General features: G+C 41.0%; 4 protein-coding genes across 5 annotated transcripts in view; 2 read left to right on the plus strand and 2 right to left on the minus strand.

Moving 5' to 3' along the window:
* Window positions 1-11524: 11524 nt before the first annotated feature.
* LOC115822661 (protocadherin 8) lies at window positions 11525-15734 on the plus strand. Its single transcript, XM_030786572.1, has 3 exons — window positions 11525-13966; window positions 14411-14609; window positions 15388-15734. The coding sequence occupies exons 1-3, from the start codon at window positions 11525-11527 to the stop codon at window positions 15732-15734; spliced, it is 2988 nt and encodes a 995-aa protein (XP_030642432.1).
* A 1661-nt stretch (window positions 15735-17395) lies between these two features.
* cnmd (chondromodulin) lies at window positions 17396-22751 on the plus strand. The gene is made up of 7 exons (XM_030787206.1): window positions 17396-17467; window positions 17652-17792; window positions 19706-19846; window positions 19957-20070; window positions 20361-20514; window positions 21990-22168; window positions 22530-22751. The coding sequence occupies exons 1-7, from the start codon at window positions 17396-17398 to the stop codon at window positions 22749-22751; spliced, it is 1023 nt and encodes a 340-aa protein (XP_030643066.1).
* An 11952-nt stretch (window positions 22752-34703) lies between these two features.
* On the minus strand, window positions 34704-37903 carry LOC115822662 (endothelin receptor type B-like). The gene is made up of 7 exons (XM_030786574.1): window positions 37685-37903; window positions 37411-37523; window positions 37012-37216; window positions 36421-36570; window positions 35657-35790; window positions 35442-35550; window positions 34704-34898 (listed from the first exon to the last, which is right to left on the minus strand). Exons 1-7 carry the CDS (start codon window positions 37901-37903, stop codon window positions 34704-34706), a joined length of 1125 nt encoding a protein of 374 aa, XP_030642434.1.
* An 11273-nt stretch (window positions 37904-49176) lies between these two features.
* cog3 (component of oligomeric golgi complex 3) overlaps window positions 49177-54362 on the minus strand; it is a 12926-nt gene continuing 7740 nt past the window's right edge. For both annotated transcript variants that reach the window (XM_030786993.1, XM_030786994.1), the window contains exons 17-23: window positions 53861-53981; window positions 53597-53685; window positions 53332-53466; window positions 53041-53116; window positions 52184-52311; window positions 51570-51668; window positions 49177-51138 (exon numbers count right to left, since the gene is read on the minus strand). In XM_030786993.1, coding sequence (XP_030642853.1) covers window positions 51109-51138; window positions 51570-51668; window positions 52184-52311; window positions 53041-53116; window positions 53332-53466; window positions 53597-53685; window positions 53861-53981 — 678 coding nt within the window. In that variant the 3' untranslated portion in view covers window positions 49177-51108. The remainder of the gene's footprint in view (window positions 51139-51569; window positions 51669-52183; window positions 52312-53040; window positions 53117-53331; window positions 53467-53596; window positions 53686-53860; window positions 53982-54362) is intronic.

The raw sequence follows: 54362 nt of genomic DNA on the forward strand, positions 1-54362 counted from the left end.
GGAGTTAAGTTTGGTCATACACAGAGACACACGTGCCATACCACCGATATATGGCTAATATTGTTTTTTGACTGTGTGAGAACTGCTCCTTCATTAGGACAGAGCATGGCACAAGTATGAGTGGATGATAGTGTGATTTAAAGAAAGAAAGAAAGAGAGACAAAGAGAGAGAGAAAGAAAAAAAATTATGCAGTGGCTATGTCAGATATAGGACTATTTATAAGGAGGGGGGGCATTGGGGGTCACATATAAAGTAATTCACGGAGGCATAAGACATATTGTTATGGATGCAAGATCTGGTGTGGTTGTACTGAAAATATTTCACCTACTGAAGGTGATAACGAATCTGAAGCAAATTTTATTTCAGTCGCTCTTAAAACTGTGCATGTGGAGGCAGAAAAAAAAATTCTATGAAGACAAGTTATGATTAAACATGAAGTTGAACCTGTGTGAGATCGACAGTTTATATTTTGACCTTACTTTTTCATTCATTTCACCTTTTCTTTCTTTTAGACTGTTAAAAAGCTGTGAATAGATAAAGTGTTCAAGGGAAGGAAGTAGTTATTAAAGAATGGTCACTTCAGAGCTGAACTGTTGTTGGCCTTCCCACTGTGAGTGATGTAATATAATGCTTTTCAAGGGCTAAATGTAAAAAGCAGCAAGAATGACCCTATTCTCTAAGCAACCTAAATATTTCACTCAATCAAAGCATCCACACACGCACGCACGTGCACGCGCGTGCGCGCACACACAAACAGCCACACACACGCACGTACGCTCGCATGCACACGCGCGCGCACACACACACACACACACACACACACACACACACACACACACACACACACACACACGCACGCTCACACACACGCGCTCTGAATGTTTTGTCCTTTGCCTTTGTGTGTTTTTGGTCCTCGTCATATCAGTGAAGAAAATGATAATCAGACAGAGAGTTCATTCTGTTGGTCCCCTGAGCCGAGCGTGAAACCGACGCATTTCTCTCTCTTCAATCTATCATTTATATGCACCTCTGTCGAGCTGGTGTGAATCCAAGCTGGATATGAATATATTCAACGGTGTGGCATTCTTTTTTTCCTTTTTTTATTCTGGTGGCACTGAAGAAAATAAGGCTTAAATATTTTAACTACCTTTCTGTGAGCTTGAAATCTTCAGCTGACAAACTTAGCTACTTTAAACTGATGAAGATCTTACATTCTTCCCCAGCTTCATATTATCCAATTATCACCTCCCTGCTTGGTGTGGGAGAAATTCTTCTATATGGAAGACAGTTACTAAGTGTCTGAAGAATCAGCCAATATAAATATCATGAATCAGTCTTTATTTCATGCGTATGGGAGAAGTACACCTCAGAGATGAAGCGCAGTGTTCACTGAGGTTAAGGAGTGCATGGCTTTTCATACAGTAAGACAAACAAGTCCGAGGACATGTGTGGGGGTTCACAAGATAACTTTTCTCATGGAGCTCAGGATACTTGGTGTTCGCTCCCCAGGTATTAGACACACACAGAGCCCTCGTCTTCTGCATAATAAGTGCTCATTGTTCTAACGCACAGATACATTCTGCAGCATATAGTAATTAGGCAAGCACAGGTCCCTATAATATCAATACCTCATCATGACAATAGTCATGAGGTACATTTTCCTTCTAAAAGTTGCAGTCATAATGTAAAGCGATATTTTTCCCCACATTGGACTTCAGCCAGCTGCATAAATGTAGACCATTGATCAACTTCACCCCTCTCCACAAGGAAGATTTCAGCATTTTCTTTACATAATCAAAGAGCCTGCCTCTAGTTCACACCGTCTCATTTAAAAAGGTGTCTTGAGCGATGGATCTTTGTGTGAAATAACCTGAATAGCTCCTGAAGGCTTTGTGAAATTCTCTGTGAAGTTTTCACAGAGGTCTCTGGCATTGTACATGTTAAACTTCTAACTCTAAGCTATTCAGCGGAAGAATGATTGGAATGAATGCATTTACACAGACACAAAGCTTTCCTACCGTGTATCTCCAATGACTCCTCTGCCATGAAATCTCTTCAGCCATGTCGCATAATAATATGTCCCTAAGAAAATGCTTCAGAAGGCTTTCTCACAAAAACCCACTCTGTTTCATTTCTTTTGTTGTCGTTGTTGTTTTCCCATCACCAGAGAATAATTTCTTTTGTTGAACATCCTCATTTGTAGGCAGAGGAGTTTGCCCTTTCACAGTTTTTTTTTTTTTTTTTTTTACATTGCTTGTATGCATGTCTTACAACGGAATTCATGTTTTTGAGAAGAAACGAATACTCAGTGCTTGATTAGATGTGTACGCTGAAGGTTTGGCCAGCATTTAGCTGCCAGTCTAGACTTCATTCTTCCTTTTTAGTTCTCCTGTTTGCCCTTGAGGATGGTAATGTGTTTTGTTTGTGGAGAAAGTTTATTTATCATTTTAAAGCATCTAGTGTCTGGCTGTCTCCGTCATGAGCAGGGAAACTGGCATCAGCACATTTGGAGCTGTCAAACAATTGACCATGGTAGGGAGGTGGGGAGGTTCCTCCGTCTGGTCAGGTCTTATTTCCCTCTCATTCTAGACTCAAAGTCTCTCTCTGTTCCCTCCTCTGTTGACCCTTTATCCCTCGGGCCTAAACTCAGCCATAATTTACACCCCAGGGATGATTGTTGTCTTTTTGTCCATCTTGAAACCATATCTTCAGCTCAGATACATGGGCGAATGATGAAAGTCCCACCACATGAGCGCAAAGATCGTTGTCCAGGTGGAATGTCGAAAACTGTTTCTTCATTTTCCTGCTTTCCATGACCAGGCCTGGCAAGGGGAGGACATTCCTGGAAATGACAACTGCAGCAACACGTGTAGAGAGAGATTACTCTCTGCGCGTTTGATTTTGACCTTGGTTGAAATGACTTGTTGGTAAAGTTACTGTATGTGCATATTGTGTGAATATTTTGCACTGAAACGGAAGCAGCATAAAGCACATTCTCAAAACATCAACAGCATTGGATCTTGAAGCCTTAAGAACCATAGTGTTTGTATGCACTACATTGCGTTGGTACTGAGAATTTTAGTCGTTACCCATCTCTCCTATGAAAAATTCTCTCCTATGAAAAATTAATCACACTCAAACTTTCCATTGTGGAGAACCACTTGACTGATCCTCATTGTCACACCCTCGCTGTTTTTTTATTTTTTTATTTTTTTATTCTAGCGGAAATTCTTTCAGCCATCAAAAGTCATTTAAGAGCAATGCATTGAAATCCTGTCTCTGCCCATTCTCATATAGTCCTTTCACGATGCCTCCTCGCCAAAGCTTTTTCGGCTCCTGGAGATACTGCAAATAAATTCTTCATCGGTCTGTCATAATGCCTTTCCTCTTCCATCAACAACTCTGACACATCGCTGTTGCCCCTGCTCCCCCAGAAAATGGAGTTTGGCCGGCGCTGGCTGGGGAAGTGGAGAGTGTGTACGCCCGATACCCAGAGCTGAAGGTCTGAAACAACAAGGGCCCAAGCTTCAGAACTCGTAATGCTTTCTTTTTTCTTTTCTTTTCTTTTCTTTTCTTTTCTTTCCTTTCCTTTCCTTTCCTTTCCTTTCCTTTTCTTTTCTTTCCTTTCCTTATCTTTCATTTTCTTTTCTTTTCTTTCCTTTCCTTTCCTTTCCTTTTCTTTTCTTTCCTTTCCTTTCCTTTCCTTTCCTTTCCTTTCCTTTCCTTTCATTTTCTTTCCTTTTCTTTTCTTTCTTTTTCTTTCCTTTCCTGTCCTTTCCTTTTCTTTTCTTTTCCTTTATGCATGAAATGGGCACATACGTTCAGACTGATTATTCTAGCTTTAACCTCTTTGTGTAGCAAAAGGCTCATCAGCCCAGTGACAAAACAAAGCATCAGCTCTTTCACTTTGAGTTTCATCCAGGTACACACAGACTAACAATACAATGCAATCATATGACTACATTCCTCAGTAAAGGAAAACCATTACCTGTTTTGCCCTAATTGGTCTAATTGGCTCATTTCACAGGCTTATTTTGAGTTTAGACTGACAACATATAAAAATTTTCAGTGGGAAAAAAACTGCATATTTTTCATAAAATCAGTCACTTATATTTTGCTCCTCGAACATCAGCCTCTTGCCTCTCTCCTGTGTAAGCAGGACTTTGGCATCACACTGGACCGAAAGTGTGGGGTTCATTTTGAAGCAGTTTTGCGCCAGATGGCATAGCGGGAGTCAGTCAAATTTTGCAAACATTCCTCTCTGATCAGCGGATGAATAAATGAATACCAAACTTGTTCTAATACAGATGTAAGCAATTGTTGAATCCGGATTGGCAGCTCAAGCAGGAAATGTGTCTGCCAGCCACTTCACATGCTCTTCCTGTTCATCACTGCTATTCTCTCTCTCTCTCTCTCCCTCTCTCTCTCTCTCTTTCAATGTGTGTGTGTGTGTGTGTCATTCTGTGCAATCTGTGCGTCTGTCATTGCCAGGTTTGTTATGGTCTTACAGTCATGACTTGCGAGTTTTCTTTTCTTCTCTTCCATTCGGCCTCTCAAGAGTCTAACTCCTTTCATGAGCTGCATTTAGTCTCTCTCTCTCTCTTTCTCTCTCTCTCTCTCTTCCTTTCTTTTTCTGCTTCCAAGCAACCCACTAGAACATAAGCCCAGCCATGAACTCTCAGCCTTAAATTGAGTCAGAACAGAACCATGTAGTAAGAACAAAGTTGCCAACTGTGGTCCAGACCAACGGAACCTCCTCTAGATATTTACTCGAATTTAAAGCAGTTGCATCATGTTCAAATACACATTTGACTCGCAGATGTGGCATGCTGAGTCTCCCTTCAGAAAAACATTTAAACATTTTAAAAAATCTAACCCTTTGTGTGAACATGCCAACAGATAGCTGCAATTGCAAACATGGCTGCTGGGAGAATCATCAGACCCAATATGGTTTGTGGTTTAAAAATTCTGTTTGAGTCTGTCTTGTGTTTCGTGGTGGGGAAAAGGGAAGATTCAAATTAAACGAGATTAATGTTGACAGGTTTGTAGATCATAACAGTTGTAGTTTAGTGGAGAGTCTGCAGCACATCCATACCACTGCTAAATAATCTAGTTAATTTTTAATAACCATATCTTTTAAAGAGAAATGTCAGATTGGTTTAATGTTTCTCTGACATTTGTTGGAATTTGCTGTTTACCACATTCAGCAATGAAAGAATAAAAGAGCGAGAGAGAGAGAGAGAGAGAGAGAGAGAGAGGGAGAAACAACAGCGAGGTCAATCTATATTCAAAGAAAATCTAATGGAACATGAAAAATTAAGATGTCTCTTCAGCAGGGAACGCATTATTAAAGACAAAAATACTGACTTTTTCATAGAATTTGATTTGTTTTGCTCATCCCAAATATGAAAGCTAACCGAGAAGTTAAACATCAAATCCCCCAGAACACTCCCCGTTGCTCTCCTCTCCCTGGATGTCCTTTATGAATCCATATTTGTGTTTTTTTTCTCTCTCTCTCTCTCTTTTTTTTCCCCTCCTCTTTCTGTTTCGCATGCACGTAATATTAAATCAGACATTTGAAAGAATATATCATCCTTATAAGAAATTAAAAAAAAAAAAATCTGTGCTTCAAATCTTTGACGGAGATTTGCATATCTTTGTTTTTTTAATACTGATGAGAGGCGTGTGCAGTACCCTGAAACGTTTGAACAAGACATGAGCGTCGCCGTGTATGTAAGAGGGAATGGCTAAAGCAGAGCTTACAGTGAAGAAATTGTCTCCTGTAGTTGAAAGGCTTCAGAGAGAAAGACAGAGAAACAGAAAAACAGAGAGAGAGAGAGAGAGAGAGAGAGAGAGAGAGAGAGAACACATTGATGTTTATATGACGAAACCAGCCTAGGGTCTAATCACAGCCTGTCTGAGTGCCCCCCCCCCCCATCCCCCAGTCCTCGTGCTGCTATTCAGAGCTGATTGGAGAGCCCCTTCTTTGTATTTCAATCATGCACTTTCTTAAATCTGAAATGCCCATTCATCTCAGCCAAACAGCAACAGAATAGGAAAGAAAGTCTGAAACGAGGATTTCTTTTTCTTTCTTTCTTCTTCTTCTTCTTCTTCTTCTTCTTCTTCTCTTTCTCTCTCTCTCTCTCTCTCTCTCTCTCTCTCCTCCTCAGCTGAAGTGTCACTCAACTTCCCAGCTTCTGGGTTTTTTTTTTTTTTTTTTGCTGTCTCTGTGATTAATTGTTTTGTCTTTGTCTGTCTTTCGCTGCATGACATATTTCACGTGCCTGGACTGCACTGCATGTGGATCAGAACAAACGTATTCACTCATTCCTCTGCCTTGACATGTACACAGGGAAAAAAAATATCCAGAGTTTTTTTTTTTTTTTTTTTTTAAATGGCAATTTTTCTATGCCACACACAGATGCTATTTCAAAAAATGACAAGGAATTTGAAAATAAACTATTTTTATGGTGACATTGACACGAAGCTCCCACAGTTCCATGACTTCGTGTGAATGTGTCGCAGAATGTGAGAACCGATGGTGTCACCTTTAATGAATGTTCTTTGCCTTACTGATAACCAACCATCTTGGTGACACATTATTTCTGCATGAAATCCGTTTTGAAGCAAATAGAAATAAGCCTTACTCCTCTAGCAGCGAGACTGACTACCGTTAATAACGACGAGCCTTCCCATTATAGATAGAGATCTCCACTGAAAGGATTCTCTTTTAACCACTGAGCTCATTCTCAAACCAACACATACACAACACATGAAGAAAAAAAAAAAAAAACATATGCCTCTACAGTTCGTGTGAGATTTAAGAAATGCCATGTCTGTATATCAAGTGGCAAATCAGACACTCTGAAGTAGCAGAATATCAGGTATTCATACAATGTTTCGTGCAGTTAATTCTTACATACCAACAAGGAGCTATCAAATGATTGATGTTTTGGTTAATTACGCATTCCCAAGGTACAGCATCAGTATTCAACACGCCAACACGCCTGTGTCATGAGTTTTACAGTGAAAGATGGGACTGTCACCTGTTAGAAGTTACAGCGACTGCATTCTCTAAATAAAAATAAATAAATAGATAACTAAATAAATAAATAAATATGCATTTGTCTCCATCTGTAAGCATTTGTCTCTTTGAGCTTTATAGAGAAATTCTAGGCATCAAAATATAGCTTTGAGAAGAACACACAAGGCACAGACTAAATGAAATATTCAATCTCTTTATCTTCAGACAACGCTGAGGAAAGAATCAATAAAATATTGCATCGGTTTCTCTCAGGATTCTACACTGAGGAATGAGCTTTTAACGCTCCAGAGACAGAGGCAAACACACACAAACACTACAAGTGCTTTTGCTTTGATCTCCTGATTCAATCAGCAGAGAGTTTCCCTCTAGTGGTGTGCGAACAAGGGGCTGTACGCTGCTTTGGAGAGCGGTGTTTCGTTTTGGGGATACGTTAAGCTGCTAAAAAACTTCTGGTAAGTCAGCGGGGCGTGTTCGGTAAGGCCGAGAATTCTCAACGCGACGTCTACATATACTCAGATTTCACAGTTTATATGTTGTGTAGCAAGAGTGCAGTCAGTTTTATAGACTCAGGTCTATTGTGAGGAAAATTCCTATGATTCTTAAGTTGTGCCCCCTATATGGGTGTACTAGCACAGAGTTGCAGCATCGGAAGTCGTATTGGGTGAAGACCTGTAGATAACTGTTAGACGATGAAAAGCAGAGTTTTGAGAACTTAACACCAGACAACACGAGGAGTTTCTCAGTAGATTTTGGGAACATTTGGGAAAGCCGTACGCACTTTGAGAATTACCTCTGACAGAGGCTGTAACGAGATGTTCTAGCCTTCCGTTTCCTTTAACTCACTGTTTAAACGTGTCCCTGTAACTCTGTCACAACATGATGATAATGTAAGTAGAAGATTAGACCAAGAGTGGCGATATTCGAAAGGTCACCGAGCAATGAAGAGAGTGCAGCTGACAGAGGCTCCCGTTCACAAACGGCTGCTAATACGAGTACGTGAGCGGAGCTGACAACACCTACTTAGTCTCTATTGAGACGACATTTAAGATGCTTCACCTGGTTGATGAGTGGTCTCAAGGGAGCATGAAATGGAATCCAGCTGGTGAAAAACCCAAGGTACAATAATATTCACACATAGATACCTTCTCTCCTGTGTTTATCTGTAAAACTAATCTTTCAAATCAAGTCAAGGACTGTCCTAAATGTAGGTTCTCCTAATTTAGCTCTTCAATTTGGTTCTCTCTCCCTCTCTCTCTCTCTCTCTCCCTCTCTTTTTTGTAAACATTGTTGATTATTAAGGTATTTTACTCCTGAAATTGGCCTTTCTACTCCTGTACAGAATTTGTTCTCTCTTCCTGAGCCTACATGACATTTGAAAGCTAATAACTCTATTTAGACACTGATTACCAGATGGAACATACTGTTATCCACCTTCTTAATTGAGTGCCTGGCTGCCCAGGTGCATGTAAGATATGCCAGTGACAATGATGCCACATTTAACCCTCTCTGCTCTCCTGTCTCCAGTTAAACGCATGTACGGCGACTGATCTGCAGTAAATCTACCTGCACAGACCATGCGTTCGATTCAGCTTTAATATGCTGTTATATTTCCTCATCTCGAATTCTTTCTCTCCACTTAAGTTTTCATTAATTTTTCAATGTTTCCTTCAAAATTCAAGTGAAGGTCATAGACTGGTAGTCTGTGTATCCATAGCACCATCTATTGTGTGGTGGAGGAGCAGTATTTGAGGAACTAGCCCAGTGAATGAAGGGTTGTGGGTTTGAATTCAGAGCATGTATGCTCTCTGCTGGTCTGCCCTTGAGCAAGACACCAAACCCCAAGAGGCGTGCACCTCTGACACAGAAAATAATTGTAAAATATTCGCAAATAAATAAATAAGTAAATGCACTGGATAAGAGCGCTAGCTGAATGAATAAGCGGAAATGCACAAATCTGTCTGTCAAAGCAAAAAAAAAAAAAAAAAAAATGACACGCTGTTTGGCTGAAATTTGTGTATTAGTGCTTTTAAAAGCTGGCAAACACAGTCAGTTACAGCCTGTGATTCCTTTCATGACCTTTTGGTTAATGGTTTTTTGAACATGTTTGACCATAGATAACTCTTTCAGTTTTGCCAGCAGTCCACAAAGATTCCAAAACATACTTTTTTTTTTTAAAGATTATTTGAAACATAAGACACAAATAGCTGAGTACAGTCTCAAATAGATAACTCAGACACGTTTTACTCTGTGTCTATTTCCTACTGACATTTATGAGAATAATTTTAGTGTATAGAAATTGAGACCAATACACATTTAAATCTATACAGAAGAAAAAAATATCAGTTTACATGAAGCTAACCTTTATAATTACATGATATTCACAAATAACACACTTTCACTGTCACTGTAAAAACATAATAGCTTAACACAAGCTTAAACCCGCTCTCTACAATGATTTTTTTTAAGTTTATTTTTCAGTCAGTTCAGTCAAGGCAGAGAATGTGGAAAGAGTAAACGCAGCAACAGAGGAAAAAAAAAGTCAAATATAGCGAGAGAGGATGTTTGTTATTTATGTTTACAGCAATGGTGAAGTTTATATCAGTCAGCAGTCGCACTGACACTAATGGGGGTGGGGTTGAAGTGTGTGTGTGTGGGGGGGGGGACATTAGTAATCTGAATGCAGTTCAATGAAGGGGGAGTCAGGGGAAGAGAATCTGTCCAGAATTCTAAAGATATTCCAAAAAAAAAAAAAAACCCCACAATGTCCCACTGGAGCTCTAATCAGACAGCTGGGATACTGGTGCAGATTTTTTTCTTTTCTTTTCTTTTCTTTTTTTTTTCTTTTCCTCTGTCTCCTAATCTGTCTGTGAGAATCTAGCGCCCAGTGCTTGCCGAAAATGGAGCCTATCGCAGTGTTTCTTGAGGCACGTAATGAGCTGAAGTGATTAGCAAACTTATATGTGCAGAGACATCCCCTGACACTGAATGCATTTAGAATCCCATTAAAAATGGAATTATGTCTATGAGCCAACTGTAGATTTGAAAAATCCCTATCTTCCCTCACACTCTTCCCAAGCACTACTCTTTACTCAAACCTCTCCCTGTGTCACAGCTAGGGTTTCTTAAGCCTTCAACACATTCGCTGAGAAATTTTCAAAGGAGAGAAAATAAATAAGTAAATAAACTGAAAATAAAGTAAGCTTCCATGTTAAGAAATACATTTTTTTTTGTTTACAGTCGGTGGACTGTGTACACATGCCATCATCTGGATATTCTGAGCTTTGCTCGTGTTGTAGTGTAAATCCAAGGCATTTGCCTGATGAAGGACAAATTTTATACTATACACACTCGCCGATCTTTCCGGTCAAGTAAAATGTTTCTTTCAACCTCTAGGCAGACAGAGCTGAAATTTCTCCAGTTATCATCAAAGCATTCTCCGCTTTGAGGTTTTAAAAAGGAAAATATATATTTATAAATTTATGCAATGTTGACTAGTCCCACAGTGTACAACAGTACAACCCTAACAGAAAATATAGTATAGAACCACATATCTGTCAGAATGAGGCAAAACAGTGTAAACAACAATGTAAACAATGTAAACACATATTATTGAGACGTGCAGGTGCATTGTTCTCTGTTAGCTGTTAGAGGGATATTCTGAATGGTTTAACACAGTCTTGTCTTCTACTGTCCCTCTGATATTTTTTGACTGAACAAAACAGGTATGACATGCCTGAGTGAAAAGATGACTTGAATAAGAAACTCAGAATCATCACAAATCGGTTTTTGACGGTGAAGTTATCATACCGTAGCAGCTAGATTGCAATGTCTAATCAGTACACGCCTTTTTTTTTCTCTCATGATGCTTGGCTCATTATCAGCACCAGCTGTCACATGGTAAAATGACTGAAGGTGTGAGCATGGCTTGGATATGACCATCGCTGGATTCATGCCACTAAATGACTAAATTCATGTCTTTAGACCACAGTGAATTTATGATTGATTGACCTATAACTTTTCACCTTGAACCTAACCAAACCTTTGACAGGAAACAAAACACCACATTTTAGTGCAAAGATGGTATCTTTGATTTATATATGTATATATTTGATAGTGTATGCATATATCCCACACCTGAAATTTGCTGGATCAAATAGCCACAATGAATATGCCAATAATGTATTTTATAGGTCAGTTTTCAAGTCTGTTATGCATACATTGATCTGACTTGATTTCATTTGCATGAAGGATTCCACACAATGCGCCCCAACGCCCCCCACCCCGACTGAAGATTTTAGGGTGGTTCGGGAGGGGCTAGCATTACACGCGCAAAGACAAGTGACTCGCGCTACAGTTCGGAGTCGGCTACCTGATGAGCAGACTACTGCCATTCACAGTGCGATGAGACACAGTCGTTCTAAGCGAGTCCAAGTCATTTTCGATAAATAGCAGAAATATATATGTGTGTCCTTTTGAAAATGGGGGAACGCGTTTTAATCACATGGAATCGGTGTATGTGCGGATTAATTCTGTTTTGCACCTTGGGAATAACCTCGGTTTTGTCCGAAGAAAGGACACTAAGGTATAAAATATACGAAGAGGTCACTCCGAATTCAGTGATCGGAACTCTTGCTCATGATATAACATGGACTTTGGACAGAGCCTGGAGATCTTCTCAAGGGGTCAGGTTTAAGATGATGAGCCAGTTCACCGCTCCTTTCATCAGATTAAGAGAAAGCGACGGGAGGCTCTCTGTCGAGGAGCGCATTGACAGAGAGAAAATCTGTAAGCATAATCTGGATTGTTTAATCACTTTCGACGTGGCTTTTGTCTCTGGCGATCGGTTTAAATTATTTCACGTTGAAGTGGAAGTCATGGATATCAATGACAACTCGCCAGAGTTTCCCAACCCGGAATGTGCGATTGAAATCTCCGAGAATGCAGTTTTGGGGTTTCGTATTGCTTTGGATGCTGCCCAGGACGCAGACGTGGGCACCAACTCTGTTCAAAGCTATCAAATTTCGGAAAACAGTTACTTCAGCATTGACGTTATAACAAGAGTGGATGGGGTTAAATATGCGGAGCTTGTACTAATGAAAGAGCTGGACAGAGAGATTCAGTCATCTTATGTTCTAAACCTTGTTGCTATCGACGGAGGCCATCCGTCTAGAAGTGGTTCCACGAATGTCACTATCAAAGTGAGGGACTTTAACGATAACAGTCCTGTTTTCGACCAAAATAATTTCTCGGTTGATTTACCCGAAGACGCGCCGGCTGGGTTCCTTTTGCTAGACTTACATGCAGTTGACCCAGACGAGGGTCTAAATGGAGAGGTTGTCTATGAATTCGGCAAACAGGTTACCACTGAAATCAGACAGCTCTTTAAAGTAGATCAAAAATCCGGACGTCTGACTCTTGAGAGCCCGGTAGATTTCGAGGAAAAGAAAATGTATGAGCTAGACGTTCAAGCCTCTGATTTAGGACCAAACCCTGTCCCCTCCGTCTGTAAAATAATTATACACGTAACTGATGTAAATGACAACGCTCCTGAAATTAGTATCACTCCTATCACTTCTACCACAGACGGCATAGCGTACGTCAGCGAGGCTACAGGTCCAGAGAGCCTGGTCGCCTTGATCAGCACCTCGGACAGCGACAATGGAGCGAACGGGCAAGTTAGCTGCACTTTGTATGGTGGCCATGACCATTTTAAAATTCACAGAGCGTATGAGGACAGCTACACAATAGTCACCACGGCAAGTCTTGACAGAGAGAAGATCCCCGAATACAACTTAACAGTTGTAGCGGAGGACTTTGGTTCCCCTCCTTTAAGAACAATTGCTCACTACACCGTAAGATTAACCGATGTCAACGACAACGCTCCGGTCTTTAGCGCGCCGCTATACGAAGTATTCATTGAGGAAAATAATGTTCCAGGCACATATATCACCACAGTTTTAGCAAGCGACGTAGATTCCGGACTTAATGGTGAAATAACTTATGAGCTGTTTGACAGCGATGCAGCGGCGGGGTCTCGTGTATCGAAATTTGCGATTATGAATCAAGCCGGGCACGTGTTTGCTTTGCAAAGTTTTAACTACGAAGTTACGAAAAAACTAGAGCTACGCGTTCGCGCGAGCGACAGAGGGTGGCCACAGCTTCATAGCAGTGCTATCCTCAACATAAATATAGTTGATCAGAATGACAATGCCCCATCTATAATCAAACCTTTCCTAACCAACGGATCTGTCGAAATCCCTTTGTCGAAAGACGCACTTCAGGGTTATATTGTTACCCAGATACAAGCGAGAGACGCTGACGAGGGATTAAATGCTGAGCTTTCATATAAAATTGTTGATGGAGGTAATTTGGGGTTTGCAATCAACAAAGATACCGGGGAGATTTACGTCAGCCAAAAGTTCAACTACGACACGAATGAAATTTTGAAACTGTTAGTGACAGTAAATGACAACGGGCGACCATCTCTGACTTCAACAGCCACGATACTGCTCCGCCTCACCGAATCCGCTCCGTCTAATGACAACTTGTATGTCAATAACGAACAAGGCCAGCCTCGGCAATGGGCCATGTCCTTAATAATGATCTTGGGCCTCGCAGGAAGCTGTACAGTCCTTCTGCTGGCTATCGTTTTAATTTACATCTCTTGCAGTGGACAGAAGACGAAAAAAAGAAACAAATTTCATGCCACGGGGGATGCACCTTACGTGGAAAAAGAGAACAATGTTGTATCAGTCATTTCAAACCAGCCAGAGAGTATGTTTGATGCTCATCATTTTCCTAACAAAGCAACATTCTGCTCGCCAGAAAGAACTGGAAACGACTTGAAAGCAAACGCTGATAAAGACGGCGTCGCCACGAAAAGGTTTCATTCCAAATGTAAGAATATGAATAAACTGGAGGTGAGCTTTGTCCGTTATTTTAATGACGTCATTGTGGTACGTGCATGACCTGTGTGAGTGAGAGAGTGGATATTTCTGTATGTGAGAGTGCATGTGTGTGTGTGTGTGTGAGTGTGAGTGTGTTGTGCATGATTATGTGCATTTGTTTGCAAATGTGAGTATATATCTGAGCATTTGTATGTGTGGGGGGTAGGATGGTGGGTATGTGTGAATATGTGCATTTGTATGCAAATGTGAGTGCATATTTGTATGTTTGTGTTTGTGCATGTGGGTGCATGTATGTGTGTGTCTGTGTGTGCACGTGCGCGCACGTGTGTGTGCATGTATGCATGTGTGTGTGCACACCTGTGTGTATGCACACTTGCAAACATGTTAATGCATACAGCTGGTGTGCATGTGTGCAGGTGTGTAAATAAGCAAGTATTTCATCTTGCTTGTTTCCAGGGGTACTCCACACTACCTGGCTATGGCAGAGAAAGTTCTAGACCCATCACAGTGTGGAAAGGCAACTCTATGACGACCATCTCAGTCAGGGATCCACAGATCAGTGGCAAGGACAGTGGCAAAGGGGACAGTGACTTTAACGACAGCGATTCAGACATGAGTGAAGATGTTACCAAGAAAGACAGCTCAGCAAACACAGGTAATTACCAACCTGATATTAGATTAATAAACCCAGCTCGCGCCCTCCAAATGTACTCATACCATTATCATATATTACTTGAATGTTTATGGCATGATTTTCTGTGTCTTTTGCAGTCTGTAAGAACAACAAAAGATTGATTTGCAGTTATAATATGGAGTTGCTTTTTTCCCCTCAAATAATCATTTGTTTTAGAGAAAACATGTATCTCACGTTCTTGAAACACAGTCCAGGATCCTGATAAGAACAGATCAGAATACACACTGTTCTCTTGTGATGTAAAAGTATTGCCACATCAATCTGACTGTCGTGAGAATGTGAAAATAAGAATCTGTCCCATATTGTATGTGCTGAATAGTCGAATGGTTTAATCTTTTGTAAAGTCAGGCAGAATCATGAACTTCGACGATAACAAAACCAGGGTGACCAGGTCCCTTATGTGAATTCAGAGCCTGATATTAGGGAAAAAAATGGAGTGACAGAGGAAGAGAACTATGTCCGTGTCAGTGACCTCTGAGGACAGTTCCTGAACTTCCTCAGCGCTTCCATTGGGTTAGGAACTGAATGAGAGAAATGATCTGGAAGTTTAATGGATACAGCGTGTGTTGCTTGCTTCTTTGAGTTAAAACGTTTGAACGTTTCGTTAAATGTTTGTGTTTACCTTACCTTTTTTAGGTCCACATTCATATCATACTATTATATAAACCTTAATAATCTTACCATGGTAACCATATGAAATAAATCATCTGAATAAATCATTTGTAACATGTTTTCACAGGGCTCTGGGCATGCACAAGCGAGTGTAAAATCCTGGGCCACTCAGACCGATGTTGGAGTCCGTCAGCGGCGAGACGCCACGGCCACCTCTCTCACCGACACCTCTCGACGTTCGCCAAGATACCGCCTTTGCCGCAAGACGCCGTTCAAAGAGACGGTTACTATGAGACTCACACAGCGGGACCTCAAAACGCAAACGAAAATCAGCAAAAAAAATTTGACTACATCCTTGTTTGTTCACCTCCTCAACAAAGGAGGAGACACAATGAGGAGGTGCCGGTCCCAGAGGAGACCCATTCCACTAAACCCATCTTACAGACTAGTCCGGAGCGCTGTCTCCACGAGTAATCGTTTTACGTGCAGTTACCTTTTCTGTAAGTGTCGGTGTTTGACTGTACTTAGTCTCATCTATGACTGTTTGATATCTTACCACGGGAAATATATGAAAATTTGTATATAATATATATGCAGATTATATTTTTAATGGTACGTCTGACTTTTTGTTCTAGTGTTTTGATGTGGCATGTTTAAGCTACAACTGAAAGAAGCATGAAGAGGAATCAGTGTTAAAAAAAAGGAGTAAAATTAATGACAATGTCTTTTATGTGATTGTGTTTGTATACAATTTTGTAAGTGTAACACTAATAAACCTTTTTAATATGTATAGTGTTTGGAATCTAGATGTTCACATTCAGTATAGTTCCTCACCTCTCTATATGTATACAGAAAGAAACCATTTATTTTAAACTATAGTTAAATAGCTCAGCAGACATCTTCAGAACTTTGTGACTCATGACTAGGGCCAACACAAGATCACATCACATGATCACAAGTCGTCATTCTGTCAAAGTAAGACACACACTTGTGCCGCTGAATTACAATGACAATGTGTAGCGATTGTCCCTGCAAGGAATGAAGTGTTTGTTCCATACGAACTTACACATTTTCAAAACATTGTACCTTTCTAAAACACATATTGTCAGAAAGGTTCATGTTCTGCGAAACAAATGCATCACCATGTTTGTCTATAGCTTTTTTTTATTTCCCCTGTGGGTATGATGTCAGAAAGTATTGTGTTACTGTTTGTGCTGTGTTTTGCTCTTTACACCGTAAAATTACAGTCCAAAGCCTAAACTCTATATGAGTGATAAATCAGAAAGAAAACAAAAGGTTTGGAAATGGAAATGTGATTGTAGTACAGGTCCTCACTTGGCTTTGACATCCTGTCTATTCCTTTTTAGTACTGCTTCACTCAGTATGAATGTCAACGCCTGAGTTGAGTTAACTGAATGAGGTCAATCATAATATTCAAAGCTTTTAGACATCATGGTCTAAAACCAATATTTGATTTGATCTTTGTCAACAGAAAATCTACTAAATGTTGTAATAAGTCATTTAGATGTCTTCATCAAATGCAAAGGGACAGAAAAGGTGCTCCGAGCAAAGTCATATATCAAAATAAGCAAACTAACATTTGTGTCTGTCGACTATTGACATATGCAAGCTCAAGGCATCTGTAGACTCTTATTCGTATCTGTAGACTGTGTGCGTAGACTATTATGCATTCAGGAATTCCCCCGTAAGGCAAATACTAGTGTATACACACAGATTTACTGACTGTACCACTTAACTGCAGTGTTTTCACAGGAGGAAAAGCTATGGAAGGTTGTGATCCAGCATCGAGTACATTTGTAACTGTTTGTTCCTTCCAAACTGGCCTGTTTTTTTGGGTTTTTTTTTTTTTTTTAAAAACAACCAAACCACCCCCCCCCCCCCCCCCCCCCACCCACCCAAAAAAAAAACCCTGAACTCCAGGGGAGAGAACTCTTCTGTTTTTCCTCTGCCCAGCGGTTAACGGAAAGTGTTGGCAGGCATCGGGCTTGCTCTGGCTGCTCTGCTCTCCTCGTATAAACGTTATGGTATGCTCCATCACCTGCAGATCCAAATGTTTTTTCTGAGGGACTTGCTGAATTTGAGCTCACTGAGGGAAGCACAGTCAATAAGCAGCCATGGGAGAGACGGCTGAGAAAGCGCCCGTAGCGTCGGCTGGGCCCGGAGACGTCGGGCGCAGCTGGCTACCCGTAAGTTCGAGTTTTAACGGTCGTGTGTCGTTGTTATTGATTGGGAAATAAACTGTTTGTAATTATCTCAAACGCAGAAGTTGATTTTTCACGTGGAAAGAAAAAAAAAATCATACAACATACAAACAGTCGACTCAGTCTTTGTCGTGGCATTGCAGTTTTAATTGCGTTTGTGTGTTTTAAGGCATACCCGAATGTAGCTGCGAAACCTACCAGAAGTAGCTGCCTCATAAGAACTGGAACTGTGGTTCTGGCTGTGGGAGCCGTGCTGATGCTGTTAGGGACTATTGGAGCTTTTTACCTCTGGAAAGCTGAAGACAAACAGGTAATCTTTTACACTGATTATATATGATTATGTTCATCCTCATACTTGTATTACTCAAAATGACACTGGAAATGAATTTGACACTGGAGAAAACAAGTTATGTCAAGCAAACAGACAATGGAGAGATATTATCAGTTTGTAATTACTGACTCAAGTGTTCATTTTTGTTTTGTAGCTTTCCCTGTGGTGTTTGTTAAAAAAAAAAAAAAAAAAAAAAAAAAAGTTTGTCATCATGAAAAAAAATGAATTGGACAAGTTTTAGTCTCTAAAATGGATTCATATTTAAAGGTAACAGCCCTGACTGACTGTCAGCAGCTGGGACTTTTCAATTTATAATATTGCAAACAGACCTTTGATTCATAAGCTTTAAGCGCCGCATTAATTTTGTACTTTTCCCCCCGACCAGTGTTTCTCTAAAATGAATCTGAATACTTGATCACAGGGTAACTAGCAGCCTCATTAGATAAAAAGGCATGCGTGTTTAAACAAGACCGACTTTTAAATCCATGACCTTGGGCCCTTTCAAGGGCAGTGTTTACCCTGAGACTTGATAAGTTACAGAATCAGAGTCCCAGCCGGCCCGTGAGCGTGAACGTCGGACTCCAGTACCGTAGGCAGAAGAGGGAGGGGGGACAGGGAAACTATTTGACGACTGCGTGTCATGTAAGGCTGCAGTCGAGTCCCGGCGGTAAGAGAGCCAAGATCCTGTTTGCATTTCTGGTAGCGGTGGTTTTGACACCGAACGGTAATATTCAGGCATAAAAGACCTTACTCAGACAGCGAGCGGTCTACACCAGAGAGACCTGAATTACATCAGCCAGACACTGTGGGGGGGGGAAAAATACGTTTTACACGGATAGGATACTATGGCAGTTTCCTCAGATTTTTCAGTCACTGAGAACAAAGGGCTGTAAAAATCACCGCTGAATAGAACTTTAATCTCTCTATTTCCCTATGAAATTCTCTGAGTGATTTTTTAGCTTGTTCCTTTTGTCACTGAATACCATAAATGGAATACGTAAAGGGTTTAAAGGTATGATTCCAAAGAGAAAAGTACACTACTGAGGTGTTTCTTGAAAACACAGAAAATGTACATAATTGCTGTTTTGTACTTCAGTCTGACATCTGAATAACTGTGAATAGGAAGTAACCTCAGTCAAAGTGTTCCTCAAAAATCGTAAAAAGCAATAAAAGTGCTTTTGAAATAATAAAGGTAAAGAACTTCTTTGTATCTTAAAGCAGTACCCAGTCAACTGCACTTATGTGTACAAGGCTACAGTGGTGCTTTTCAAAATGTAACACTTAAATACACCAAAAATGATCATTTAGAATACATTTTAGTACAAATGCTACGATAACAGAATTTCTCGCCGTAGTTTTCAAAATTCTGAAGGTTCTGCTTTTGCTATCTGTGGAAGACGTCTCTCTCTCTCTTGCAACACTGAACAGCATTTTGCCAGCTGAAACAGCAGAGGTGTGTTTGGTCCGCTGGACATATTCCTCTGTGGTGGAGATGAATTTAATTAAGAGCACACTTATGCACAGAGCTTCTGTTTCTCAATTTGACTAATGACTTCTTTATGATTATTTCAAGAGGCAGCAGCCTCTGAAACACACCACCCAAATGCACCAACGAAAAGTACCAAGTTTACCTCCAATCCTAACAGTACTATCTATCTATCTATCTATCTATCTATCTATCTATCTATCTATCTATCTATCTATCTATCTGTCTGTCTGTCTGTCTGTCTGTCTGTCTGTCTGTCTATCTATCTATCTCTTTCCCTCTGTCTGTCTCTCTCTCTATATATATGTATATTATATAAAACAGTAAAATGTACTTAAGTGCTGTACTTGCATGTTTTTAAAAGTATTTTAATAATTCAGAACTGTATTCACGGTGGTATCGGCAGGTATACAATGTTCAGTACAGTGTGAACGTTAACGGAAAGACTGAAGAGGGCTCCATGGAGATCGACAGTCGGAACAATCTGGAACGTTTCCGGACGGGCAGCGGAGACAGGGAAGCTGTGGAAGTTGTTGACTTTCATGCTGTGGGTATTTGTTCCTCGCTCGGCTGTTTGATGAGTCTGACATTAAAAGTGCCTCGTTAAGGAAAACGAATGTCTCACAATCCCTCATGTCATTGTGTTTTCTCATGAAGGGAGTCACTGGCATCCGGTTTACTGGCGGAGACAAGTGTTACATCAAAGCACAAGTTAAGGCCACCCTACCAGATGTGGGGACACTTCACAAGGAATCCATGATGTTTGATCTGGTATGACTTTTAAGACCTCATTACTCTTGTTGTATGTACACACAAACACAATGCATGTACTAACATCTAGACAGAGAAATAATTGGTGTACAAGTTTGAAAAATACTAAGATATCCTACACTGGACACTCTCTCTCTCTCTCTCTCTCTCTGATTGGACAGCTGACTCTGACATATGCAAATTCATTAATTACTTCAGGGTTGGATATGTAAACCATAATGGAACGGTAACTCGGGAATGAACCATATTTTCATGCAGAAATGTTCTGGCAATGAACTTCGTCCTTGCAGGAGGAAGAGGTCAGCCCTGTTAAATTGGATGAAGACTCTCTCATTTGGGTGTCCTCCGAGGAGCCGTTGAAAGACACCAGCTCTCTGGGACCTGCGGTGCTGGAGCTCTGTGGAGATTTGCCCATTTTTTGGCTGCACCCGGTCAACCCAGAGGGTATCTTTCACTCTCTGTTCAAGCAAACACTGACATTTTACAGTTCACACAAACTAATAAACCAACCGCAAATAAAACCATCTGCTCACACTGGCATTAGGTAAGGAAAGTTTCAAAACCTCTGAAGTTATCATGAAAGCCGAGATTCCAGGTCATATTCTCCCACAACACGCCACAGTTTTTTTTTGTTTTTTTTTTTGCCAACAGACCTGACACGTGGCCAACAAAGGTGATTATGTATACATAATAAATTGCCAAATATATGTTAAAAACAAACAATGAAAAAGTTGCATAGTTTTGCCCTTTTCACTGTCAAACATTCCAAGTATGTCATAAGCTTCCTGCCAGAGTAGACTGCCATCATATTAAATAGCCTCCAAGCATCTATCTATCTATCTATCTATCTGTCTGTCTGTCTGTCTGTCTGTCTGTCTGTCTGTCTGTCTGTCTGCCTGCCTGCCTGCCTGCCTGTCTGTCTGTCTGTCTGTTTGTCTGCCTGCCTGTCTCGCCGGCTTTGTTGTCCCTGGCAGTCTGTCTCTACTAATATCAATTTCACACATTGTATTGCTCACAACATCCTCAAAATACATATTTTCATACGCGTGGCCTTGCAAAAATGCAACCTGACACATATTCAGTCTGCTGTTATGCTGTGTCATCATGGACTCTAAATTTCAATCAGTAACCTACATTACTGTGAATATAATTCCTTCCAAAATTCCATGAGTCACCTTTGCTTATTATCTCTGACAGGATATTAGCTACAGGGAAATTATTGCAGAGGTGTTGGGACAAAGTTTTTCACACTGTATATTCTTTGACTTAGAAGCTAAACGGCCCCCAAAGGGGCAGCCATAGCTCTGCTCTGGAGTAAGCTTATCGCCCACTTTTTGGGGGTTGAGCTTAAAACATTTCCATATTTCGGTTATAGCTCAGTGTAAAACGAGCAATTATTTAGCTTTGGGCTAAAGATAGCGCTAGGCTAAGAGCCACTCTGGACTAGCAGATTTGACTGTGGAAAGCCCTTAAGGTTGCCAGTGCACTGTACACAGTGTGTTTGTGAAGATTATGTTCTCTTCACAAAAAGGACATCGCATCATAATGAGACAAGGCTATTAATGAGTCCATCAACTTCATCTTCACACTTTATTTTGTCTCTCTGCTCTGGGTGTAAAGGCAAAATTAACACAAATATTCAAGTCATGTGGTTACTTTATGTAGCAGAACTGTTCACACTTGTCTGTTGAGTGACAGATAACTGCCGCCTTGTTCTGAAAGCACAGTCAGAGCATTACAACCAAAAACTACTCAAAACTGAAGTGGTGTATGGAAACGTTAGCGTAATTGTAGTCCTTAGAGCAGGAAAGCAGGATTCATGGCTTTATTTGTGAGTGACATTAACTGTTATAGAACAAAATGGTTGAAATGATTTTATGGTAGATTTGTGGCATAACCACTGTTGTCCGATGTTTCAGAAGTTGTGAGGAAAAAGCGGGATGTTGAAAGAAGACGAAGGCAATATGATGTAAGGGCTCTGGAGGAGGGTTACCTGTCCAGGCCCGTGTTGAACGTCAACTCTGAGAGAACCGCTGAGGAAGAGGAAGGCAGAGAACGAGGCTCGGCGTCTGCCTTCAACCCTGACAACCCCTATCACGTGAGAGCCATGCCCTTTCCTCTCCTCCTTGTTCAATGACAAATGAGTTGTTTTAAAACAACAACAACAACAACAACAACAAATCACACGAAAGCTCTTAATTTAAAATACTTTTCTCTTTACTGACTGGACGACACACTTCAGATTCATAAGATTATAAGGTCATATGATACCTGAATGTGAAATGGAACTTTTAATGCGAAAATTTGTAGAATTGAAATGGATTGAAACACAGAAGCCCATGAGACGATCTGTGCTGGTTTATTGACGGGGCCTTTAGATAACATTTCATTTCATCAAGCTGGGTCCATCCTTTTGGCTTTCGCAGCAGCAGCAGCAGCAGCAGCAGCGTGGTGGCCAGCAGGAAGGAGGTGAGGTAAGCGAAATGATCTTTGACCCCATGCTGGACCACCGTGGGATCTGCTGCACACAGTGCCACCGCAGTCACACCCACTGCCAGCGGATCTGTGAGCCTTTGGGCGGGTACTGGCCGTGGCCGTACAACTTCCACGGCTGCCGGGTCGCGTGCCGGGTCATCCTGCCGTGCCGTTGGTGGGTGGGCAGAATGCTGGGTATCCTCTGAGAACCTGCGTTTTTCCACGGCCAGTTCACCAATCAGCGAAAAAGGATGTGCATTTCCAAAGAACTGATTGTCAAACATGGTGACGAATTTAAACGCTATTAACACAACAGGGTTTTTTTTTTTGGTTTGTTTTGTCAGGTTGTAAATAACTATGTCTGAAGACTTTTTTTTTTGTCACCTTAGGGTGATATCTGCATAATTAGTCATATCAGTGAGTTACTTCTACATGAGTATGAAAGCGCCTATGCAAATAAAACTGCAACACAAGTTTGTCCACATTTGAAACGCGTGAATAAATTCTTACCCTATTATCAGCATATCTTCATCACCTTTTTTATTTAACAGCTGTCTGGCTTTTTCAAACTTGGACTTGTCAAGTTATCTTTGGAACTAAGATCTCATGGATTTAATTAAATTCTGATTAAATTCTTTATTCTGATGTGTCTTTTACCCTTTACATTTTGTTATTTATCTATTCTTTTTCTACACAGAAAAATGTTTTGAGCAGTATTTTCAGAGTGTTACAGTGATGTAGTGCGGTTAGGAGAATCTCTCCTGGTAAATCAGAATGAGGTCAGCACAGTACAAATCATTCTTCAGTCACCTGGTCCACTGTTTGTCAATAAACAATCATTAAACACTTTTTCTAATGGATCAGGAACTAAATTCAACAGTCACAAGATTGCAAATCAGATACTGAAACACTAGCTTGCCTGAAACACTGTATTAGCTTGATGTTTGAGCTGACTGAAAGACATGTGAAGAGATCTGTCTGAGGATGGATGACATTTGGTGTCCACTCAGTATAGTTTGGAAATAGTCACCATGGTTTTGGTTGCCTTGGACACTGTGAAAGTAACTCTAATTTACCTGAGCTTGTGTTTGACTGTCCTAATTCCCATCATGTGGTAGTGAGCAAGTTGGTTGGTTGTAATTACATGTAAGATTAATTAATTAAATTGTTATCCTCTGCAGCTGTAAGACAAGCGGATTTACTTGATTGAATGATTTTACTGTAATCTTCTGTAACAACACAAGTTTGGAAACTGGAATGTTTTTATGCTTGTTACAGCTGGTACAGAGGCAGCGATCTTCTCAAAGTGTCAAATTTTTCTACATCTTTGTCCACATTAATAGCAGTCATGTTAAAATGACCTTTTTTTTGTACTCAGAATCATTGGAAAATTCTCAGCTGTTCATAGAAGACATACAGGAGTTAAGTCAAATGGCTTTACAATGAAGAGCCTTGACCATTTTTTAATGGACTATTGCCACTATTTTCACAAATGTTCTCTTCAGCAAAAGCTGCAAGAGGATTATAACTAAGAGACATCATTCATTTGGTCTCTTACAGTAAGGTTAGTTCCATCTGGTCCTCTCTTGACTCTCTTCCTGACTGAAGTCACTTCACTGAGGGCAGCTGCACAGTTTGCAGATTCTATGGTCCCTTTGTGTTCTGGAAAATTCTGATTAGATTCAAATAAAAATTGGACTGAGCCGAGGTCTGATAGATTGAGATCCTCCTGTACCAGGGTCCACGGATTGCTAGTCAGCGTTCTGATAAAGGGCCTATACTAAATAAGATTTCATGGTGCTTTAATCTCGCACAAGCAGCCCACAGGCGAAAATGGGCTCTAAAATGAAAGCGGTGTACTGAAGGTGATTTACTTTATTTGTATTACCTTCAGGCTCTTACAATGACACTTAATAATGTTTGAAAATGACTAATGAAGCCCGCGCTCAGCTAACCCATTAATTTAATAAGACGTATTACGCGTTAAAATTGAATTTTTTTTTTTTCTAGGGAAGCTTAAAATAACACTCCTGGAACTCCCTAACAAACTACTGTTAATGAGCAATTATACTTAATCACACAGCTGAGAAGATCAGTGTGGCAGGTGAGGTCTAGCGCTTGGAGCAAGGGAAGAGAGCTGATTGGCTGACCAGACGGCTAATGAATGATAGGGTTCAACCAGTGTCAGTTTTAGTTTTTTTTTAGCTTAGATTTTTTTTTTCTCTCAGTGTGTTTAAACTCTCTCTATCTCCACAGCAGGTGGTTACAGAAAGAGGGGGAGAGAGAGGAAGAGATTTAGAGTGAATAGCTGTTGTAAAATGTGTTTTTGCTTTGCTCTGCTCATTAAAGTAATAAATTTCGCTTTCATTTGTCTTTCTTTCTTCTTCTTAAGCCTCCAGATGTATTGTCCAGCTCTCGAAACACAAAAACACCCCTTATATCCATGCTCTGGTACCAACCACCAAACATCATAGCTTGTCCCTGTTATGTCTGCATTGTTTAAAAGCCAACCTAAAACCAACGACAACGGAAAATAAAATCAGATTAACAGAAGAGACTCATCTTTGTTCCAGGGGTTTGTAGATTTATGTTCCTCTTTGCGTCGGTAATAGAGAAAAAAAAATCTCCTTTAGTCGTCATGTTCTGGTCGTGAACAGGGGTACGGTCTGGGAGTCTAAGCTCTAAGTTAGTTTACACGTGTGTTTTGTGAAAGGCCCGGGAGCGAAAACATGCTGTTCACAGTATCGGCAGATGGGCGGTGAGGCTTGTGAAGGCACTTTTGTGTCTTTTGACATCTCCATTGATGTGAGCTAATGTGAGCGGAGTGCCAGAGCTAGTGACGACTCCGCATTTCAATAAAATATGACATTTCAATAAGAAAGAGAGAGCGCCAAAGCAAATAAATAATTTTTGGAAATGCCATAGTCCATTTCCTCAATCTTTAACTCCGCATACGAGGAAATGATATTTTCGTGTGCACGGCACCATTAACAAAGGAAATTGTGAAGCGTGCCGAATGCTTTCTTAGATTTTGTAATGTGTAGTATACTGTTGGAACATAACATTAAAGACTGAGTGTTTTTTTCTTTCTTCTTCGGTGCAATTGGGGAAAGTATTTTTGTCTTCCCAGCGTGATGTCTCAGTGGGTGAGATTGAGCGACACGATGGAAAATGAAATTGACTTTGGCATGTTGTGTCCAAGAGTGACCGTGTCAAAATAGAGTAAATTTATCTGGAGCCTTTGAGCGAAAAAAATAAATGTTTGAAACATTTATCATTACATAGATGCAGTCATGCATCGGATTTAGCCAGATGCGTCGCTAAGAAGATAACAGTTCCATCTACTTCATAAAGCGCTTGAATTGTGACAAATGAATCCAATAGACGTGGGCCTAACAACTGTTATTTTCCTGTAGTCATTTTATTAATCTTTTAAACTTATCTCCATCGCCAAAGTATGCAGAAGTATGGAGAGGAAGGAAGAGGGTGAGAAACAGTAAAAGAGATGATTGTCTGCTAGCAGGGGAGAGATTTCTCAGGGCACAGTTACTTATCGCTTCCGCAGCTTTTGATAAGACGATCCGCGTGCTTCCGTAGGCTATATAATATTAATCTCACTCCCACTTTTGGAGATGCACTTAAAGGAAGGTGACAGGCGTGATATATCCAGGACCTCCTGATGCCTGATGGTTTCGCGTGGTGATGGCTAAAAAAGAGCCCCCGAGTAGCCTGGAGAGATGTAAATTCGCGAAGGGGGTGGGGGTACGGGGATTGAAGGGCTGGGGGAGGGAGACCAATTTCCATCATGCTTCTGTCACTGTCATGGTCATTAAACTAAATCAACCGGTTTGTGTGTCACAGTGCCCACGTTCAAAAAAAAAAAAAAAAAACGGGAAAAAAGTCTCCCCAGTAAATGGAGTCGGGCTCGGACGGGCAGATTGCAACACTTGAATGTCTGACCTGACAACCAGTGTGAAAATAACAGCTGAATCCTCTCTGATGTTCTGAAAACTTAATCACATAGCCGGCGCCTGAGGTTGGCCTACAGCCTGCACCGAGCGCGTGGAGATAACTGTTTAGTCTCGCAGGATGTAATTTTTCTGCAAACTAAATTTCACAGAGGTTCACCACAAAGAAACAATTACTTTTACCATCTCTTACCCATGGCTTTCTAAAGAGGGTGCCAGGGCTGTTTTCACTGACTTTTTTCTTCATGCAACATAAAATTAAATATTGAAAGCCATAAAGAATCCTAACCAAACAAACAAGCAAGCAAGCAAACAAACAAACAAACAAACAAACAAACAGTTTCCAAAAAAAAAACACAGTACAACAAAAGATTATCATAGGAACCAAAAACAGTCTGTAAACTAAAACAATCCCAAGGCATGCTACTGAAGCCTGGGGGTCCTAAAGCATGCTGTAAGAAGAGAGGCAACAGCAGAAAAGCACTCCTGAAGAGCAGAACAGAGAGGCAGAACACAGGGAGCAGCTCCAGTGTTTAGAAAGAAACAGAGAGAGAGAGACAGAGAAAGAGGCAGAGGGAAACAGAGAGAGACAGAAAGAAGAGAGAGAGAGAGAGAGAGAGAGAGAGAGAGCTGCTTTCTTGCTTGCTTGCTCGTCTTCTGTGCTGAGCCTTGCATACCCAGGGAGCCCCTCAGGCCAGAGAACAGACAGAGCTTTGTGAACGGTGACCTGCTGGACAGAGCAGCCAGCCAGACAAAAACCGCCACTCCTGTGCTAATGGGTAACCATGGCGACAGATTCCGCTGCGGCCAGGCCAAAAGGAAGTGTCCTTCCCAACTATCTCTGTGCACGCACACACACACACACGCACGCACGCACACACACACACACACACACACCCCTTCACCTTCAATCCACAATCACACTCTCACAATCTTCTCTCTGTCCCAACCGCCAGCTCTGCCTCACTCATTCCACTTCAAATCTTTACTGTATGCCGGTACAGTATCTATCTATCTATCTATCTATCTATCTATCTATCTATCTATCTATCTATCTATCTATCTATCTATCTGTTTAACTGTACCATATTACAGGTTCTTTAAACTAATGTGTTACAGTGATTACAAAAGTGTGTCCTCTGTCTGTCTGTTTGTTTGTCTAGCTGTACCATGGTATATTTTCATTTCTACTGAGGTGATGGAGTTCACAAATATAAATATGTATAACTGAAGTTAATTCAAATCTGAGCTAAAACTATGTGAAGCACACGTAATTAAAACATTACGTAACAAGAGATACTAAATAAAACAACAAACACCTTCTCCATATGCCTTTTTTAAGACCGGTGGGGTCGTGCATTCTATATGTTACATGTAAGAGCAGGACTTCATCTTATTGAAATCTGTGTATATGTCACTGAGCCATCTGTTTGCCAAAACTGTTGACACGCGATTCCACTCACCTGAAACAACCTCTCAAAGACAGTAATCCTCCATGACTCTCTCATGAATATTGCAAAGTCCTCAATCAGTCTAACAGCCACTACTGAACAAATGAGTTCACCTGCAGTCGCAGTCGCACTCTTCCTAACGAATTACAACCGAGCCTCAGACTTAAGCGAACCAGAAATACGACTGAAGCACTTAACAAATTAGGTAAAATAACCACAAGGGACACAAAGGGTGTGTGTGTGATTGTGTGTGTGAGTGTGTTGTGTCAGTCAAAGATATATTAGGTTTACAAGCCACATTCAGTGCCGTTGGCTTTGAAATGACTAAATACTCTCTGTTGGGTAAACGTCAGTTCTCTTATAACAAATTATTCATCGTTTATGTCTTGATATGATACATGGAGATGCACTGATCCAGACGGTTATGCCCCCGAACAACTTCTAATGTGCCATAAATAGGTGAAGTGGAAGAAGGAGGATCAGAGTATGAAGTGCTCATTTGGGATTCGCCCGAGTTCTCTATCGTTTTCACCTCAACGTTTTATCACCTGAAGTGGTGTGAAAATCCTTCACCATCACAAAAAAGGTGGAAAAAAAGTCTTCGTCTCAAACTACATTCTCCACAGGGGTGTAGGTGCACAACAAGCTTGCTATAAATATATGAAGAGCTATTCAGAAATGGTAGATTGTTTTTTTTTTCCTGGTGAAACATTAGTGTCGTGAATCGCTCTTTCGTGTACCTCCTGCTGTTTGATTACATGTTTTGCATCTCATCCAAAAAGTAGGTGAGTTTAGCGACTAAGTCACAATATGACAAACCTCTAAGAAGTCTTCGTTATTATTTTCCGCATGAACAAACGACTCTTGTCTTCGTTTCCGTTTTTCTATCTGAAATTTCTAGATATCAACAATATAATTTTATATTTAGAGTCTTGTACATGTCTGCAGTTTTGTAATAATCCAACATGGAGTATGACTTAGGGACATGAATTTAACGCTTTTTGGTGCCAAGGTTGGGTGACCGCTGCCTGCCAGGGCTGTAGTCAGACTCCACCTGGTGTTCGCCTTACTAAGGCTAACGGATAAACCCAGAGAAGGCATTTCATCCGCGATACAAACCTACGCCCCCACTGTCATGTAAGGTTCTGGAATTAAAAGTTCTTAACATTTCTTCATTTTTAACTTTGACAGGTTCTTTTTTGACTGACACATTCAGCAACATTACTGTTATACAAATGACGAGCAAATGAATGATAAATGAAACGAGAGACTAGAAACTTGCGTGGAATCAAGACAACATTTAATTACGCACCTTGGTGACCATAATTATAACACCATGCCACATGTTTACTGTGGCTTTGTGGAGCCTGGTTTTCCCACCGACGTGTGTCTGACTGAACATGGGAGAGCTATTCTTGTGTGAAAAGCAATTAAAATGTTTTCTCTCAAACGCTATCCACATCTCCGGAGTCCTATGAAGACGCTGGATGCTGCGTAGCCTACGTCTTTAAAAAAAATCTGTGGAAATACGGGAATGAATGAGGCAAGCTCAAACACATGCAAGCAGCGAGACAATCTTCTCTCCGCAGAAGTCAGGGGGAGTAAGAGATATGAAAGAGGAGACAGGGGGAAAAAAACAGTCCTAAGTTCTGCTGGAACTCTCGACAAAGTTTAGGAGGAAGAAAATGAGTGTGTTTTTTAATCGGCTGCGGCATGTGTGACAATGAAACGCGGGATGCTTAGATGTGGCAACCCCGGGGCTGGCTGTATACTTAAAGTTTACAAGAACCTCATTATCTTTCTTCACACACATCAGATCCCAACAGCCGTTTGTCACGGCCGCGTTTCTATCTGCCAGTGGGCATCAGACCAATCCTGCTGCAACACTACTGTACAGAACCGCCATATGGACAGCGTTTTTCAGCCAGACTGAAAACTAAAGAGTCCTCCAGGCAGATTCCCCAGATAACTAAATGAATATTTTATCTCATTTCCATCTAATTTGCACCAAATCATTATACAGAACAGACATTTTTTAATTAATTTATAGAACAGATCAAACACAGGTTCATACTTTGATTTTTTTTTTTTTTTGGAGGAGCTGTTATTTTGATAACTTCAGAGACAGTTTTTGCTCTCTTTGCTGAGCCTTTTATTTATTTATTATTTATTTAGTTATTCTCACGTGCGTTGAAACAAGAAATAATAAAACACAGCCAATTAACGCCTGTCACCGTGTATAAAATGCATGTCAGCTTCAAATGTGATTTTTCTTAAACAGACTCTCTGTGCTTGTAACCCCACTGGTTAATTAATTGCTCTCCGTTTAATTAAACTCCGAGTCCTGGGAGAGTAGCGTCCGTCTGGGGAGCTGCTATGTAGGTCTTATCTGCACTGAGAGCACGCGAGGCGGAGGATCTCAGTCTCTTTCGTTTTCGAACGTTGATTACGTCCGTAGTCTCAAAGCGCGGCTTTTGGTGAAGATGGTAATTTAAATGGCCAAGAGGTGTCAGAAATCTGACTGATGCGTTTATGCAGCAGAACCTAACAAGTGTAAATAAGGGCCGCGCGGAGCTGTTCTTTGGTAGACCGCAAGCCTAGAAAGGTTTGATCTTTAAAACACAGTAAAAAAAGAAAAACAGACACAAGTATACCCTCACACACCTCTGCACACTCATGCACGCGCGCGCGCACACCTCCACATGCACAAGCAAGCACACTTATGCTCAAGCACACGCACACACAGACACTCACACAGACATAGCCATACATGTACACACATACACACTAACACACACTAACACACACACACACATACACACAAACACACACAAATGCTCGCTAGTACCATATACACACACAGACATAGCCACACATGTACACACACACACACACACACACACAGCGAGGGGTAAAATAATAATTGCAGCTGATGAAAAACTCCAGCCTTACCGCTAGTCTGGCACATTATTCTGGATCATGGTGTCAAGATATTTCATGAGGCTTTTGAACTCTGCTTCAGGCACACTTCTTACAGCTCAACGTAGCCTGAGATATATTTGTCAAATGAATAAATGTAAATGTAAAATGTAAATTTCATCAGTACACAAACGGAATAAAGCCACGCTACAGGGGACTGATATTTATATGTTCCCGGAGAAATCTGTGACATGTGAGGCTTTTATATGGCAGCCAAGCGTCATTGTTACACAGATTACAGTATTTTTTCATCAGCTGGGACCCTCACTGGATATAATCAGTTCAAATGATATTGTGTCTCCATTATAACACTGTTTTCATTTGCATATCATTAATTATGGACAACGCTATTTTAAAGTCAGGCCCCCCCTCCCCCCTCCTCCCAAAAAATTTATTTGTGTTATGATTTTTGTGTTTTATTTTACCTTTAATCATTGTTCTGCTATAGCTGTCGTCTTGACTGTGTATTTTAAGACATGCAAACACCCGTTCCCCTCTCAGATCGACAGAGTTTTCAGAATGTCAAGGTTGGCATCCTCTCTGGTTCGGTCTGAAGGCATACCTGCCTGCACTACACCAAAAAGAACACGGCTAACACGAGTTGCCGTATTAATGGTAATATTTCAGTGATATGTAGGTCAAAGGCATTGGTCTGAAACCTTCCAATCTTTGCTCGCCTTGTCTTTTGACAAGCCTATCAGGTGTTCCTCCATTCTTCTCTCTCTCTCTCTCTCTCTCTCTCTCTCTCTCTCTCTCTCTCTCTCTCTCTCTCTCTCTCTCTTTCTCTCTCTCCTCCGCCTCTCCCTGACCTCATTCTGTCATCCTGGCTCCCTCTTTTCTTCTCCCGTGCTCTAGTCTACCATAAAGTGTCCCAATGCACAGAACATGTAACAATGTATTATAAATACGGCAGTCATCAATCAGTCACCCGGCAGTGAAGGAATATCAAGAAACCTCTTCAATTTACCACCTTCCCTTTGTTGTGTGACGAATTTGGGAGGGTAACATGAAAAACGGGAGAGTTTTCCACATTTCCACTGCAAGGGTTAGCACAGGGGTTTTCTCCAATCATTTTTCTAATTCATATGGTTTTGACATAAACGCACGGGGAAAGGAATTTGTTTTTTTTTTTCTCTTTTCTTTTCTTCTTTTCTGGTTTTCTTCTCTGATCTGACATAAAAAAAAATTGTACGGACTTCAGAGGAGCCTCTATTCTCCGAGCTTGTGATTTTTATCATAGCTATCCGGCTAATCTGATCACAATCGTAAAATATATCCGGCTAACCTGATCGCTATCACAAATGGGTGGAATCCGTTTGTTCTCTCTGTGGGTCCAATCAGATGTCACATCCTGAGCGGATGAAGCTGAAGCACTAGGAAGCTTGGGGAGAAAAACGTAGTATTTCAAAAGAGACACGAGAGTTTTGATAGTTTTGATACGTTAATAACCCCATTTCTTCTAATACATTTTTCTAGATGTATTAATCTTCTTTACTAAAAGTACACAAAAAAAAGATACAAACAAAAAACCATGTAACACACTCTTCCAAATGCATCAAAAACTTCTAGCAAAACACAAGAAAAGAAGAACTGTTGATGGCTAGCGTTGAACTATACCAGTGTTTTGGCCTCTCTCACTCTAATGCTTTAAATATTTGGAAAGTATTCCCGTGAAAGCTGGTATTCTTTCATTGCTTTTACTGACCTTGCACCCAAATAATTGTATTTATTTGTATATCTATGTTTTTATTTGTGTGTGTGTGTATCAAACATGCTACTCCGTCATCCAAAAGGATGCGTTTCAGCCACTGTTTGTGACCAGTCTCTCAGTCTGATTTGAGAAGACTGGCTAACATCTGGATAATGAAGCTGTTCCCCAGGCTGTTGTGGACCGCTTGTGTAGACACACCTGAGCTGACGTAATTGTCGAGCTTGACACAAAGCCTAAGGGAATGAAAACGGCAATAAGCTGAGTTGCTCATGTCAAAACCAGATGTTCAGATGACTCCAGTCTCCAAACAGAGAAGAGAAAACGAGACAAACATATACAGCTGAATTCATGTCACTCGCTGGACACCTGCCAAGCCGTGCTCTATACGTCTGAGACTCAGATGTTATTCCATACGATGACGGTGGAAACGCTGACAGGATCTGGCACCGTCCCAGTTAACACAGAACAACAGAATGAGACTGCCCAGCAGAGACACCAGAGAGAGAGACCATTATCAAGCAAGGTGGACATGATAGTGCTAGAGTGGATTTTTTTTTTTTTTTTACAGAAATCGATTTATGTTATTTCATAAATCTGTCATGTCTCTCTCTCTCTCTCCCTCTCTCTCTCTCTCTCTCTCTCTCTCTCTCTCTCTCTCTTTCCCTGTTTCTCTGTCTGTATCCCATGCTGTGTCTTGTACTGACTACACTATACACTTTTCGTTCAAGGCTAAAAGCTCCGGAAGGGGAGAAACAAGCCATTGTGTAGTCTAATTATACTGGCAGTATTAGGCACTGTCTCCAGAAGGACAATCTGAACTACTATCTGTGTTGCATTCTACCCTTGGAGAAATCCTCAGCCCTTGTTTTCTATTGGCTTTGTACGTCGGATCACTAGAAAGAGACTTTTCCTCTAGTCCTGACCCTTGCTATTCTATTTCTTTGACGCATACTACTGAATTACATATAGTAAAAGAAGAATTTTCTTAACAAGTCCTTCTTTGGAATGTACCTTGTGTCGTCTCAGTGCATCAGTGGTGATTTTAAAAGTATGTGATTAATTCATGTTGATAACACTGTCTATTACCATATTAACACACACACAAGGACGAAGCATGCCCCGCATTACAACACTTCAATCTACAAATAAAAACAGAAAACTGATAAAGAGGCAAAGACAGACGGAAGAGAGCTTGGAAACATAATGATTTTCCATTTTGAGCCGAGTCATTTATTTATTTATTTTTTTATCTTTATTATTTCTTTGACAGGAAATCTGATTAGCAGACATGCACTTGTTGACTGATGGAGAGGCCTGTTGGTCTCATTTACATCTGTGCTCTCTGAGACATGACAGTTACCACATTACCCACGATGACAGTCTACATCCGTGCTACAGCATAATGGAGAACCAATTTTCCAGTTGTCAAGTTGATATCTTTATAACGGCAGTAACTGTCCCTGTCCGTAGTGTGATGTGAGTCCACAATTACGAATGGCACCATCTCACCACTCTATTCAACGTGTCGTTAGGGGGGGAAAAAAAGGATTCTTGTCTCAGACAAAAGAGTCTGTGATATTTGATTTAAAGGAAATGGTAATAAAAGCAGGTTCTGTCAATTAAGCACCATATTCAGATCATGTGTCAGTAAGAATTCGATATAGCATCCAAATAATAACATGAAAATGGATTCAGAGTATAATATTGCTTTATTTTTATCCCTTTTTTTCTGTCGCACACCGTTACAGTAACTTCATATAATACACGAGACCCAAGAAAAAGTCTATTTTTTCTTTCTTTTTTTTTCTTAAATCTTACAATTCAGGATGTGCACAGCAGACATAATTCTACCTCATAATGCATGAAAACAGTCCAGGTTTTCAACCAGTGCTAGGGCTCAGTTTCAGATTTTTTTTTTTTTTGAAGAAACAGCTGAAAACAAGCAAGCAAACAAACAAACAAACAAAAACAACAGAACAACAAGCAATAAAAAGTAACATTCTGTAAAATATTTCAGCACACTGAAAAATGAATTTAACCGTAATAGCCTCATATTCTGAAACATAAAAGTTTTGTCGGACAAAAATGGGAGCTGTTGGATTGGTCTGTTGGACTGCTGGGGGGCTCGTTTTTTAGGGAGCTGCTGTTGTCCGAGGCCTGTTCGGTGACCTTTGACCTCATGAAAGTTTGATGGTCCTCTGAGACGGGCACTGGGGTAGAACTGCACCAGCAGCACAGAGAGGACTGTGGAAGGTGGGACAGTTAAAGGTTAGCAGGTCAGTGAACTTTGAGCCCTGTTTACACTGTGATATGGGGGGAAAACTGGAACAATACAGTACAGATTCACACATTTACACTGACAGCCAAACGTACAAGAAGCATCTAAACCACATATATCTAATCAAAGTTTTTTGGAAATGATTAAAAATATCAGTTCTATTTTTTAAACAAATTTGACATCTGGACATTCGCTAAGTGTCCAGGTCAGCTTTAAGTTCTGCTAATGCCTTGAATCGTTTCGGTGACATGAATATGAAACACCTGCTACATGCCATTCTATTTACCGGCCAATCTAAAGAAATATGCAAATTAGAATATGCTAATGATTCTGCTTTGGCCTATGGGTTAAGAGCTATTGTGGTGTCTGAACACAACTTCTCATACATGCAAATAACTCACTTTGCTAAAACCTGCTGCTTCACTTTGTCTCTGACTCTAATGTGGTTCAGATGAAGGGGAATCAAGAAAAAAAAAAAAAAAAACGAGATGAATAAAAAATGACGTTACCTTAAAGTAGTTTTTGAATCTTTTGCTGACCATGTACAAGGCGATTGGATTGATGCACGAATTCAAAGATGCCATGTTGAGGCCAATATAGTTTAGGACCAAGAAAGCACTGGAGTAAGGAAAGCACAGCATATGTAAAACACATATGTAAAAACACATATGTAAAAACACATGCTGACCAAAGGTGAGTTTATGGCCTTGCCCCCCTGTCTTACCTCAGCAGATCACACCTGTTGGGGTCCGTTTCATCGTAAATGGTCGATTTCAGGATTCGGCTGAGATGCAGTGGCAGCCAACAAACAGCAAACACCACCACCAAACTGAAAACAGTCTTCGCCACTTCACGCCTCTGAGAGAGACCACAGAAAGAGATAAAGGAAAACAGAAATAAAGTCAAAATAAAATGTGTTTACTTTCCACTTTATAATGTGTTTATGTGTACAGGTAGTTATGAGTAAAGCATAAATAGCATGCTCAGAATGTGTGGAGGACTACAAGGCATTTATCAATTTTTTTTTTGTTGGGGGGGGGGGGTGGTTCCTTTGTGTTCTCTGTAAAATCTGGGATGTTGTTGGTGTGCAAGTTCAGTCAGTATTTTGTGTATCTAGTGATTTTATGTTAATTATCATAAGGTGATTAGTTATGGAGATTACTCAGACAATGGCAGCAGGGCTCACGTGAAACATGTGACATCACATGAAATATATAAAATCACATCTCAGCTTCACATGTTAAAGTTAACAGCCCCCAAAAGTGTAACTGTCAATTGGTTATACTGACCAATTTGTCAGCAATTTGGATAGTTTCCCCTGTTTACATTCAAATCGATCGTGTAGATGCCTGTATATTGAGACATACTGTCTTGTGAGCAGATGTCTAAACTTAAGGAATGCAGGGGGATAACTGAAACAAATCCACATCTCTCAGTCGACGAAGGCCAAGCTCTTGTAGCGGAGCAGGCGCCTTACTAAGCACATACCTGTCTGATATGCGAGCTGATGGCCGCGTGAGCGCCACTTGACGTCCTGAGCATCACACGGCTCATGAGGGTGTAGAAAACTGCCGTGCAGACCAGAGGCGCACAGAAATAAAACACAAACAGCCACCAGTCCTTGGCGGATTTGTAAAACTGGAAAGACAAGAAAAGGACAAATAGACGCCATTATAGATTCCACAGGAGGCTAAACAGATGGGTTTGTTTGTAGGATTTTCATTGGATAAAACAGTTGTCAATCACCTGGTACCATAATCACTTTTTAATGCCTGGAGGTAGGCCAAAGGTAATATAACATTTGTCTAAACGGTTTAAAATCTATAATCTAACTATAGTTACACTGTATAATAGAACTATAATCTAACTTTATAATCTAAACATAGATAACTCTACAAATCTAACTATACTGTAACTGTATAATCACACACTTTCACAAGCTCAGTGACTCACATTCTTGTGTCTTTTGAACATTTAGATCATGCCAGTTTGATTACAGTTGAGTATAAGAAAAACAATTACTGGGTGAAAATTAAAGGTACAAACTGAATGCTTAACAGCGTTATTTTTCATAAGTACCTCCATGAACGGAGAGGGCTGCACTGGATGAAGGAGACATATTCTCAGATGTTGCCCTTTATAATTCATTGTAATCACGTCAAAAGCGATAGCTTCGGGCACCGCCAGAAGAGTTGACATTGTCCATATCAATAGCAGCTTTACTGCCGTCCGCTTTGGAACTCCCAGTCCTTTCGTACGACTCCTTGACGCGACAGCCCGATACCTTTAACGTATGACATTGTACTTCATTCAAAAGCTTCTTTGATCAGGCACAACGTGGTTGTTACATTATAAATTGCCATTCACGACTCCTACAGCATGTAAAGAGTGATGTTTAGAGAGAACATTGCATAGCTAGTTCTGAAATTAGCCATAACATGCTAACTGAAGGATCTGTTATGTCATATTAGGTCTCACCTGTCGATGCTCAGAGCGCACAAGCTTAGTACTGTGATTCCAACAGAAGTTTTCTGAATGAACGGGACCATTTTGCAGATTGTAACACCAAACGGCCAGTCCACAGCCAAAAGCTAAACGATAATAAAAAAAAAAACACACACACACATCTCATCACACTGACATTCATGTTAAATACATATCCCAAATGTTTTAAAACTTGAATATTTAACATTTCCCGTCATTAAATTGTATCATTTAAAAAAAAAAGGTATATGATATTTACACAGCTCACCTTGTACACATTAATGGGTATATCTATAAAAACGTGTATGAGGTCCCCCAGAGCCAAACTGGCAATGATAATATTTGGTCCACTTCTCATACATTTATTTTCCTTTATGATTCTGAGTAAAGCAACGTTTCCAACTATTCCACACAAGAATACAACACAAGACACCACCGTGTTGATGTATTTGAATACGTCTTTGATTCTCGTTGGAGTTGTGCACATAGACAGTGGTCTTTCTCTCTCCGGCGTTTTGAAGGCAGGGTGAGAGCTGTTCCATATTCTCTGTGAATTATCTTCGGTGTCGTTTGGAGATATAATTAATGCAACGAGGGAACTAGGGCTCAGACCTGGATCTTTTGTCTGTGCAAAAACTACAACTGTTTTCAAAAACAGTATCACAAGGAAGCTTACTGTTTTCTCCATGAAGTATAATCACTCTGTTGCCTGAAAGACAAACAATTAGTCAAAGTTAATCTGTACAGAACTATACAAGAATAATGATACCATGAACACCAGAAATAGACAATAAACAAGGTGTATCTTACCTGCAGCTCGTTCCGAAAGTGAAGCAATAGCAGCACATAAACTTATACACCTGGGCTATAAGACGCCCCCCAAAAAGTTTACAAGCCTCGCATGGTGACAAGACACTGGAGTATAGTCTCAAACTCACCGAGTGATTCATTTAGGTCCACAGGCGTGTGCTGACGTGTGAAACTGCACTGTTCTGTTTGATTGTATACCCCACAACACGAGTATATGAGCAATGACACACTTGCCTGCATGTGACGGGCCAGACACTGACACAGACACACACAAGACAATATACATATACATACATACATACATACATACATATATATATATACACACACGCACACACACGCACACACATATACTTGACAGGGTATGGAGAAGCATTCTGTGATATGAGTCATGTAAGTTTTTTACTGCCCGCAACCTAAATCGTCTGAAGTATTGTATGACTTTCTCTGTCATTACATTAGAACATTCGGAAAACAGTTGCCTTGGTGCATTGACCTTACCAACGTCGATTCGGAAATTTACTTACGAACCACGACGGTAGGCTAAGGAAGTTTGAAAACATCGATTTCTCAACGCATCATCAGTTTATATATCGATTCATGTATCTGAAGCTACACTATCGCACTTCGTGTTATTAACAACCCAACATCATTCTATACACAGCCCTCGCTGATTTTAGTAAGACTTAGTATGACGATATAGTATGAGTCTTGCCTTCCTCCTGTAACGGTTTAAAATGTAGACTCAAACTTTGACCATCAGGTGTTTTTGAGAATTTAACATAAAGAACAGGCCTTGCTGCTGGAAATGTGATCGCAGATAAGCTTCAAAACGGTAACGTGAAGTTATGTTTATAGCTCCAGTACCAAGGTTACGTGTCATGAATGGTGCATGTGACGACGGTTATTGGTGACAATCCTTCAATGATCGAACACTAATGCAAAGCAACCCCGAGAAGGTGTTCTTGGAATAGGCCTAGGCAGGATCTTCCTCCTTACTACTATGCGTTTCGTCTTTCCTTATAGCCTAATCCATTTTCTCTCTCCCAGATCGCCTCATAGAAACTTCCACACCCGAAACGCTCTATTCCGTGTAAGAATACAACATTCTACCAACAGTCCTTGATGTCGTAGATTTTAGAAATATTGCATGCACGATATTCACCCATCATAAATAGATATGGGTGCCACGTAAACTGGAGCCTAATCAGAAATACAGAACTGGTTTGGGGCCAAAATTAACGCTCTTATACATAATTCTCTGATACATCTGGAATGTGTTTCTATCGCTTAATATGACCAACCGCCTCAGTAAACAATGTTTTTTTTTTCCTCTTGGTTTTCATGTCCGCGCACATTCGAAGTTCACCTATACCTGTCTAGACCCCAGAGTCAAAGCAACGCTGATTCACCAGAGCGTACAGCGCTGATGACCGGGTCGTTAGCATGGAAACGGTGATAACTCAGACGGACTGGGTATGGGTGGAGTGGAGGAGACAGGCAGAAAGCTGCACAGGTAGTCTGAGTTTAGGATTGCTCACCTAACCAAGTCTGACTTTTCCCATGTCAGTGAACCTTTAATTCACAAACCTCCAAGATGTTTGTTTCCTCTTTGACAATCATTTGTAAACGTTGTTATGTGTTTAGACATATGAAAGTACATTTTAAACAAATACATTTTTAGGATACATATTGAGGCGCAAGTTGAGTTTACATCAAATGTAATTCTCATAAACCAGATTATAATACTTTTAATGGCACTATCTTGAATGAATTTGATTAAAATGACCAAAACAGTGAACCAAAACTACTGGAAGACAGTGAACCAAACAGTGAACCAAAACTACTGGAAGACAGTGAACCAAACAGTGAACCAAAATGAAGGAAACCACTGTATGTATTACACCGTCATTGACTCTCTGTTCACATATTGCTAGTGAAAAATGAGCTTGCAGAGTTTACTTTGAAAGAAGACAAGGAGTTGAAACCAGATGTTGAGGAGCAAGTCTTTTGCCCTGATACTGAGGTAGTCATTCATTCATTCATTCATTCATTCATTGTTTGAATGATCTCTGAAGTGGGATAACTTGGGGTGATACCCTGTTTTGCTGTTCCTCTGAGAACACAGCCAGTTCTAATCTCACAAACACCCTGACCCTATTTATAGTGGTGTTTACACAGGTTACAGCACATGCTACGTGCCTTCCATCAGACCAGAAATGTTGCTGAATAGATGACCATGCCTCACTGATCAAACTAACAGAAGTGCATTCCTCCCAAACAACGAGCAGACAGAAGAGGAGAGTGTGTCAGTGGATGATCTGTATGGCATACCTAAGGTTGGGCCACCTGCTTTACTGGCATACAAACCTGAGTCCAGACAGCGTCTTGGTCACTGTAAGGTATGGAAAAAAGTTACAAACCTTAGCCCCACAGGGCCAGATGCACAAATAAATGTGATGTTTTTCCCTCCCAACCACGTAAAACATGAAAGTGTGTGTGCGTGTGTGCGTGTGTGTGTGTGTGTGTGTGCACGCATGTGTGTGTGTGCGCGTGTGTGTGCGCGCGTGTGTGTTTTAGATCCCTACCGTAAGACGGATACCTGAAGAAGATGTCATTTTTTGTGATTATTGTCAGCAGCCTGTCAGTTTTTTTATTGACCAAGAACAAATGGAAAATGACCCCAACCCTGACTTGGTAAGCATAAACTAGGACACACACACACACGCACGCGCACGCGCGCGTGCACACACAGACACATATGCATATAGGTCTGTATATTTGAGAAGGCTGAAGTGGCCATAAGCCCAGCATAACTTTGGCTTTATTTTCCACACTCAGCTCTTTTGCTGTGAAGGTGCACAGAGGATGAGAGAGTCCCTGTTGAGAGAGGAGAGGTGTCTGACCGCAGCGGAGGTGAACCAAAAAATTGACGTGGCTCCACACCCTCCCTTTAAGAGCAAGTAAGCGAAGGAGGCCACAGAGGAGTGGGGAAAAGAGAGGTCACTGAACTAGCTAATGTGTCTTCATGTTCTCTCCTCCACTCATGAGGCAAAGTCTGCTGGGTCTGAGACAGGGGCAGCTCTTCTCTGGAATGTGAAGGCATTGGATTGGATTGAAATTTTTTTTTTTTTAAATCCGGCTCATCACAACCTATTCCACTATATCAAAAGGATATTTTTTTTGTGAAGTTTCCGAATAAGTAATAAATCACGCTGTTCGTAATTTAAAGTGGTTATGATAATAGCTAATGCTAATGTTTAGAGCACAGTTGGTGTCACACATTCGTAGAGGCAGACCATCTGTGACTAGTTCAATTTAGCCACAGCAGAAGAAATAGACTTCACTGCATTTTTTCTCTCCGTTTTCTCTCTATCTCAGATCTCTCAGTTGTTTCTGTTTGTATAGTTGAGTCACTCTGACCACTTGTTGTGGATGTGAATGGGATTGTGGGGGGGATTGTTTTTCTCATTTCAGTCTTATTTCCAGGCTGGTGACAGAGCTCATGTGTTGGGGGGTTTGTTGTTTGGAAGGTTCTGATTTTCTTTTAAAATATCTTCTCTTTTTAAATGCCCATTTCAGGTCACGAGAAAAGGTCATTCCAAAGTTGCAGTATACAAAGAACCAAACCAGGCTCTCCTTAGGCAAGTCCTGTTCATTTACTGAATCACTTCTGCTTCATACAGACAGACAGATGGACAGACAGACAGATAGACAGACAGACAGAAAGACAGATAGATAGATAGATAGATAGATAGATAGATAGATAGATAGATAGATAGATAGATAGATAAACTGGTGATATATCAAAATAACTATAAAGATCTGTATTTTTTCTCTTGATTTAATTGAAAGGTGGCCAGAGGATTAATGCAATCTCATTCAGACTGTCAGATGAAGTGGGGAGCATGAAACAACAGTCACAGAATTATCAAACGCACATCATATCCCCTGTTGCTGACATTTTTACCTTGCAGGAGGAAACTCAGCAAAGGGTACATTCCATTTCTTTTTTTCCTTTTTTTACCATGTCTCTTCTCTTTTCTGCCTTTTTTGATCATTGTTTCATTTTCTCTCTGTGTGTATGGAGGAGGAGGCAGTAATACAAAGGCCTGCATACAGGCCTGGCCAAAACAGCGTACTGAAATACTGAATACCATTTCAACTCAGAGAGAGCCAAGCACTTTAATGTCCAGTAACGTCTATGATTTAAAGTGTTTAATATTTAATGAGCAAACTAACTTCTTTGCACTAATGAATGGATTTAATCTCAATTTTTTTTTTCCTAGAGAAAACATTTGCTGCAGAAACTTTACCCGAATGGAAAAACTTTCCTCACCTTATTTCCCGACGGAACCGGGAACATTTTGTATCCTTTATAAATGGCCCAGAGTTAACAGTGCCGTGAACGGTTTCCCTTGGTAGAACTTTCTAGAGTTTTTTTCCATGTTTCTTAATAGTCAGTTATCCATCTGGAAGTGTAGCAGTGCTAATCTCTTCTGTGGGGGGTGGTGACTTCACCTACATTATAATGGAAGAGAGGGACAGTGACGCAAACATGCTGGCCATCTTTACCTCCAGAGGCCAGGGAACATGCTATCATCCAAATGGGCTTATCTGGTACGAGTCTCGCATCGCTGAAAAATACCATCTCCCTACATAGCCCTTCATTTTCAATGCTGTCAATCGAACGTGCGACACATTTTCACAAAACTGAGCACATCGCTATATACCTCTTCAGCGAACCAGCGTCAGTGATTAGAGGGACTCTCGTGTATTGAGGATATGGTATGGAAACTCATTGATCAGTTAGCACTGTAAGGGTGTAAACATCATTCCTGAAGACTTGAGAAGTGCTGTTAATCGCAAGGCTAAAGGCTAAAGGCAGTCCATCTTTAGTTCTGTAGGTCAAAACAGCAGTTTAATATACATTGGGTGGTGAGAAATCTTAGGTTCAAAGTCAGCCAATATCAACTGACCCGTGTTACATGCAGATACACTCAGGCTGTAGACAGACAGATGCCCATGGTTTGTTTTCTAGGCTGAATTTGACCCAGTTAGGGGGTTGTTTTTGGAGCAAGATGGGAGCTCTCAGACAGCGCTGGAATTGGTGGGACCTTGATTCTCACACGCACACTGCCTCTTTCCAACCGCTGTGTCTGGCCTTGAACACACAAGTTAGCGTCCGTGTCCAATCACAAAACCGGATCTACCTCACCTTCAGGTGCCGGCAGAATAGGTTTCGCTTCAACATGGGATCCAACCTCAAGGTCTGTGGAAAAAAACCCCAAAACAAACAAAAAATAAAAAAAACACTATCTGTCCAGTTAAATGAGCACAGTGAATCCTTACAGAAATTCCCATCTCAAGAAAACAAACAAGAAAAGATTTTTTTTGGGGGGTGCGGCATGTACAGATGTAACTCTGTGAGGTTAAGGATCACATATACAAACGCCTTTTCCCCTCCACCTTCTTGCCCAGAACACAAAACCTATAAAATAAGTTTCTACTAAAAAAAAAAAATAAATAAATAAAATAAATAGACCATAGCAAGAATGTAGTATTGAACAGACTGGAACATTGCTCATTGTTCTATTGCACTGGTCTTGCTACTGATTGCCTGCCTGTTTCACCAGCTAAGACACCCGCAGGGGCTTGCCCAATCTGGAGAAGAACTTGTCCACAGACAGCTTCAGATGAGACGTCGAGAGATTTGCTCTCTGCTGGACAGGCTTGGGAGCCAGACCCAGAAACAGAGGTCACTGAGGAAAACCAAAATGCCAAAGACTTCCAGTGAAATATAGCTTTGATCTCAAACATGAGATTTTTTTACCCCCCTCTGGTTTATATATACTTGCACACCACATACAGAACCAACAACATAGAATCATCATAAATCATTATTATCATCTCCAACATTATTGTAACGATACATTTATTTTTATAGAGTTTATCACCCCACCCCCATCCCTCCCAAGAGACAGAAATAACGCTAAGATCAACATTGTTAGAGAAGGCCATATGAGAACATATTTACGAATACACTAACAGGAATCCTCATAGGACAGCGGCCCGTCTTGTTGCTATGATACTGTTAAAGTTGTCTTGAGAAATGTAGATAACAGTTGTGGAAGTCAGCCAGCTCTCTAGTCAACAGGGGTGATGAAAAGAAACAAACGAGTTTCGCTCATTTAAATATGTCTTGTATTTCACATAAAAAAAACTCAGAGAACTTGCACAAAGTAGTGTAAAAGTGCGAGCATTAAGAATGTCAGACTCAGCTTGACTTTCACGATGAGCGAGAAACTACCGGAAGCAATCGATGAAGCACCAGAGATGCCGGACAGACTGCATTCCACTCAGGGGGACAAGCAAGAACCTCTGGACAAATTGCCTCAGCATACCGTTGGCAACATGCAGCTGACAGACCCACAATTTGAGACGAGAGAGAGGTTCAGTGATGCCGACCTCGATTTTAAGGAGAGTGTACCAAACACGCAACGATGCAGCACGGATCAGGGGGTAACACAAAGCGCAGCTGAGGAATGCGAATTAGCATCACATGCTCAGATATACGAAATTTCTAAAGGTATATAAGAGGGAAAGTTGGTGAAGACAGGCATTATATTTGCAAAATCTATGGTGCCCCAGTGAACATAACTTTATGACTTTTCAGCTACCAGTGACACACATCATAAGGACTCTACAAACACTTGCCAAAGAAATTCAGTGTGAGTTTAATTAGACATCAGTCGATATAAAATTGATATTTATATATATATAAAAAAGATCTATAGTTCGATTTAAATAAGACATACTTGGCTTTAAGGGTTACTTAAAGGAGACAGCATATGCACTGTTAAGTTTTCTGTTTCAAATCCGTGTAGTCTGCCGAGCTCACCTGAACACGGTGAGAGCCGGGCACTAGATGGCAGAGTGATCCGTAGAACTAGCACCTTGACGCAGACAGACTGGGAATGGGTTGATCAAAGAAAGCAAGAACTGAGCGGTTTCAAAGGTACTGTCGTCGAACCGTTTTGTTTTAAAGAGAGAGCCGCAGTCTCATTGGCCATCATTATACATTTCAACGCGTTTTCATAATCATAACATTCTGTGTTCAGAAGTGATCCAAGCGGAGGGTGGAATTCTCGACCTTGAAAAAGAATCAAACGAGTTACTGCATGAGGGAGAGGTGAATGATTTGACAAATGAGTCAGAGGTAAACGTACATACCCTGCAACACCATGCCTGTATTAGAGCCTCTTTGTATGCTGCGACAAAACTGAAGGATACACATTTTATCTCTCCAAATATAACTTGTTCTACTATGCGGTATCATAATTGCATGTTAACAGTTTAATCTGATTGTACATTATTCATAACTGGATTACTATATGATGTAGAGCCCTGTCAAATATATAATCTATACAATTATGATAAGTGAGCGTAGGGTGTAATCTTACACTCAAATCTAATTCGATTTAATTTAATTTAATTCTTTGATTGATGATGAACCTCAGGAGAATGAGAAGGACAATATGAAAACCACAGATGCACTGACTCCTGCAGCTTCACCAGTAAAAGATACAGCTTCTTAGAACTTGACTTGCTAAAATTTCTATCTTGCTAAGGCGTTGTTAACATCAAAGCCAGCCAAAAATGGTGGTAAAAACAAACACATGAATTGATATCTAGACGTTTATCTACTTTTCGGCATTCAAATGTGCCACACACGCTTGTAAACTCATCCCTATGTAGGAAAATAACACATTACGTCAACGTTGTTTGTGTAGATGTCAGTGGCATCCAGCTCAGACTCCTCAGTAGAGCCGCCAGAGGGAGATTTGGACCTGGATCTGTGTGAGTGCTGCCAGCAGCCGCGGAAACCTCTGGTAACCCTGGAACAGCTGGAGAACGACAGTGACCCAGAGGAGGTGGATGCCAGACTCGTCCAAGGGCACAGTCCACAATGTGATAAATTCAACGGCTAATGTAATGTGATGGACGGTTATGGAAGCTTAGCCTAGCTCAAAACTTGTGTCATTTGTAATTTCATCTGCATAGGATTTATTTATTATTATTTATTATTCATCTCATTTGAAGTATTTATATGATCACATTTAGGTGTCAGAGCTGTTTTGCTGTGAGATGACCTGGAGGATGGCTGAGCAGATGGTTCTAGAAGAAGAGAGGGCTCTAGCATTGATGCAGGCCGATGTTCTTCGACCGCCAGACAAGTTAGCCGCCATAGAACGGGCTAAAGAAAGGTGAGGTAGATTAAGAGGCAATTCCAAACTTGGCTCCAGCTGCATAAAATGAATTGTGGTTGTGAATGGGATTTTTGAGTGGAGACAAAGAAAAATCTCCACTACCTGTTTCAGGCTGACACAGTGGGAGTCTCTAAGGAGACAGACTTCAGAGTACAACAGCCACTTCACCTCCAGAGCACAAAGTAGGCCCTCTATGTTAACTATTCCCCATGTAGCACCTGGTTTAGGACTTACAAGTGCTCCACAGGAACTGCTCTGCCTGAGAATGTGTGTGTGTGAGAGGGAGAGAGAGAGAGAGAGAGTTGGTGTTACACAACAGACACTCTAGGTACTGGTGTTAAGGCTTCTTTGTTGTACGATGTAGCGATGTCAAGTGTTCACAGTTAGCTGACCTGTAGTTACAGGCCTAGTGATGTAAAACTGACATGAACCTGGTTTGTAACTGGACAGAAAATGCATCTAAGTCAAAGATCTGCTATCGACTGTCTGACCAAATTTGGAATATCAAAGAGGAAGCCAAGCTCTCAGAAGAAGAGATTGTCACTCCTCAGGTCACACTATCTCTACAAGTGGAAGGGAACAGAGAACAGGTAATACACTGTCAGTCTCACTTGAGGTTTTATAATGTCACCGCTCAATTCACGACTCATCTCAATGACCTAACGACTGTTCTGTATCATGATACGTCCCTTCTCTTTCTGTCTTTCTGTCTTTCTTTCTTTCGTTCTTTCTTTCTTTCTTTCTTTCTTTCTCTCTTTCTTTCTTTCTTTAAGAGGAATACTGTCCTCACCAAACAATACAAAAATGGCCACTCATACATTATCATTTTCCCAGATGGCACTGGACAGATTTGGTATCCTTACACATATCATATCGTTATATGTATATATGAAGTATTAATGGGATAGTAATATGTATATATAAAATAATAATGAGAATACAGTATCGACTGAATTTTTCCATAGTCATTTTAATAATGTTTGTTCTGTTGATCTTCATGTTCATGCTCAGTACGGTTTTAATATTTTAAGTCTTTCACTTAATGTGATTCGGATCAAACCTTAATGGACATGTAGTTACCCATCAGGAAGAACTGCCATCCTTATATCTGCGGTGCAGGGAAGTTTTACGTATATAGTAATGGAAGATAAAGCCATCCACCCCAGCATTCAGGCTGTCTTCACATCCAAGGGCCTGTCCACATGCTACCACTCCAATGGAGTGATCTGGTACGTTAAGACATCACTGGCTTTGCTCTTAGTAACTTTGACAGGACCTGCTCGGAACGTCCCGCTGTCATAGATAATGGTACCTCATGGTGAACCGACGCCTCTTTTTGGTGAACATGGGGTAGTTGACGTAAACACACACAGCCCCCTCGCAGCGAGAGTCAAACTAAGAGGCTGAATTTTCCATCCTGACATAAGGGATGGGTGTCGGTACTCTGTCTCTTGAAAACTATCTCCCAGGATTGGACTAATCAAAAGCACAGCATCTTGTGGTGGATGTAAGGTGTTTATGAGGCTGGTGTTTGTGCGTTGAAGCATTAACCTGACCCCGCTGGGAGGTGCTTGGCAGAGTGAGACTGGCGCTTTGAGACGTCGCTGGGATTGGCTGGATCTCCGAGCCCATGTCCACGCACCCCCTTTCCAGCCCATATGCGTCGCCTTAAACGCCCATGTAGACATACGCATTCACACGCAAGAGCGGATTGTCCTCACTTTCACGTCAGGCAAGAACAGTGTGCGCTTCAACATGGGGTCTAGACTCAAGGTCAGTGTTTGAGGACTAATCTTTTTCACCGTCTGACACATCAAAAGTGACTGAGCTTTCTGAAGTTTTAGAAATACCGGTGTTCAGACTAAACTCTGACTCCTCAATAACTAGTAAGACACATGTACAAGTAGCTACATTTGGTCAAAGGCATAGGTGTTCTTAAACAAGATTGTTCTCCAAGCATGGTGACTGTTTTTGATTGCTTGGACAAGTTTCTGGTTACTGCTGGTCAAAAGCATTCTTCTGACTTCGCAGTGCTTAACTTTTATAGCTTTGACTCAAGAATGACTGTTCCAGACCACCAGTCAGTCACTGTCTGCATCTTCACGTTTTTAACTTTTCTCGTCTTAGATGTCTGAGCTGTAGTTCATTGGTTTTTCTTTTCTTTTTTTATCCAGCCAAAGCAGACCAAGGGTCTGAGCCTACCAGAGCTGGACACCCTACAGAAATACCTCCAAATAAAACAAGCAGAAATCTCCAACCTGCTGGATAAAATCCAGTCCAGTGTCATCCATCGGGAGTCAGTGGGTCTCTTAATGGACACGGCCCAACATGGCCCCTGGGCCCGAATACAGGGGCCCAATATATGGACAGGTCAAGAAAGAAGCCCAGGGGATTTACAGGTGGTAAAGTCTACCTGTAAAACAAGCTTTCCTGACAGTGCCCTCATGCAGTGATTGGCATACAGACCTCCCAATGAATGAAGCAAAAATTCCATGCATAAACTGTAACATGTTTTTAAGTACTCTCATTCCGACTTTTCGTGTTTTTAATGTTTTGCCGCTGGTGGGGGGAAAAAAAAAAAAAAAAGACAGATGTACCTTAGACAGCAGTAGAATTTTTTTTTTTTTACTGAAGCTTTGGGATTAACCAACATAGTTATTCATATACATCTTAATTTAGTCACTCTTTACAGTGCGAAGGCCCGTTTGTGCCCGAAAGCCAAATAAGCACCCCAAATACAAAAGGAACAGGTAAAAAAAACCCCAAAACAAAACAAAAAAAACAAGGTTTCTTTGTACATATTTGCATGTTTATCAAACACTATTGACACAGAAGGAAGTTGCTGTTGAATGACAAATTCTTTAAAATACATGGTAGAACAAATCCAAATATAAGAGAAAGACGGCTGGAACAAACCCAAGGACACGTGTGATCAGTGTTGGAGATAGAAAATAAATTACAAATTTGACTAAAGGGACACTTCTGTTAAGGACTGCTGATGCCAGAGAAAAGGAATAGATATTGAAGAATTCCATGTGCAAACTGAGTTCTTCTTAGCTTCTCTTCTTTGTTTTATCTCAACATTCAAAATGCCTGCGTGCCTTTTTTTTTTTTTTTTTTCCAAAGGCTTCTGCACTGGTAACATATCACGGGAAATCAAACAGGAAGGAAAAGATTTGACATTCTTCTCTTGCTATCTTTTCATACTGGGTTTACTCCAGGGGCCCGATAAACTGCTTTTATAAACTAACATTTGCCTATTACATTAAGGTGTCAGAGCTGATATCTTAATCCAATCACAGAGACCACTCCAACGATAGTGTCATGAGGGTACGCCACTGCGCTGCCAGCACAAAACAAAACAAAACAAAAAAACAACAGTGTGTTTTCAAATCTGAGAACATGGGCATGGTTGCCATTCATCATTTAACACTGCAAATGGAAAGACAGTAACCTCACCACTGAATTGAATGACATACAGAGAGTGCTCTGACCAGTCACTGTTTTAGGTTAGTGATTGAATACCACCTGAAATCCACAGAGTACAGCAACAACATGAGTGACCCAGGCCTTGCATAAACACAACGAAACCAAACTGGAAGAGTATGAAAGCAGGATTAGACACTAGCTGTCCTGACCTGATGTCAGTGTTTGAGCTCACAGTTCCTCATAATGACAAGATATCGGCTTATCTGGGGTCAGACTTCTGAAATGACACTCCTTCACAGTGCATCAGAGGAGACGTTCTTTAAAAGCCTTAATTCACAGAACGAGTCGTCTATGTGAGAAGTATTGCTTGTATGCGTTTTTTTTTTTGTTTTTTTTTAAAAAAGGCTAAATCAGTGTCTTAGACCAGAGCCCATATTTCTATAAGTTTTATCAGCTTTTAAATAATATCATATTCACTTAAGTTACAACCCTAACTTCTCCCCTAAAACACGTCCTATGTCCTGAATGTAGAGCTTTCTCTGCCCTACATTCAAGCAGACATAGTGGATGAACTGTTTTATCTGTCGTTTAAGCTCAGAGGACTAACCGTGACGGATAAGACTTTCTCTCCCTCCAGTCAGAATATAAAAACCTGTTTCTCTGTAAGATTCTCATGAGCACTTGATACTTTAGCCCCAATGACCAATAGTCTGTGACAAACCCAGACCCCATATAGATGCCAATACAGTGACCCTTTACCTACACAAATTAGTTTTCTACACATTGATTTTTGAAGTCAGTACCGAAAAAAAAAAAAAAATTCCAATCCACCACTAGTTGATGCTTAAATGCCATGAATGTCGTATTATTCTGGGTTGTGTTGGATCACAAAAGTCTTTGGCAAATACAAAGTCTTCTTTGTAACGCAAGTGCTTTTCTTCAAATTCCTCCACCTCAGGATCTTTTTCTCGCTCCCCCGTTGTCCGTCGAGAAGCCTCGACCCTCTCCGCTCTCAGTCCACGGTCTCCGTTTCTAACCCCTTGGGTGTTTTCCGGAAGGTTCCTGGGGTTGGGACCGCAGACGCAGACGCAGACGCAGGCGCAGGCGCAGGCGCAGGCAAAGGCACACACATACAGCAGTTTCCCAGAGACAGCGTCTACCTACAGCCGGAGAGTCCTGGAGTCTACTTACTCACAGACAACAGCAAATTGATCTGCAAGAAAAAATAAAACAAAAACATTTCCAGTCAGAGTCATTTTTCAACCATTCCTCGACTTTCTATCAGACGAGGAGTTCTCCCAGTTTCACACAAAAGTGACAAAATGTTTTTTTCCCCCCCTTCTTTCTTTCTACAAAATGGTCCCCCTGTTTCTACCAACTGAGAAAATATCTGTCTTTGTTTCTCTCTCTCTTTCTCTTTCATTCTTTCTTTCTCTCTTTCATTCTTTCCTGTTTGAGACAGTATTGGCTTAAAACTTCCCTGTCACACTAAAACATTTCCTCTTTTCTCTGTCAGCGTGAGTGGAACACCTGCCACTGTTACTCTATACTCTGATGATGAGTGAGGGGTTTAGCGTGGATTTCCTGTCTTAGAGAAACTAGGGAAAGGATGTAAAACGCTTTAGGAAACAGTGTTGTGGTGACCTGTTCCATGGAAGGGCAGGCAATGATCTGCAGGTCTTCTCCACTGTACTCTTCCTGCAGGACGATGTGCAACTTCTGAAACACCTGCTGGATGTTGTTCTAAAAAGACACAGCTACTGTTAAACACACACACACCACCCTGGTATAAACCCATTCATCCATCATTCACAACACGGTTCCTGTGTCACACACCACCCTGGTATAAACCCATCCACGCTTCATTCACAACACGGTTTCTGTCACACACACACACCACCCTGGTATAAACCCACCCACACTTCATTCACAAAACGGTTTCTGTCACACACACACACCACCCTGGTATAAACCCATCCACGCTTCATTCACAACACTGCTCCATTGCCATTAAGATTTTTAAACAAGGTTACACATAATAACACATTAAATTAAGATAATTACAAAGTATAACCTTAAGATATAATGCAAATTCCTAAATCATCTCTCTAACTGGCATTTACAGTGCTAATGACTTTGTTTTGTTCAGACGGAGACCTTTTTATTTTCATAGAGAAAGCTCTGAGGACAGAGACCAGTATGAAAGTGTTTATCGGGGTCCGGGCCGAGCCCCGCGGTGGATTCTGTAGGACACTCACCCGGACCGGTTTGAAGAGGATGAACTCTGTGTCTTTATTGGCCAAATACAGAGACATGCTCTGTAACGTACTGGGAAGCTTTGTCTTCATCACTCTGTACGCACTCATCACCAGGTCGTTAATCTTAGCTGAAAACAAAAAAAACATAAAAACAGATTTATAAAGACAGACCTGACACCATGAGGTTAGATCGGGTGCTTATGAAACCACCACGGAGTTTAAGACCACTATCTGACAAACATTCCCATACAACAAACGACATTTCATGGAGGGACAACTGGTTTTTTGATCCTTTGGCGTGTCTCCTTCAGTGGATTCATGTTGTCTTCAGCAGAGGGACTAAGCGGCTGACTTTCCATAAACATTTCTCGAGCATCTGAGAAACGTGAAATTTGTTTTCTTTTTCTCTAATCTGTAAACATATTTTTACAGTGAGGAGAGTCGAGAGGCTGGGAGCACGAGGGAATTCTGACTTTAGCGCTTTTTTCGCCGAAAAAATATTTATATGGATCTGAGCCGTGCGTTCTCGCGTTTTCTAACATTTAAGCCCTCAACGCAAAGGAAACATGAAAGAAGGGTTACAAGAGGACATGAATCGTTTTAGTTTGGGTGGGGAAAAAAAAAACCCCACACACACTCACATCCCTATCTAAATTCCTTAAGGTCATTAAATTAATTTTGGTACATTTTCTAGCTACCAAAAAAGCCCCTGTTACTTTTAAGCAAACTCAGTCAAGCAACTATGTAAGCCTTTACATTTTATTCTTTACATTTTATTCAAACTGAAGAGAATGCCGTTAGTCATGACCGTAGCTGGTTCAGCCTGTTAAGACACGGCAGGGTTTCGGACCACTCACCAGGCTGGGCCCAGGGCTGCTGGGAAAGGCTGTACGTCGGACCGCCCTGAACCGCCATCGTCTTCAGCGCCGTGATCTACAAAGATAAACACAAACCCAATCCAGTCAGAGCGCAAAGCTTCTCACTTAATAAAACAGGGGACAGGTAGGAAAGCAGCCCAGAGGGAAAAAAAAAAAAAAAAAGAAGATTTGTGTCCGGGTAAATCACCGGTTGGCCGTCAAGGCTCGGTGGCATTTTAAATTTAAGGGGGGGGTCTTCTCCGGCTCAGCCGGGCCTCTCTGCGGACCCACCTTGGTGAGAAACTCCTCCAGACTGGCCACAAAGGTCCGTGTCTGCTGCTGAATGAACTGTTCGCAGCTGGACTTCAGGTGCCGGTCCACGTCCTTCTTTGAGTCAATGTAGTGTTCCTTTATCTCCGGTGTTCCCTGGAGACAAAGCACGGAAACACACGCAGGTTCACAAGTGCCACATATACCATGCACACAGTGGTGACAGACCTCCCGTGTGTACAGACGGGTCAAAGTTGAAACAGTGAGAGAGTGAGTGGGGTCGGACCTCCAGCAGAAACTCCAGGATGGCATTGTGACTGTTCAGGCGGAAGAACTTAGGCACTGCCTTAGGGTTCAGAATCTTGAAAGCAGCATCTTCAAAAGAAAAAAAAAACAAACAAAAAAACCACAGTGCTAAGTATGAAAGATGAGAGTGCCCTCTAGAGGCCATTCACGTGTATTTCATACACATCTATCATGACAGTTGTATAGTGATACACTGAACATTTGGAGGTGGGAGGAGGGATGAAGGTCAATGAGTTGTACTTGCCTCTGGTTTTCTTTAAGTCCAGTGAGATTTCTTTGATGGCAAAGTCTGTGTGAAAGGGAGCGATTTGTTCGCGTAGAATCAGGAGGTGCTTAATCAGAAAGAGCTGCCCGTCTATCTGTGTCTGTGGAGAAAAAAAAAAAATCAAGCTTTGGTTTTGCCTGCACAGTTTGATTCAGCACTGAAAATGTACACTGTAGGCGGTTGTTCTGATACTGATATATGTATACACATATGTATGAATTTTAAGGCTGCTATATTCCGTATTGGCCCCACCATGCAACCTCAGAACATCAGAACCTGTCCTGTCTGACACCATCTGGGTCAAAGCAATGACCCGAAACATCGTGATAAATAAACTTCAGACGACGCTGGAATTACTGTGACTATTACAGCGTCATTTAATTTAACACACTGATGAGTGGAATGCCACTGTTCCAAATGAACCCTGCCTACAAACACACTGCAAACGCCAGCTCTCTCTCTCTCTCTCTCTCTCTCTCCC

This window comes from Chanos chanos, chromosome 10 (assembly GCF_902362185.1).
Source record: "Chanos chanos chromosome 10, fChaCha1.1, whole genome shotgun sequence".
NCBI lineage: Eukaryota > Metazoa > Chordata > Actinopteri > Gonorynchiformes > Chanidae > Chanos > Chanos chanos.

What these genes read in the sequence shown, in the direction of transcription:
- LOC115822662 (XM_030786574.1), bottom strand. Translation starts at nt 37,903, where the DNA reads ATGTGCACAACTCCAACGAGAATCAAAGACGTATTCAAATACATCAAC. An exon ending in TGCGCTCTGAGCATCGACAG is followed by an intron (nt 37,217 to 37,410) that starts GTGAGACCTAAT and finishes CATACGTTAAAG; the next exon opens with GTATCGGGCTGTCGCGTCAA. An exon ending in TCAGCTCGCATATCAGACAG is followed by an intron (nt 35,791 to 36,420) that starts GTATGTGCTTAG and finishes GGTCTCTCTCAG; the next exon opens with AGGCGTGAAGTGGCGAAGAC.
- LOC115822661 (XM_030786572.1), top strand. Translation starts at nt 11,525, where the DNA reads ATGGGGGAACGCGTTTTAATCACATGGAATCGGTGTATGTGCGGATTA. An exon ending in AGAATATGAATAAACTGGAG is followed by an intron (nt 13,967 to 14,410) that starts GTGAGCTTTGTC and finishes GCTTGTTTCCAG; the next exon opens with GGGTACTCCACACTACCTGG. An exon ending in AGACAGCTCAGCAAACACAG is followed by an intron (nt 14,610 to 15,387) that starts GTAATTACCAAC and finishes ATGTTTTCACAG; the next exon opens with GGCTCTGGGCATGCACAAGC.
- cnmd (XM_030787206.1), top strand. Translation starts at nt 17,396, where the DNA reads ATGGGAGAGACGGCTGAGAAAGCGCCCGTAGCGTCGGCTGGGCCCGGA. An exon ending in AAGTTGTTGACTTTCATGCT is followed by an intron (nt 19,847 to 19,956) that starts GTGGGTATTTGT and finishes TTTCTCATGAAG; the next exon opens with GGAGTCACTGGCATCCGGTT. An exon ending in GCACCCGGTCAACCCAGAGG is followed by an intron (nt 20,515 to 21,989) that starts GTATCTTTCACT and finishes CCGATGTTTCAG; the next exon opens with AAGTTGTGAGGAAAAAGCGG.